Source organism: Quercus robur, chromosome 8 (assembly GCF_932294415.1).
Source record: "Quercus robur chromosome 8, dhQueRobu3.1, whole genome shotgun sequence".
NCBI lineage: Eukaryota > Viridiplantae > Streptophyta > Magnoliopsida > Fagales > Fagaceae > Quercus > Quercus robur.
In genome coordinates, this window is record NC_065541.1 from 53308967 (window position 1) to 53379890 (window position 70924).

The 70924-nt window shown below is 34.6% G+C and overlaps 4 protein-coding genes and 1 long non-coding RNA gene across 14 annotated transcripts in view; 4 read left to right on the forward strand and 1 right to left on the reverse strand.

Moving 5' to 3' along the window:
* The window catches only part of LOC126697007 (uncharacterized), a 6518-nt gene extending 1144 nt beyond the window's left edge, over positions 1 to 5374 (forward strand). The window contains exons 2-6 of one of the 5 annotated variants that reach the window (XR_007646127.1): positions 20 to 158; positions 614 to 890; positions 1433 to 1599; positions 1686 to 3093; positions 3625 to 5374. This is a non-coding gene — a long non-coding RNA (uncharacterized LOC126697007). The remainder of the gene's footprint in view (positions 1 to 19; positions 159 to 613; positions 891 to 1432; positions 1600 to 1685; positions 3094 to 3624) is intronic. The other 4 variants (XR_007646131.1, XR_007646128.1, XR_007646129.1 and 1 more) reach the window with 4 other exon arrangements.
* A 4321-nt stretch (positions 5375 to 9695) lies between these two features.
* On the forward strand, positions 9696 to 17842 carry LOC126697008 (F-box protein At4g00755-like). Its single transcript, XM_050393794.1, has 6 exons — positions 9696 to 9836; positions 10173 to 10361; positions 12827 to 13243; positions 13340 to 13509; positions 15861 to 15979; positions 17320 to 17842. Exons 2-6 carry the CDS (start codon positions 10235 to 10237, stop codon positions 17678 to 17680), a joined length of 1194 nt encoding a protein of 397 aa, XP_050249751.1. The 5' UTR covers positions 9696 to 9836; positions 10173 to 10234; the 3' UTR covers positions 17681 to 17842.
* A 4201-nt stretch (positions 17843 to 22043) lies between these two features.
* Positions 22044 to 28623, forward strand: LOC126697009 (F-box protein At4g00755-like). 2 transcript variants are annotated; one of them, XM_050393795.1, is made up of 6 exons: positions 22044 to 22174; positions 22504 to 22692; positions 23379 to 23798; positions 23895 to 24064; positions 25802 to 25920; positions 28019 to 28623. In XM_050393795.1, the coding sequence occupies exons 2-6, from the start codon at positions 22566 to 22568 to the stop codon at positions 28308 to 28310; spliced, it is 1128 nt and encodes a 375-aa protein (XP_050249752.1). In that variant the 5' UTR covers positions 22044 to 22174; positions 22504 to 22565; the 3' UTR covers positions 28311 to 28623. The 2 variants fall into 2 exon arrangements, with proteins under 2 accessions (XP_050249752.1, XP_050249753.1); XM_050393796.1 differs by having other exon boundaries at positions 22092 to 22207.
* Positions 28624 to 32042: 3419 nt separating this feature from the next.
* Positions 32043 to 40349, forward strand: LOC126697010 (F-box protein At4g00755-like). 3 transcript variants are annotated; one of them, XM_050393798.1, is made up of 6 exons: positions 32043 to 32385; positions 34614 to 34790; positions 36008 to 36421; positions 36518 to 36687; positions 38776 to 38894; positions 39869 to 40349. In XM_050393798.1, the coding sequence occupies exons 2-6, from the start codon at positions 34664 to 34666 to the stop codon at positions 40161 to 40163; spliced, it is 1125 nt and encodes a 374-aa protein (XP_050249755.1). In that variant the 5' UTR covers positions 32043 to 32385; positions 34614 to 34663; the 3' UTR covers positions 40164 to 40349. The 3 variants fall into 3 exon arrangements, with proteins under 3 accessions (XP_050249755.1, XP_050249756.1, XP_050249754.1); XM_050393799.1 differs by lacking the exon at positions 32043 to 32385 and adding an exon at positions 32980 to 33191 and having other exon boundaries at positions 36584 to 36687; XM_050393797.1 differs by lacking the exon at positions 32043 to 32385 and adding an exon at positions 32991 to 33191.
* A 3669-nt stretch (positions 40350 to 44018) lies between these two features.
* On the reverse strand, positions 44019 to 48121 carry LOC126697012 (peroxisomal membrane protein 11C). 3 transcript variants are annotated; one of them, XR_007646132.1, is made up of 9 exons: positions 47708 to 48114; positions 46216 to 46425; positions 45781 to 45855; positions 45626 to 45700; positions 45443 to 45523; positions 45236 to 45310; positions 44914 to 45087; positions 44541 to 44652; positions 44019 to 44279 (listed from the first exon to the last, which is right to left on the reverse strand). XR_007646132.1 is itself a non-coding variant. In XM_050393801.1 (8 exons), the coding sequence occupies exons 2-8, from the start codon at positions 46405 to 46407 to the stop codon at positions 44617 to 44619; spliced, it is 708 nt and encodes a 235-aa protein (XP_050249758.1). In that variant the 5' UTR covers positions 46408 to 46425; positions 47624 to 48121; the 3' UTR covers positions 44347 to 44616. The 3 variants fall into 3 exon arrangements, 2 of the variants coding, with proteins under 2 accessions (XP_050249758.1, XP_050249757.1); XM_050393801.1 differs by lacking the exon at positions 44019 to 44279 and having other exon boundaries at positions 44347 to 44652; positions 47624 to 48121; XM_050393800.1 differs by lacking the exon at positions 44019 to 44279 and having other exon boundaries at positions 44347 to 44652; positions 47708 to 48112.
* Positions 48122 to 70924: the final 22803 nt, after the last annotated feature.

Here is a 70924-nt window from a genome sequence, read left to right on the forward strand (position 1 = left end):
TTGTATCAATTGAAAACAGGGCAGCCAAGTAGATGAATTTACAGGACAAGTCTGGAACTTTGGTAGAAGAAAGGGTGGTGAAAATGGACAAATATAGCCAAGGCTTTGTGGTTGAGTTTCTATTTCCTTTGATAATTTTGAGAAGCTGCCAAGGCTTTGTGAGTATTTGTTATCTATGTAATTGACTTTTAGAAAAGTTTGTTTAATGATTTATATATGCTTCATAATTGTTCATAAGGAACTGTTAAGAAAATTTTAGCTTCGCTACTATGACATTGATTTAAGGGCATCTTTGTAAGTATGTGTTTCCATGTTCTTACCATGACATACTTTACATGGTTTTTCATTTCACCACAACAAGCAATGGGGGATCGCATTCTAGATGTGTGAGGTGAATTAGGACTAACCATTTTTTTTAACATTTTTTTTTTTTTTTAAATTCTTTGGTGTGGGCATGGGAGGAAACCTTGCCGCTTTTACTTCAAAGTAGTTGTTTTCATGGTAAATTTTAATCAATCTCATACTCAGGTACATGGATAGGAGAATCGTCTAATACAGGTTTCTTTTAAATGTGCTAATAGTAGGAGCTTCTTTACTATTCTATTTTTTGTAGTTTATTTATAGCTCCTGACAGCGATGATATCTCCACAGCTATACAGTTCATCAATAAGGCAAGGCCATGGATTACATTGATGGTCATTGGCTGGGAATATGGTGCAAACATGTTGACGAAGTACTTGGCAGAAGCTGGAGAGAATACATTGCTTACAGTTGCCATGTGCATAGACAATCCATTTGACTTAGAGGAGGCTACAAGGTCCTTTCCTTATCACATGGCCATTGGTCAGAAGTTCACTGTTGGACTGATAGATATTCTAAGATCTAATAAGGTTGGTGATTGCTTTCAATCTTCTATCTATTTTGGTTCAAATGCTTTATGCCCCTCCATTCTAGCATTGTTTTAATGTTGAACAAACATAATCAAAATTGTGGTATGCTTTATGCTTAATTTTTTAATTGGGAATAACTTATGTTTAATGTCTACTTAACTTCTAAGAACTATTTCAAGGCAAAGCAAAAGGGTTTAACGTGGAGATGGTTTTATTGGCAAAGTCTGTTCATAATTTTGAAAAAGCAATATCTATGGTATCTTAGCAAAAGAGACGTGGTTGGGAATGTGAAGATTCCTGTTCTCTTTATATAGGTCAAACTTATCTAACTTTAATACCATCATGCTTTAATTTTTGTTCAGGACTAGATTAGTCATGTCCTACATTTGTTTACTGTTTATAAATCTTCCTGTAAATACTCTGTTTATTTCAATCATTCTTGGCCTTTTTTGGTTAAAAAAAAAAATCAGTTAAAAGAGATGGTTTATTAAAACTTATTTTGGAGCTGTGCTAAAATTTCCCATGATAACAATAATATGCAGGAAACCCCCAAATCAAAAACCATAGCCCCTTCCTATCAAAAAAGAAAAAAAGAAGAAGAAGAAGGAAAACAATAGCTTCTCATCCGTTTCTCTCTCCAGTCTCTATGCTTCGCCTTTAGTGCACCTTCTCCTTTGTCTCTGCTCCTAATGATGGAAAGCGATTAAAAGTAAATGAAGAGATTTGTTTTCTCTTTGTTTCACCTTCAGTTCAATTGACAACTGATTTCCTATTGGTTTTTTGTGAGCTTTGCAGAATTGGGATTGAAGGGAGCAAAATCAAGATGCCGTGGACGTCCTCTTTTGATTCAAATTCATAAAAGCTTCCTTACTCTCTTTCTCTCTCCATGTGGCGTGAGGTCAAATATTTGCTTTCTCTGTTCTAAATAACAATTTATAGAACTCAATGTTTTATGTTAAATAAATATATGATGTACTCTTCTATATAATGCAGATTTGTTATATTATGTTCTTTCTCTACTCTTTTTGAGTCATAGCAAAAGAATTTGACATTAGTAACTATATTCTATTTATTTATTATGAAAATAAGATTGTGATCATTATTGCAATTTTTTTATTTGTTTATTCATAGAATATATGTAACTATGAAAATATCTTCATTGCCAATGGATCTATGGTAGTGGTATTAATCTTTTCGGCATGTATGTATTTTTATGGAGCTAATATACCGGATTTCTTTTATTGGGCACAAGCATATTGTGTACTAGGTTTGACAATGTTTAATATTTGAATTATTGAAGATTTTATGTTATGCTTGGCTCTTTGCCATTTATTTGTATTATTTGATTAGTGAGTCTTGAGACATTCTGATTTAGTCCAGCAAATGATAATTGCAATATTGTTTTTTTCTTTTTAAACAATTCCGTGCATCGCACGGGTTAGCGACTAGTTAGTAATATAACCATCCATAATATATTATGGTATGCTAAATTGGGAATGTTGTGAGTTTTTGGTGTCCATAACATTACTTGACATGGAAGCCTGTATGGATTTCATGAATTGGCTTGACCTGGACATGTCAATGAAGGACCCATCTGATCTTGCCCGTGTTAGTTCTATGTCACGGTCTTGTACTCTAGCCCAATAAGAAGAAGACAGGTCATTAAAAATTTGATGACATAAGTTTGTTGCCATGTCACCCCACCACAGCCTACTACTCTAACGTCCCTTTAACCCCGTCAGTTCTAACTTTTGAGATCAGGACTCAAAATTTTCCTTTTTGAGAGAAAGTTCAAATTTCAGATGTGAATGGGTGGGCGGGAACTGAAATTTTTGCACCTGAAACCTTTCCAAATTTTGTTTTATGAAGTAATCACAATAGACAATATCAAAGATTCAAAATGTCTTCCATGGGTCGTGGGTCATTTTCCCCCACGCCAAAGAAATTGTTTTCCTGTCGAATTTGGGTCATCGTCTCCATTCTCCAACTTCCCACTCGGCAGCAATGGAGACTTCAGCACTGCCCTGCTCATTACCGCAAGCCTCCTCCATGTTTCCTCCCCCTGCAATCCCTCGCCTCCGCATCATAGATAGACAAATGCTTTGATGAGAAATCCAATTATCCAAACGTTTTAGATTTGAGAGGTATGTTGTTCCTCCAACAAGGATGATATTGCTTGCTCCAAGATTCAAGCAATGAATGGGTGAGTGCACTTTCCCTTTCTGTTGGTCAGATGAAATTCCCAGGTTTTCTTCTCCCATAAAATTTTCTACTATAGGTGATCTAGATTTTTTTTTTTTAATTTTTAATTTTGGTATTTGCTTTTCTTTGATTTCCTTTGATACTCATGTTGATCTCTTTGATGATTATGGTTAGTATTTGATGGCATGATGTGTCATGAATTTTTTTGTACTGGCTATTTTGGAATTCATGGCCAATTGATTTTACAACTCTGGTTCATTCTGTACTCCAATTGTTTGATAAAATTCCCCAACGTAAAGACAGTGTCGTTTTTAAAGAATTTTAGTATAGACCTTTCATGAAACTTGCTTATTACCATGAGAAAAGCTTAATTTAATCATCAAGACTCATTCTTGGACGCATTGTTGATAGTTCTTAGACATTTTGGAGTTCACTTGTGTAAAGTTGTGATTTACAACTATGTTTTACATTAGCTTTATTCCATGACAAAAAGTGTTGTATTTGCTTTAATTTTGTTCCTTGTATTTTGTAGGATTTTATTGTATTAGGTTTAGTATTAAGTTGGTGAAGAATCGAGCATGTATTGGATGAACAAGTGGATTTTGAGAGTGTCTCGCAAGAAGACTACCCACGAAAGAGCCATGTGAGAAGCACATGCTGGAAGCTGAAGGGTCGTGCCAGGCTGTCAGTTTCACAAGCGTCTCTCAAAAATGGCCAACCCATGAGATACCTGCGAAACTCTCTACCTGGAAGATTTTTTTTAGTGTGATTTTCTTATCCTTCACTCATACTATATATCCCCTCATTACCCACAAAAGTATAAGAAGTTATTCAGAGAGAAAAACTCTAGATAGGTTTTCTACAACACAACACACCCATCTTTTAGAGAGAGAGCTACTCATCCTTAGTGAGAAATCCTTGTAGCCTCTTCTCTTTCCTTCTCCCATTATCATATCTTGAGAGGAGATTTGTACCCAAACACAACCCACACCTTTTTAGAGTATAGAGAGTGTTTTGGAGCTTGGGAAGTTTTGGGAATTTGCCAAAAGAAGCCGATGAGGCTTGGCAGATGCAATCGAGCGTATTGCGGGATCCAGAAAGCTAGAGAAGACATAACTTCGAGAAGTCCGTTGGTAGCAAGAGTTTGGAGGACTCAAGTACATCAGGTAAACTAGGCTTGGAGGGTCTTTTGTTATTCGTGCACTTAACTTTTTTCATTAATGGATCGATTTTGACTTGGAGGGTCGCGGAGAGATTTTTCTCCGAGTTCTTCAGTTTCCTTTTCGATAACACATCTCAGTGTTATTTTGTATTTGCATCTCTCTTCCCTACTTTTAAGCTTTACTTTATATCATTGATAATGGATAAATATGGCTTAGGGTAGTGTTATCGGTTGTTTGCGCTCATTTACTCTTTTTCCGCACTTAATTTAAATTAAAGTAAAAGTACTTTAGCTGAAATTTTAATTTGGGGGTCTAAACAAGCTCTTGTGTTTTCACACAAATTCGAGCTTTCAACTTGTAATGTTTATTAATAACTATAAATTTCAATAATGCTATTTTGTATTAATCGTGTGATATATATATTCATACATTATTTAGTATTGATATTCTATCATCGTGCAAAAGAAGTTTAGACTTTAGAGAAGCAAAATAGTAGAGGTGGAGAGAAAGGTCTCAAAACTACAAAAATCCAAAAGGAAATTTCAATGGATAGCTGAAAAATATGTCTGATGATGCTTTGGCCAAAATAGGCAAATATCCCATTCACACAAAAAAATCAAGCAAAATGCCTCATGTCTGAAACTAATTAGGAAAATTCCCTTGTTTAGAAAATCGAGTTTCAAATGTAAAACTCAATTTTTGGAATATCGAGTAACGTGGACTTAGGAAATTTTTTTTTTTTCTTTTTGGAACTTGAGTTCCAATTTTTTTTTTTTTTTTAATTTTCAGTTTGCTATAACTCAATTGTCCAAAAATCGAGTTTCAAAACAGAGGCATTTCCTTAATTAGTTCGAGAAAGAGGACATTTGCTAGATTTTTTGTGTGAAAGGGGCATTTGCCCATTTTGGCCATGATGCTTTCATTTGTGGAAATAATTATACTTTCTACATTGAAGCCTTGTCGCCTAGCTTTCTTTTAGGAGTCCATTGTTTTACTTTTTGGTTTTCATCTACCAAAGTGAATTTGTTTTTAGACAGCTTTAGTTTGAAAGAAACTACTTTTTGTACTAACAGACTAATTCAAATTTTAGTTGGAGCCCATGGAAAGTTATGGTGTCAACCAAAAACTATCATGATACTTTCTATTATATTCATTCTCTTTGTAATCATTTTGACTTGGAGCCCATTGAAAGTGATGTACTAATTTTATATGCTTACATTCCAAAGAAAAGCTTTAATGATCTTGTAATGTATAGGTTTTTTGAACTAAAAGAAAAATGCCCTATCTTAATTTAGTTTCTTTGAATTTGAAAGTATTTAAGGTGTGTTTGGATACTGTTTATTTATTGAAAACTGAAAACTTATTGCTGAAAACACTGTAGCAAAATAAATTTTAAAGGTGTAAATAGTGCCGTGAGACCCAAAAATGCATTGGTATACGCGTTTTTTTGTTTTTGGCTGGGTCGTGAACAGTGCCGTGGGACCCAGCTAAAAACGAAAACACCAGAAACGCACCACTCACCGCTATCCAAACTCACGCTTAGTGGAAATGCATATTAACACTCGGTGTGAAATGGTTTAATTTTAGTATGATAACCTTCAAATACATTTAGAAGATTTGTTGAATTCAGTGATTTTTTTTCTTTTCAATAATGGTATATAAAGCTTTTTTTTTTTTAATAATGGTCTAGAAAGCAAAGGTGAGAATTGCATTGTAGCAATGAAGCTTAAAATTAACCTACCTCAACTTTTTATTATGGTTAATGGTCTTGTTTCATAGTCATGAACAAGGGAATTACTATGTAATTTAAATTGACAACCACATCTAATGAATTCAATAATAGTGGGCAATAAAAACACAAATTCACATTACATATGTATTTTGAATTACAAGAATTCAAATCTCATTGTTAAAAAACAATGTTACAAACTAATTATCAACATAATTACAATGACAAAAAATAAAATAACTGGACATATAATAATCTTAATAACTTAATCGGGTAACTCTTCCTAAAAACTAGGAATTTATTGGTTGAACTCTTATATTAATCCAACACCTCCCTTGGATAAAGGAACCACTCCAACAATAACTTTTTATGCTAATCCACGTTGCTAGTCATCTACATCTTTTGCTGCAAGCGCCATCCACAAAATTGATGTTATTTATCCTCATCATCATTCTTAGGAGAAATTATAGAGTCTTCTGGTGAACCACATCACTTGTCCACTATTCCACTAAAAAACTTTCATTTGTTTAAAATTACTGAGTCAATAATTAATTTCTATCTAAAAAAATTTTCTAACTAACAATTTTAAATAAGTGGAAGTTTTTTAGTAGAATGGTAGACCACATCACTTGTCCATCATATGGATTTTATAATTTCTCCATTCTTAGCTAGAATGGAGTACCCCTGTTGCCGCATACAACCACTTGTTTGAATCATAAATCATAATAGAAGCCAACCACTTAGTGCACATAATTGGTCAGGTATGAATCATCCATAGAGTGCTATCAAAATCTCAAAACAAAGATAAGCTGCACTTTACAAAATTATATAACCAAGGAGGCCTTATGACATCAAATGGGTTGCAATAGCGATTATTAAAAAAAAAAAAAAAAGGGGGGGGGGGGGGGTTGCAATAGTATTAGAGAGTATAGACTAGTCTCTAGGAAGATTGATAGCATAAAATACAATCCAAACAAAAATGACAAAAATAAAAGTGAAAAATAATGTTTAATTGACATAATATAAAATAATAAATTCCATCAACTTATTTCAGCATCACATTAACATGAATACAAAAGCCACAAGAAGTTTAGATTAAATTACAACTTGTATGCCTACCTGTAGCTTCGTCGGATCTGCATTTTCCAACTCGTGATTCTTCTTCGTCGGATATGCGTTCTCCAAAGAGGTTTTCGGATCTGGTACTTCTTCTTCTCCCCTTGTTCTGCTTCATCTTCCCCTTCATTTCTGGTTCTTCATCTTCATCGTCATCTTTGCTGCTCTGCTTCTCTAGACTCCATGTGGTAAAAATATATCCATGTCAGCAATTAGAACTCGAGTCTTTAAGGCTCGATTTTTCCATCGAACTCGAGCTTCATAGGCTCAAGATGTTATTCTCCTCATTTCTTTCCAATTCTTGCTAACTAACTATATAGTGTGGCAAACTCATGCTATTCTGCAAATTACCTCAAAATAAAATAAGGATTCTTGAAATTTGTTTTTGATTAAGACCATCCTAACATGACAACTCCTTTTGATATTTTACGTGTGTGAAATATCAACTTGCTAATTCCAGTAACAATCTCACAAGTACATAAATGCTTTAAATAAAAATAAAAATAAAATAATAAAATAATAAAAAAGCTACTAAAGCAATAATAGCTTCACTGAAAACCAGCAAATACTTCACTAGTTCACTCAAAGAAACAAAAAATTTTACAATCCAACCAATGTATGTGATGCAGCGTAGGCGTGTACAAGAACACTAGGCTAATAGGCAAAGTAATAGAAAAAACCTCTCTAGCAAACTTTTATTCAAAACACACATAACATCAATCAACCTCTCTATAAAGAGTATTTATAGGAATAGAATTTCTCCTACTCCTTTTAGGAAAAGAAATAATAAACCTATTTCTATTTGAGAAAGGAAAAGCAATTTAACTAGGAAAAGAAAAAAAATTAAAATCCTAATTTAACTAGGAAAAAAGAAAACAACATAAAATATTAAAATATTTTATTCTTCCTTAACTAATCTGCATCAGTATGTGTTTATTGGTCTGTCTCAAAAAGTTGGACAAGGTTTGTACGACAAGGTTGCAGGTAATGAGATCTATCTAAATTGTAGTATCAAAACAAAACAGCAACCACAAGACCCAATAAGGAAAAAATTTGCAAATCAAAATCACATTGCAACCTAAACCCCAAACAGTATATTCAAACACAAAAATATGCAATTCAAATCATTAATAATGATTTTCTTGTAATGTATATATGATATTTCTACAAATTAAAAAAAAAAAAAATTGCACTCACCAATGGGGCCTATAGCTATGGATTAGATGAGGGAAAAACGCATAGAGAAAGAGTATGGAGAGGTCTCGAGTTGGACCACAAAGCGAGATGTTGTTGTTGAGACTCAAGACTCCGAAAAGAAGTCGGACCACATGGCTTGGGCTAGTTCAGTTTTCGTTTTAAATAACAACCAAAATGGCATCAGAGGACAAGCTAAACCAAAGGTGGCAATAGCAAGGTGGCCGCATAGTGATCAGCCACAATGTTAATGGAGATGAGAGAGGGAGAGAGGAACAGAGTGCTTGAGCCACCGTTCATGAGAAAGGGATAAACTATAGAGGAACCTCGTGGGTTAGGAGATGGAGCTTCTTTTCTTTGTGGACGTTTGAACTTGTGGGTGAAGTGAAGAGGTGAAGGAACAAACCTCAAAATTTTGTTTAAATAAATTAAATTTCAAATTTCAAATGTGCACAGACCTTACGACGTTAGCAAACATAAGGAGAGCAACAATTATTATGCTGAGCTGGTAGACAAGATGATGTAAGCCACTTTAGATTTGGTGGCATGCTCTTATTGGCTGGGACTACACAATAATTTTCCCTTATGGTGGGTCTATATACGAGTTGAAATGCTAATTTAGGAAGAGAAAGTCTAGAAATAAAAAATAAAATTGACAACTTTGAATATGAAAAATTGTCAATATTAAATTAAAAAATGATGTCAGTAATGAATTCAGATAAAAATAAGTATAATTTTTTTTTTGGGGTTGAAAAGAAGTATAATTTTGTCAAATTCAACTAGAGTGAAAAATATTTTATTTTTATTTTTACTACTCGTTTAGGAATGTTCGCTCCGTTTGTTTCAATGGAAAATCTTGTGTAAAGATAGTTTTCCATGTTTTCCAGTGTTTGGTAGCATAAAAAAATATGAGTCAAAGGAAAACTATCTTTGGTCAACATAATAAGTAAGGTTTATTTTTAGAGATTGTTTTCCATTAAATTTTTTTGGAAAACAACAATATCTCATAGCAAGCTAAATAAGGGAAGTTAGGAGGTTGTTTTTCAACTCATTTAAAGTTGCTACCAAACATTGGAAAATGAGATAGTTTTATAGAAAATACTTCTTAGAAAGTGACTCGTTTTCTAGAAAACGTCATTACTGAAACAAACAGAGCAGTTGTTGTCTCCTACCATTGCTCTTTTACAAAATTAATGGATTTTGAGTGGAATTGTAGTGTGTCTTTATGTTAGAACCCATTTCTCTCTCCCTTGTTTGTGTGTTTGTTTCTCAAAAAAAAAAATGGACTGTAATTTATTTATTGATGGAAAGATTCTTTTTTTTTTTTTTTTTTTGAGAAACGATGGAAAGATTCTAATTTATTTAATAAATAGAAGTGGAAAATAGTTCGATTAGTACTTTGGTCGTTTGGTTGTCCACCTTCCATTTTATACGCGCTCTCTCTCTCTCTCTCTCTCGCATCACATCAGAGATAGAGAAAGAGATGTACGCTTTTGTTCGTCTCCGAAAGTAAAGAAACTCCAACTTCTCCTTGGTGTCTCTGTAAATCCTCACTCTCTCTCCCTGCGCCCTCTGTGCCTTTGCAATTTTTATAACATTTTTTTTTTCTCACAAAAGAAAAAGTTATTAAATTTGTGAAAAAGGCCATAATTTGCTTAAATCTGTTTTTTTTTTTTTTTGTTCAATTTTTTTTCCTCATAGGTTTTGTGATTCATTTACATTGATAAAGTTTCTCTCATGCCGCTTCCTTCTTTATTTTTTTCCCCTGAGTTGAAATAATTGTATTATTTTTTGCAGAATTAACCTATATTTACTATTAAATTGTGCTAATGTAATTGTGGTGTCGCTAAAATTTTGTGTTTTACGATATGAATTCAGGTTTTGAAATCTGAACAGACAACTGGGTTTTGCTCGGAATTTGGTTTAGTTAATTACTTGACATGGAAGCCTGTATGGATTTCATGAATTGGCTTGACCTGGACATGTCAGAGAAACTTCTGATGCATTTGAAGGACCCATCTGATCTTGCCCGTGTTAGTTCTGTGTCACGGTCTTTGCGAGATTTCGGTAAGCTAAAACATGTTACATGTGTACATTTGTGTTTTCTCAAGTGTTATAGTTCATAGACTCATAGATTTCTAAAGCAACAAATGAAAGAGAATGAATTGAAAGTGCCAATGAGCTCTAGCTCAACTGCCGCCTCCTCCCTTTGCTAATGCTAGGTCGTGGGTTCAAGACCAATTAAAAAAATAATTGAAATTTCAGTTTGTTAACCCTGTTCATGTAGCTGTAGTGTCTAATTATATGTTATCATACTTATGATGTGATCCATTGGTTGATATGCCATACTTGTTGCAGTACTTGTGCGATGCAGGATAGAAGATTGAAGGGGCTCTTATACCAATTTTGATGTAGGATCTTTAAGAACTCTGCACTAAATTGAATTCTTGATGTGATCTTGAAGGGTTCATGGATAGGGTTTGATGTTTAAGGGCTTAGGTGAATAAAAGACTGGATCTTGAATATGTTTGATGGCTGTTTGGTGTTAAACAGTGAATAGAATGAGAACAAAGAAAGATAAACGCTAGGCAATATTACCTAGGTTTTCCTAAGGAGAAAGTCTAGGGACACAACAAAATGTCACAACAACTAAGCAATCACATTTAGGTAGGAGAAGGCAATCACACCCTCAAAGCTTAAAACAAGCTGCTGGAATTTATTAAAATCAATTTTACTCTCTCTCCTTTATTGAAAATATAAATACTCTTTTATAGGTTATTTTCAATACTACTCCTAAAAGGACAAGGACTCCTAAATTACCTTTTCCTAGAAAGACTAGGACTTCTAAATAATAAATACAAAGTACTTAAGAACTTTTAAACCAAATTGACCAGAAACTTCCTTTCTCTCCTTCCTATTCTAGTAAAGGTGGCTAATCGTATGGAGAAAATACAGAGAGACTTTCTTTGGAGTGGTATTGATGCTCCTAAAGTTCCTCTAGTGGAATGGGCTAAGGTTTGTATGCAGGTGTAGAATGGTGGTTTAGGAGATTCGATGACTGAGAAGATTTAATTTTGCTTTGTTAGGCAAATGGTTGTGGAGATATGGAGCAGAGAGAGATGCCCTTTGGAGGAAGGTCATTGAGGCTAAATATGGGAATGAATGGGGTGGTTGGTGTACCAAACCGGTGTTAGGGACCTATGGTGTTAGTGTGTGGAAATCCATTAGAAGTGGCTGGCTGGACTTTTCTAAATTTCTTCAGTTTGATGTGGGTGATGGTACTAGGATCGTTTTGGGAGGATGTATGGTGTAGGGATTGTTCTCTTAAGGAATCATTTCCAAAATTGTATATTATCAGTCGAGCAAGGGAGTTTTTTGTGTTAGAGGTGATGTGTTTCATTGGGACATTCGGTTCCGTCGTCCACCACAAGATTGGGAGTCAGAATCATTTGATCTTTTTTGGGTTGTGCTTTATTCCACAAATGTGCGGGGTGTTGGTAATGACAAACTTTGCTGAAAACCAGCAATGAGGAGAGGTTTTGAGGTTTGAGGCTTCTATCACTCTTTATCTCCTTCTTCTGTCATTGATTTTCCTTGGAAAATGGTGTGGCAATCAAAGGTTCCTCCTAGAGTAGCGTTCTTTTCTTGGACTGCTGCCTTAGGTAAGATCTTAACTATGGATAATCTTTGGAAGAGGCATATTGCAGTGTTAGAGTGGTGCTTTATGTGTAAAAGGTGTGGGGAATCAGTGGATCATCTTCTTCTTCATTGTCCTATAGCATATGAGTTGTGGTCTATGGTTTTTTGTTTGTTTGGTATACATTGGGTTATGCCGTATAAAGTTAGTGAGGTGTTAGCTTCTTGGCAGGGGAAGTTTGGTAGACATCGAAATATAGGTTTATGGAGGTTTGTGACGCATTGTTTGTTTTGGTGCTTATGGCGGGGGCAGGAGTAGAATGCTAGATGCTTTGAGAATTGTGAACGGTCTATTCTTGACATTAAGTTATTCTTTTTCCATACTCACCTTGAGTGGAGTTTAGTTTTGCCTTCCTATTTTTGTTTTTTCTCTTCCCGATCTTATAGATCGCTGTAATCTAGGTTTTTTATTTGTGCCATTGTAGTACACTTGCAGTGTACTTGGTTGGTTATTTTAATAAAATTTCTTACATTACTTATCAAAAAAAAAAAATTTTGACCAGAAACTTCCTAACCTAAAAACCCTAATACTAAGACTCAATAATAACTTACCTATGAATGGTGTCAAGAAAGCCCCACATCAATACTAGACCACAAAGATTGAATCTTTTGGTATTTAATCTTGTTTTTCCTTGAACTCTTTATTGTCCACATCATTGTGGTTCTATCAATTTGTTAGTTTGAGAACTCTGAAACTACTGTCTTTAATTACTGGTTCAGAGCTTTTGTGATTGAAATTTTGAGGGAAAGATAATTATATAAAACTATTTTTCAAGGGGTTTCTGTACCTGCAAGAACTAAATATACTGATATTTTGAACTTTTTATATACTGCAGTAATTGCAAATGGCCTTTTTAAGCAGTTGTGCTTGAGAATGTTTCCTCAGTTATCTAAAGTTGCTCATGTTATGGAACTGAACAACTGTGGAGTGAAAGAGCCTGTAGAAGTTGGCTCCAGCCATTCAATGGAATGGGAATCTTTGGCAAGGGATCATAGGGTCTATGCTACTTTAGCTCGAGTTTGTACATCATTTTCTCTTCGGGATTGCATTTCAGAGGCAATTAGTGCTTCTAGCACTGATAATTATCCAGCTGAAACTATTGATAATACTCTGCTACCAGCAGGTATTGTTTCACGGAGAGCATACTGGTCGAGTAAAGGGCAAAGTAATCCTGCGGTGCCTGAGACACTAACATACAAGCTAGTGTCTGAGTTTTGTGTTATTACTGAAATATATATACGCCCATTCAAAGGTATATATCAAAATTTCTGCAAACTATGTGCCCTTCCAGTTTGTCCTGACCTTTTAAACATCTTTTAATGATGATGCGATATGTCTATTTGTCCAGCTTACTTTCAGCGTGGTTCACCTATATATTCTGCCAAATCTGTGAGATTTCGAATGGGTCATCCAAAAAGCCCTAATGATTTAGGGAGTCATCTTCTGTGTGACTCATTGCCTTCTGCTGATGACACTTTCATATGGACCTACACTTCACCAGAATTTCCAATGGCTCAGGTGTGTTCTAGTACTACTTTCTGTATTTCTTGTTTTTCCTTTCTTTTTTTTTGGGTGTGTGTGGGGTTTCGGGGGGGGGGGGGGGGGGGGGGGGGTTGGGGTTGGGTGGTGGAAGGGGTGTTCTGGGTTGAGAGAATTGTTAGGGATATGGGGTGTCTATTTAATTACAACCGTTAAGATGCTGAAGTGCAATCTTTTGCAGGCCGTTGCTATGTTAACACCTAGCAGAATTGGCTTGTTGTTTGATTTTAGCATAAAAGATATTTTTTATTCTTTTGGTCTGCCTTCCATGCTGCCATAATAGGTTTTCAGCACCCTCCCCCCCCCCCCCCCTTTCCCCTCCCCTCAAAAAAAAAAAAAAAAAAAAAAAAACTGAAAAACAGAGGAGCCAAGGATTGGAGGAGGTGGAATATGAAAGATTTTTTAACCCAATTGGGCAGCCCATTCCTGATCAATTTACCTGTTAAAGTTATTGGATTTATGTTGGTTGAATGGCCCAAGAGGCTCAGTTATCTTGTAAGCCCATGTAGGGCTAACCCTATCTTCTAATTTCTGTATATACCCTGTCAAGGGTTCACTGTAATAGTCGATTTGATTATGCAATAAAGATTTAGCTGCTAGGGCTTTATCCTGTGGATGTAGGATGTTAGGTTGAACCATGTAATTCCTTGTGTTCTTCTCTCTTTCTTACTTCCGCTTCTCTATATTATTTTATTCTCATCTTTAACATTACCTATACCTGAAAGCAGCAGCCTATCTAGTTGTCTGTGAAACTCTATTCATTCTTATATGTGATGTGCAAATAAATTGAAAAGTTGAAAGTGGGTATGATTTATCTATTATAAGTGCAACTATAGATTCTAGGTCACTTGTCCTCACCCCCTTCATTTCATGAAGAGCCTAAAGTGAATTTTAGAAGCTGGATTTGGCAACAGCCTGAGAACTAGCCATCAAATTGCCTGCCCTCTCAGCAGAAGCTTGGGTAATTAAAATAGTTACAGTTAATTTGATTGTTGCATATATGTGACGTATTCCCCTCTGCAAAAGCTTTAGCAATGAAAAGGATTCAAAGTCACCCTGATTTTTGCACATATGTGGAAGAGCCCTAGCTAGTGAATTAATATGTAGATTAACTAATATATATATATATATATATATATATATCAAAACACAGATAATGGATTTTATGCACATTTTATGGTAAAGAAAGGTTGATCTTACTATTTGATCAAAAAATAACATTTTTCTCCGGCCATAACCACATTATGATACATTCCATGGTATTTGCCCCCTTATATGAGAAGTGCCCTCCCATTCTTATCCAGAAATTTTTTATTTAAAAAAAAAAAAAAATCAAAAAATAACATTGTTCCCAAGCCATAATCACATTATGGATCCTTTCATGGTAAGTCCCTTATTTTATGAGAAGTGCTCTCCCATTCTTATCCAGAGATTTTTGCTTTTTAATCAAAAGAAAGGCAGCTTTTTTATTAACACAAAAGTGCTTGACCTGATTTGAGCTTCCTACAATCAATCACTAGCTATGAACAGACATAATACATGCCATCCCTTACAGAAATGGGGCTGGAGACAGCAATTTCTTGAAAGCTTAGGCATAGTTTTTTTTTTTTTTTTTTTTTTTCATTTTTTTTTTTTTAATTCTGTTTTTGGTTGTGCCATGGAAGAACTCTAGCTGGTGAACTAATATGTAGATTAACTGATATATATATATATATATATATATATATATAGCATAATACAGATAATGGATTTTATGCACACCTTTTTTTGGTAAAGAAATGTTGATCTTACTATTTGATCAAAAAATAACATTGTTCTCCAGCCATAACCACATTATGAATCATTCCCTGGTAATTGCCTCCCTGTATGAGAAGTGCCGTCCCATTCTTATCCACACACACACACACACATATATATAGACACACACAAATGGCAGATTTTGTATTTTATATTTTTATTTTATGAAATATCTTGTATTAATTCAGAAGAGCTTGTACATCTGAAATAATTTATTTGTCCAAAAATACTGGATTTTCCTCTAGCCACGCATCTGTACTTATTGAAATTTTCAGTTCTACAAAAGAGGACTTGTCTAATATATAAGATAAAAGCAAACTTCTTAAGATTTGTGAGATTACACTCTTTTCTTTTTCTGTTTTTGTTTGGCAGTTTTAATGATAACTTCAGAGGATACGAAATCATTCATTCATTTTTCATTGTCTTCTGTCTTCTATTAGTTTTTGGCTGAGGTCTATCTGAATGCTATTTTCTCTCTCTTTATCTTATTGTTTGGAAATAGCTGACTTCTTTAATGACTTTCTCATGAACAGGAAAGTTGCTTGCAGAAGTTTAGGCTTCCAGAACCTGTTCTTTGCATTGGTGGAATTTTGCAGATTGAACTGCTGGGTAGGGTTCAGACTCAAGAAATGGATGGCTTATTCTATATATGGTTTGTGCTATACACTCCTTTTCATAGTCTTGTTGCATACTCATCTATAGTTATGCTATGGAGGCCTTATTAAGCCCATGAAATGCTAATTTCCTTGATCAACTGGATTAGTATTTCAAGGCCCATAATTTTTTTTTTTTTCTACATGCTACATATAAATTATAATCTATACCATGTGCCACTATTTATAGGCTTTCAGGACGATCCACCAATGGAAGCTATTTTCTTACTAAGACATCTAATGGAAAAATACAGAGAGGCTTGTAAAGACCTTCATATGGTTTTAATTGATCTAGGGAAAGTATATGACAAGGTCCCTAGAGAAACTATGTGGTGGGTTTTGGAAAAAAAAAAAAAAGGAGTTCCTCTTAAGTACATTAAGCTGATTAAGGATATGTATGATGGAGCTTTGTAATTTGAGAGGCTGATGCTGTTGTTTTCTTTGTATAGCCACTGTATACTTGGAAGATTTTTTAAAATAAAGATTCATTACTTATCCAAAAAAAAAAAAAAAGAGGAAATGTACGACGGAGCTGTAACTAGAATGAGCACACGTAGAGGAATCACAAGATTAAATACCAAAAGATTAACTTTCCCACAAATACCAACTCCCCTCTACAAATTGGTCAACTAGAGGTAAAAGGTTACCCTGGAAAGGGAGGGATAAGAGCAAATCTTATCTTACTGAAGCAGAAGAGGTAAAGGATAGACAATGAGATTAGTATTTTTTTTCTGTCACCAATTTGCTTCTTGGTTCACCTCCTCCACTTTGACTTATATTAGGATAGTAATAGTTCGTGCTCTTGGAAATTTGATTTGATTTTTTAAATTTATTTTTATTTTTTACTTTCCTTTTTACACTTTCTTCTTAATAATAGCCTAAAGGTCAGAATTACTAGGGACTAGCTTTTTTGACAAGTAAATCTATTGAAAAAAGCATATAAAGGGAACATTAGTCCATGGGATGTGTTTGGGTATACATCAATGATCAGGGACTGGCTTAACTGGCACATGTCTAGGTTCTGTTAGTTTCTGTGGAATATTAGGTTCTGTTAGTTTTTGTGGAATATTAAATTGTGGAACCCTGGAAGGAAGTGTACCAATGAAATTTGATGCAAGGTTATTCAAATTATTGCCGTATTGTTATGCTATTATATAGACAGTACACTGTTTGCATGGTACAACATAATCAATGCTTGTAAATCTAGCCTCTCTCGCCCCTCACAGAAGCTTCCTACAAAAGAATGGCCTGTAGGGGATTTTTTTTCCCCCAAATTAATGCTCTCCTCTCCTTGTGCTGCAAGTAAGACTAATGACAGAAAGTTGTTGGCAAATTTCAGCATTTCTCATGTTCATGTTGTGGGGCGTTGCTTATCTCCAGCATTTGTTGTAGAAAATATTCAGCCATCCGGGACGTTTGTCTTGAAGAAAGACATGCGGTACAAGTTTCATACACAACAAAGTTCACCTGATAACGAGGCCCAAGAAATCTCTGATGATCAATTGCAAAGACGTTTCAGATATTTGCGAAACTATTTGCGAAACCTAAATGTAATAGAAATTGAAGAATATGAAGGCGAAGAGGAAGATGTAGTAGAAATTGAAGAATATGAATCAGGTGAAGAAGAATATGAATCAGGTGAAGAGGAAGATGTAGAAATTGAAGAATACGAATCGGGTGAAGAGGAAGATGAAGCATAGGAAGAATATCATCTCTGAATGTGTTATATCTTATATTAGTTATATCCAATCTGTCCCTCCCAACATCTCCCCCTATCCAAAAAAAAATGTTTTGGAATTAATGTTCTATTTGTTCTGAAGTAAAATGTTTTCATTGTGTAATTGAAAATGTTATAGAAATCATTTTACAGTGTTTGTTTCCCGGTAAAATTTTTAAAAAAAATATCCTAGTTCTCAAAATCCACCAAATGTAAGCACAACTGTACAAATAAACCACCACCAACCACCAATGACCGAAAAAAACTTAGGTGCTTCAGAAGCAATGCTCCCTCCTCTAACATGAGAGGTGGGCCCCACATGTGGGTCCCACTATAGACCCCACCTCTCATGTGAGAAGTGGAAACATTGCTCCCGAAACATGTAAGAATCACCCCTAGGGATGGCAATTTTGCCCCTCCTTACTTCGCCCCATGATGGTTTGGGCAAGGATGGAGCAAGATTTTAGCCTCGCACCACAGGGCGGGGCGCAGATGGGTCGCCCTGCCCCTCCCTGTCTTCACCCCGTGTTGCTAAGAATTATAATTGTAAATTTTTCATACGATAAAATCATACTATTTAAACAAGCATATCAATATTAACTTATTTTATTCTACCCAATGTGGTTCTTTGGTTGTTTTTTTTTTTTTGTTATGTGTTATATTATGAGATTTTTTTTTTTTTTTTTTTTTTTTTTGGTGATTATCTTGTTAATTGCTTGGATATATTATTCAATTTTTTTTTTCTAAAAATTTATTTGATTTGATAGGATAAATTTAGTTGTAATTTCAAGTATATTTTTATTAATGAAATAGGTTTCATTAAAAAAATTGTATTAGTTGCAGGACAAATTAACAAAAAGTAGAGTTTTACGGGATGGGGCGGGCCTTCGCAGGGCCCCAAGGGACGGAGATGGGGTTAAAAAGTTTTCTTCGTCATGTGGGATGGGGCGGAGATGGGGCAAGACAAAACCATTCGGAGCCGAGCCAAAGGATGGGACAAATGCCCCATCCTTCAGCCCCACCCCACCCCATTGGCATCCCTAATCACCCCCAACGACCACTCAAAATTTCAGATCCAAAAGAAAAATGCCGAAAACCCAGATTCAAAAATCTGACCAAATCTGCTCCAATCACCATAAACACCAACCTCATTCCAACCACCATCAGCAGATATCCATTATAGCCGCAACCCAAAAAAGAAGAAGAAAACTTAACCCACACCAAAGCAAACACACACAACCCCTATAACACAACCCAACCTTTGACCCATACCCTCAAACCCCAAAGAAAACCCACATCTCTGTGTCTCAAACTTACCCATAGCAAGCCTCCATCATTGCGGACTTAAGCAGTGATAGCCACCTACACATCTATTTCACTTTAGAGCTGGCGCCCGACAGTGTGGGTTTCAAGTGAAGGGACGAGAGGGAGGTTTGGTAGAAGTTGGGTCTTTGTGTTTGATTTGGATTTGCAATGGCTGGTTGGGTGTTTGATGGATTTTGGAGCTTTTGGACTAGTAGCATCAAGCAAGAGAGAGCTGAGCTTTATGTAAAATGTTTTACTGAATTTTTAAGTGTAAAACATTTTACATCTGGTAGGTTTAAAGTTTTAAAATTGATCGAAAATATTTTACAGTTGACCAACCATTTTATAACAAAACAAACACTATAAAATGGAAAAACATTTTATAAAAAATATTTTATTTCAAAACAAACAGAATGTAAGTAGCTGCAAATATTAAGGCAATTTCTCATCTCAAAGGTCTTTCTAAGTACGACGGACTATGTCAAAAAAATCTACTTCCATTATAGTCTTTCTATTTAGTGTTGTATTGCCTTGAATATTGTTTTTCCCTGTTGTAGAGATATTACACTATTACTATTATCAGTATTTTAAGTGTCTATTTTCCAATTAGACTATAGTTAGAATTTTAGGTCACTGTTCGATGTTACATATATCATATATGTGACTGCTGAGTGTTGATATATGCTTGATATTTTTAATTTTTTTTTTTTTTTTTTTGATACCATAGAAGGGAGATAAGCATACAAAATACTTGATTGATATTAGAAAGATAGTATGAAAAATCTCAAGAGATTGCTTTCATAATTATAGTACTTCAATGAGGCTACTTGCTTCATCATGAAGCATTTGATTTGAGTCCAAATTTTTGACTACTACTTCAGTTGTTATTTTCAAAAGGATTAGTTGTTATTGAGGCAATTTCTCATCTCAAAGGCCTTTCTATGTACAACGGACTATGTCAAAAAAATCTACTTCCATAGTAGTCTTTCTATTTAGTGTTGTATTGCCTTGAATATTGTTTTTCCCTGTTGTAGAGATATTACACTATTACTATTATCAGTATTTTAAGTGTATTTTCCAATTAGACTATAGTTAGAATTTTAGGTCACTGTTCGATGTTACATATATCATATATGTGACTGCTGAGTGCTGATATATGCTTGAATTTTTTTTTTTTTTTTTTGATACCAAAGAAGGGAGATAAGCATACAAAATACTTGATTGATATTAGAAAGATAGTATGGAAAATCTCAAGAGATTGCTTTCATAATTATAGTACTTCAATGAGGTTACTTTCTTCATCATGAAGCATTTGATTTGAGTCCAAATTTTTTACTACTACTTCAGTTGTTATTTTCAAAAGGATTAGTCAGAAAGAGTTCCAGACACATTATGAAAATTTCAGCAGTGAGTTACTCAATTGAACTTGATTTTTATTTTTTAACTTTTAGAAACAAATTCACTTACATTTCTGAAACTTTATTCTTAACATAAAAATACTCAAAACAGCTTATTAAAAAAAATGTCGAACCTTAATACCAAACAGCTAACTCAATCCGGTGTACTACATGCCTTCTAACTCATTTTCCAGTGTTGTTTTGCCAAAGTAATTAGAGAAACAACTTAATCGGATTCCACTTATAATTTTACTGGCTTTTTTGCATGCTTAATTTTTTTTTTTTTTAAACTATAATTAATTCTCATACTTTTATACATACAAAATTCAAGGGCAAGAAATTAGCTTCTCTTGATGTCAAAAAAAGGAAAAGGAGCTAAAGAATGAATTTTGCACAGATTGTATCATTGTATGTACTTTGCTGCGAAATCAAAGTATGCAAAACCTCCATATTGATGAAGGTAAGAGCCTGTTTGGCCAACAAAATTTGATCACTGAATTTCCGTCACTTAATTTCCATCACTTATCACTTATCACTCAATTTTTCACATCCGTTTGGCATCATCATCCAATTTCTATCACTCAATATTTTTCACACTATTTATGGGCCCCACACCTATAATCAGTGCAGCTTTTTTTTTTTTTTTTTTTAGTACCCAAACTCACCAAAAAAAAAAGAAAGTCAAAAGATGGTCAAAAGTTGCAGCTGTGGGTCTCCTATGTGTGTTTAATTACAATATTGTCATGTTTCCATAACTCATAACTCAAAAATCAAATAATTGAGTGATGGAAACAGAATTATCGTTTGCCAAATAACCTTTTTGCTATGGGTCTTACCATTTTTGAGTTATGAATTATGGAAACTGAGAATTGAGTTATGAGAATTGACAATCCAAATAGCCCCTAAGCAATTGCATGCAAATCCGAACAAATATATAATTTGTAAGTTTGTCTAAACAATTAATATCTGACCCTCCAAAGTTGAAAGTTGGCGCAAAAAACATAAAAAAATAAAATGACCATCAGGCCCGCATCAGTAATATAAATATTGTGAGAGAAATGTTTTATAAAACACTCTCATAGGATACTTTTTTCTAAGGAAAAAAAAGAAAAAAAAAAACCATTTGCTAACAAAACAAAAATATGAAACCTTTACTTTAAAAAAAAAATTAGGAAAAAAATTCTTTAACATACTAATTCCAATCAATAATATCAATAAACCATCCACACTGATGACTCAACATCACCCCAACTTGTTCACAACACTTGTAACACCTCACCAATTCATGACTCTTGTTACCCATCCAAGAATAATGTTAGAGACACTTAATTATACACCCAAATCTATAACATACGTCATCTTATACAAGACAAAATAATAATCACAAATTGAAATTTTGCAGTATTTTTTTATTGGGTAGATTCTAATTTACAAAACGAGTAAATTCTTCTTGCCTCAGCAACCAAGATTTATTTTTTTAAAAGAAGTAAAGAAAGAAAACCTTTTTTTATTTAAAAATTAGTAAAAGAAAGAAAACATTAAATGATTAAATAAATAACAAAACAAAGTAACTTATGTTAAAAAAAAAATTAAAAAAAAAAACTTATTTAAAAAATATAAAAGTGAAAAATAGTTCGATTAGTACGTTGGTTTTATCCAGCACCTTTCATTTATTTCTCTCTCTACATTTCGCAGTTTTATCACATTTCACATCAGAGATAGAGATAGAGATAGAGATAGAGATAAAGATTTTACTCTCTTGTTCATCTCCAAAGGTAAAAGAATCCCAACTTCTCCTTCTTGTCTCTGTAAATCCTCTCACTCTCTCGCAAGTTCTGTGCCTCTGTAATTTTTTTTTTTTTTTTTTTTTGCACCAAGAAAAAGTATCTTTAATTTGTGAAATTGGCGATAATTTGTTCTGATTTGTTAAATTATTTTTTTTATTTTTGGTTTTGTGATTCGTTTACATGTGTAAAATTTCTCTCTTTCTCCTTTGTGGATGCAATCTCTCATGCCACTTCCTTTATTGCAGATATTTACTATTTAATTGTACTAATGTAATTGTGGTGAGGCTCAAATTTTGTGTTTTACAATGTGAATTCAGGTTTTGAAATCTGAACAGACAACTGGGTTTTGCTCAGAATTTGGTATAGTTAATTACTTGACATGGAAGGGGGTATGGATTTCTTGAATTGCCTTGACCTGGACATGTCGTTGCAAATTCTGATGTATTTGAAGGACCCATCTGATCTTGCCCGTGTTAGTTCTGTGTCACGGTCTTGGCGAGATTTCGGTGAGCTAAAACATGTTACATGTGTACATCTGTGTTTTCTCAAGTATTATAGTTCATAGACACATAGATTTTCTAATGCTCAATAATCCATTTCATTTTGAGTATCAGAGTTTGTAAGTAATTAAAATAGGTCTCTTGTTGAGTTGTTTGTAGTAGTATTAGAAACTTTAAGTAATTGGAAGTACATGGAGAAAAATGGTTGGTATTAATACATGCAAGTAGTAGTGATTATATGCATTAATTTTTAATGATTCTTTACTATAATATGATACAGATTTTTCACATAATTATAAAATAGAAAACATTGGGTAGTTTTTGCAGAGAAGTAGGTAATGAACTAGATTAGGGAAAGAGACTTATGAAGTAAGAAGACATTGTCATTTGGTAGAACTTTATGTTTTCCTAAAGCAAAAACGAATGAGAATGAATTGAAAGATTTAAACTCAAGAATGGACCGTTTGCATCTCTCAAATCTTATTTTTCCTCGAACTCTTTATAGTCCGCATCATTGTGTTTCTATCAATTTGTTAGTTTGAGAACTCTGAAACTACAGTGTTTGATTACTGGTTCAGAGCTTATGTGATTGAAATTTTGAGGGAAAATAATAATAGAAACCTCTTTTTCAAGGGGTTCAGTACCTGCGGGAAGTAAAGACACTGATAGTTTGAACTTTTTATGTACTGCAGTCATTGCAAATGGCCTTTTTAAGCAGTTGTGCTTGAGAATGTTTCCTCAGTTATCTAGAGTTGCTCGTGTTATGGAATTGAACAAATGTGGAGCAAAAGAGCCTGTAGAAGTTGGCTCTAGCTATTCAACGGAATGGGAATCTTTGGCAAGGAATCATAGGGTCTATGCTACTCTAGCTCGAGTTTGTACATCATTTCTTCCTGAGGATTGCATTTCAAAAGCAATTAGTGCTTCTAGCACTGATAATTATCCGGAAGAAAGTATTGAAAATACTCTGCGACCAGCAGATATTGTTCCACATAGACCTTTGTACTGGTCAAGTAAAGGGCAAAAGAATCCTGCAGTTCCTGAGACACTAATATACAAGCTGAAGTCTGAGTTTTGTGTTATTACTGAAATAAAGATACGCCCTTTCGAAGGTATGCGTCAACATTTCTGCAAACTATATGCCCTTCCAGTTTGTCTTGACCTTTTAAACATCTTTTAATGATGATGTGATCTGTCTATTTGTCCAGCTTACTTTCAGCCTGGTTCGCCTATATATTCCGCCAAATCTGTGCGGTTTCAAATGGGTCATCCAAAAAGCCCTAATGATTTAGGGAGTCGTCTTCTGGGTGACCCATTGCCTTCTGCTGATGACACTTTCATATGGACCTACACTTCACCAGAATTTCCAATGGCTCAGGTGTGTTCTAGTGCTACCTTCTGTATTTCCTGTTGTTTTTCCTTTTACTTTTTTATTTTTTGTTTTTTAAGTGTGTGTTGGGGGTGTTCTGGGTTGAGAGAATTGTTAGGGATATGGGGTGTCTATTTGATTACAACCATTAAGGAGCTGAAGTGCACAGGTGTTGTTATGCTAACACCTAGCTAAAATGAAACTTTCTTTGCCAACAAAATCGGCTTATTGTTTGATTATAGCATAAAATTAAAAATTAAAAAGAAGATTTGTTCTTCTGGTCTGCCTTCCACACCAGAACGGAGGGGCCAAGGATTCGAGGAGGTGGAATATGAAAGATATTTTAACTCAATTGGGCAGCCCATTCCTGATTAACTTACCTATACCTGAAAACATCAGCCCATCTAGCCACATGTGAAACTCTATTCATGCTTATATATGATGTGCAACTAAATTGAAAAGTTGAAAGTCGGTATGATTTATCAATTATAAGTGTAACTATAGATTCTAGGTCACTTGTCCTCACCCCCCTCATCTCATGAAGAGCCTGAAGTGAATTGAAGAAGCTGGATTTGGCAACAGCCTGAGAAGGAGCCATCAAATTGCCTGCCCTCTCTGCAAATACTTGGGTAATGTAAATAGTTACAGTCAATTTGATTTTTGCGCATATGTTACGTTAGACTGTGCGCAGGTCAGATTGTGCGGGTTGAGGGAAAAAAATTTAACCAATTTTCCATTAGTGGGTTTGAAAAATTCTAAACCACCGCCGTCGCACCAACATACAAAAATGGTGGGTCAGTTGAAAATTTGGGTGGTTTCAACTCAATGGATTGCGCAGGTTAGTTTTAGTTAAACTTCAAAATTTATTTTGCCATTTACGAATAAAATTTAAAAAGTATTTCCTCTAAAACCCATAAAATATTGAAGGATTTACAACAAAAATATAAACCATTAAAGGAAATAATAGGAAGTGACCACTTCTCATAAATCAAAGTACACGCGTCTTAAGTTATGAGTACTTTCTACATTTTTCTATATAAAAAAAGGCTTACCATATCCATGTCAATATTTATGCTTACAAATATGTTGGTGAAGTATGTCATTTTCTATATTAACATGTGTAAATCATGGATTTAATTTTTTTTTTTTTAAATCTTACATATTATATGAGATATAGATTAAAAAAGACATGAAATTATGTGTGTGTGTGTGTGTGTGTAGGCTGGTTGGGCAGGTCAGGCAGTTAGGGTGGATTGAGTTGGTTGGTGCACAAGCCTAATGTGATGAATTCCCCTCTGCAAAAGCTTCAGCAATGAAAGGGATTCAGATTCACCCTGATTTTTGTGCATATATGGAAGAACCCTAGCTAGTGAACTAATATATATAGCACAACACAGATAATGGATTTTATGCACACCATTCTATGGTAAGAAAGGTTGATCTTACTGTTTGATCGAAAAATAACACTGCTCCCCAGCCATAACGACATTAGGAATTCTTCCATGGTAATTGCATCCTTGTATGAGAAGTGCCCTCCCATTCTTATTGAAATTTTCAGTTCTACAAAATTAGACTCATCTGATATAAGATAAAAGCAAAGTACTTAAGATTTGTGAGATTACAATCTTTTCCTTTTCTGTTTTTGCGTGGCAGTTTTAATGATAACTTTGGATGATATGAAATCATTCATTCATTTTTCTTGCAATTTATAATAGCTGACTTCTTTAATGACTTTCTCTTGAACAGGAAAGTTGCTTGCAGAAGTTTACGCTTCCAGAACCTGTTCTTTGCATTGGTGGAATTTTGCAGATTGAGCTGCTGGGTAGGGTTCAGACACAAGAAGTGGATGGCTTATTCTATATTTGGTTTGTTCTATACACTCCTTTTCATAGTCTTGTTGCATACTCATCAATGGTTATGCTATGGAGGCCTTATTAAGCCTATGAAATGCTGATGTCCTTGATAGTATTTTACGGCCCATAAAAAATTATTTTTGTTTTCTTACATGCTACATATAATAAATATAATCTATACCATGTACCACTACTTTTAGGCTTCAACAAATTTATGAATTTCATTTCGTTCTGGCTGGAATGGCCAGAAAATTTCATGCCAGTACCTCGGGATGAATTCCGGACCATTCTGGTCTGTTTCAGCCATTCCGGCCTATTTCATGCTGGATTTATTTTTTTTATCCCTCATTTCACTCTAAAATCTAACTCCAAAGAAATCAAAGAAAAAGAAAAAGATGAGAAGAGAAGAGAGATTCAAAAGAGGTTCACGTTGATGAACGTGAGTGGTGCTTCGCCATGAGAGAATTCCTATGGTAGGGATGAGTGAAGAAGATACTGATATTTGCTGGGCTCTAGTTCTCACCATTTGTAAAGACATGCCTTTTGCAGTCCTTTTTTTGAGATTGCTGGGCTCTAGTTCACCATTTGCAAAGTCATGCTTTTTTTTGCAGTCCTTTTTTTTTAGAAGATCTGTGGCGATGGCCTTCAGTAAATTGCATCCGAATGAACCTACCTTTTTGAGTTTTTCTTTGTTTATCAGACTATCTGCTTCCAGTTTGTTTACCACACCATTCCAAGCAACAGCTTGTAAGATGAAATGATGTAATAAAAGTAGAAGATTGAAAAGACTTCATGAAAGAAAGATTTTAAAAATCTAGCCAATTGGGGTAGGAAAATTCTTGGAAGCTTCCTCTTTTACAAATGCCCCAACATCTATATTTATTTACAAAAGAACCAAATTGTCTTAGTTTTTTAAATTACTCATCTGATTAGTTTATTAGGAATTTTCTTTAATGTCTATATTAAAATCATTGATTTATATTATTATTTAACTAAATAATAAGTAATAAATTATTATATATATATATATACACACACACATAAAATTATATATTAGTGGTAACCCAAAACGGTACACCAAAATAGATCAGTACCGAAATACTCTGTTCCAATGGATGAACCAAAACGGGCGCTAAAATAGCATTCAAAACATTAGGCTTAAATAATTTTCGAAAAGTGATGTGCATTGCTTTATTGCTTTCGGTTCATACACATTGTTTTTACAAATTGGGCAATGTGAGGTAAAAGGTTACCCCTGGAGAGGGAAGGATAAGAGTAAATCCAGATAGGATTTACTGAAGCAGAAGGGGAAAAGGATAGACAATGAGATTAGTATTTCTGTGTCACCAATTTGCTACTATGTTCACCTCCTCTGCTTTGACTTATATTAGGAAATTTTCTAAAATCCATTTTCTTCTGCATGTAGGGATTATCATAGTATGTTATATCCCAAAGCCACATGGAAGAAAATTATGCAGCAGCTGATGAAGTTTGAATTTGATTGAATTAAACTTCATCAGCTGCTGCATAATTATCTTCCCTGTGACCTTGGGACATAACATAGTAAATAGTTTGTGCTCTTGGAAATTTGATTTTTTTTGAAAAAAAAAACTTTCCTTATAACACTTTCATCTTAATAATAGCCTAAGCTTTGTCAAAATGACTAGGGACTGACTTTTTTGACAAGTAAATCTGTTGAAAAAAGCATAACTAGAAAACACTAGTCCACAGGATGTATTTGGGTATACACCAATTACCAGGGACTGGCTTAAATTAACAGGCAGATGCCTAAAACTAGGGTCTGTTAGTTTCTGTGGAATATTAGGTTCAGTTAGTGTTTGTGGAATATTAAATTGTGAAAGGCTGGAAGGAAGTGTACCAATGAAATTTGATACAAGGTTATCAAAATTATTGCTGATTGGTATGCTATTATATTCACTGTATGCATGGTTCAACATTATCAATGCATGTAAATCTAGCCTCTCTCTCCCCCCACAGAAGCCTCCTACAAAAGAATGGCATGTAGGGCATATTTGTTTCTTTCCAAACTAATGATCTCCTCTTCTTGTGCTGCAAGTAAGATTAATGACAGAAAGTTTGCAATTTTCAGCATGTCTTATGTTCGAGTTATGGGGCGTCCCTTATCTCCAGCACTTCGTGTAGAAATTCTTGAGCCATCTGGGACATTTGTCTTGAAGAAGGACATGCAAGGCAAGTTTCATACCCAACCAGGTTTACCTGAGAATGAGGCCCGTGAAATCCCTAATGATCGATGGCAAAGACGTATCAGATATTTGCAACATTTTGTGGACATATTGCAGGGAAATGCAAACGTAGTAGAAATTGAAGAATATGAATCAGGTGAAGAGGAAGATGAAGCAGAGGAAGAATATCCTCTCTGAATTTGACATATGTTAGATAACTTATATCCAATCCCTCTAAACACCCCCCCACCCCAACAAAAAAAAAGGGGGAAAAATAAAATTAAATGTGTTTTTGAACTGAGTAGCTGCAAATGTTGCAGTAATTTATCATCTCAAGGCCTTTCTGTACGAAGAACTACGCAAAAAAAAAATCCACTTCCTATACAGTCTTTCTATCTAGTGTTGTATAGCCTTGACTTCTTCTTTTTCCCTGTTTTAGTGGTATTGCACTATTACTATTATCAGTATGAGCATCAATAATTATGTTCTCTCACTGTTGGTGAGTTTACTATGACTTACCAAGTTAAATCTTTTAATGTAGAGATGAAATTAGTTGGTTTGAAAGTAACTGATAGAAATTATTTGCAAATGGTGGAAATACTGAAATTAATTTGAAAGAAGGCCAGGTTGGGTTCCCATTTAAAACAATTGCTGTTGGAGGCAAATTTGCTTATGATGTCAGGGATCTTCTTAAACAATATTCAGTACCGAAAGTCAGGGGATGGCTATTGTTTTTAGTTTCCTACTTTCTATTTTGTGTGTAATATTTTTTCTTTCTTTTAAGTAGCTCTAGGACTTTGCAATTGTTACTATGACTGAAGTTTTGTGATTTTATTTAAGTTGTATTTTTATTTGCAAGTGTAGAGAGATGAATGTAGAAAGGCTCCCAAAGTAGCTTTGTAATATATGCCCATCCAACTTATTATAATAAATAAATAAATAAAAAAGAAAAAAGAAAGAAAGAAAGTAATATATAACCATACAAACATTTTGTTTATGATTATTTAGTGTCTTAGCGAACAACATTTTCTTTCAACTATTCTTTTATTTTGTGTACGTTTGTTTTTTCTTTTTTAATAATTCTTTTTTTTTTTTAATCCAAAATGTTAAAATGCCAAAATATGAGCAAACCTTTTTTTTTTTAAACAAAATTTCAGGAGGAGCTTTTTAACTATGACCCAAATGATTTAAAGACCGAATTTGTGACCGCCAAATTCTGGTTACAAGTCCCACCCATAAATTTAGAATTTCCTTATTTTACAATACCAAACACAACGACTGATAAATCCCCTCTCAGATTTTGGCTTCTTGTAAAATTTCAAATTCAAATCTTACCCAAACAAACCGTTATAAATTTATAGGTGCAATTTATATTGTTATGAAATTTACAATTTTATGTTTTAAAAGTGTTTATCCGTAATTTGGAAGTTATCACTTTATGCCCCTTGAGATGGCCTCTATTAGTCCTCCATAGTATTTACATGAAGGTAGATTGTAATTTACTTTTTTTATACATCAAAGTCTGAAAGAACCTATTATTTTTCATCAATATTAATTCACAAATGACAATCAATAATGTTCTAAGCCTACTAATGTTATAACTTTTTAAAGCATATTTAAAAAATTAAAAATTAAAAAGTCATAAGTTTTTATAACAGTATTCTAATTTTAACAATCACAATCTGCCTACCAAAAAATAAGGACATCTCTTGAGTCTTGACCATTCATTTAAAAATGACATTATTGTCTTGACCATTCTAATTTATTCATCACGGTTCAACCTCGGTTCGACCTCGGTCCAACCTCAAAAATCTTGAACCTCTTCGTTTTACGGTTCATTGAACGGTTCGGATCTGAAAACCTTGCTCCATAACCCGCCTCATCCTTTCAACAAATAATAATAATAATAATAATAATTAACTAAATGAATAAAGTTGTAAAAATGAGGGTTTTATAAAAGTCAATAACACATACACATCTCTTTCAACAACCATAGCATATATTCAGATTCATAAGCACAGAGCAACACTTTGCTTGGCATAAAAATCCTAGCAAGCAATAGGATTTAGAAGTAGAATGGTTGGTTATCTTGCAATAAGATTTGGAGGGGGATTTATTTCAAGTGGTTAAAGTAACAACTAACAACTTCCAAATCAAAGATAAACATTTTTAAAGCGAGTCTAATAATAGGTGGATAAATTGTAATTAACCATTTATATAATCATAAATTGCTATTTATGTTGTTTGTAAATATTACTTAGAATAAAAAAATCAATTGAATTAATCAAAATTTTACCAATAATAATAATAAATAAATATATAAAACAAAAAGGTGTATATATGGATTGAGGCTAGTGTATAATAAAATTTAGTGAAAAGTTAACAAATGTCCTAAGGACATTGGTTTAAGAGCTATTTTAGAACCTTGTTATGGAAAAAAAAAAAAAAGTAACTAACTTTTTGATAATTTTTTATATTTTTCATAAAATCAGTATTAAAACTTTTTAAAAATAGTTTATTAATTATTGTCCTAAGGACATCCATTAACAAAACTCATAAGTCATAAAAGTTACTAGTGTGCCAAGTGGATATCCTACCTAATTGCTGCGAGTTGTAAACTTGTAATGTTAAAAAAATTATCTCTCTCTCTCTCTCTCTCTCCCCGCTAGAGCAGCAGAAAAAATACTTGGTACTTGGTAGTTGACACTTGTCAGTAGCTAAATCCTAACAACTCAATCCTTGGATTTTGCCTAAAATTCATGATGCCCCTTCCCATATAACTTTTTTAAGATATAAATTTAAACACATCCTGTTCCTTTACACTCATGCCATTTAATTCTTCAAATGTTGTTTTGTCATATAAGACAAAACCAAGACTATTATAAAATTATATAAAAGAAAAAAAAAAAAAAAAACACTACGCACACTTGGCTCGATGGTCACTCTACAAGTATAAGTGTTTGTGGGATGTAGGAGTAAAAGCTGGGTTTAAGTTTCCAAGAGGAGGAGGTATGCCATGCATCAAATGCATGTTTTCTCTCTCTCACATGGAGGTGGATCCCACATGAACATGCATTCGATGCATGGTGTATTTTTTAGACTAGGGAGCAAACATGGGGTATTTTCTAAAAAACATGCATTCTACAAAGAGTTTCACACATATACACTTAGATTTAGACTATAATATAATTTCTATTTTGTATAATTAAAAAAAAAAAAAAAAACTCAACTCAATTATTGGGCACATACTAGTCGGTTCAACTTGTTAAGTTTCGAGTTAAAATATCGAGTAAGTACACTAAAAATTAATTGATGTCTTGTTCATAAATACTTGGCGTGATGGTTACTCTATAAGTATAAGTGTTTGTGGAGTGTGAAGGTAAAAGCCGAGTTCAAGTTTCCAAGAAGAGGAGATATGCCATACATCAGATGCATTTTTTTCTCTCTCACATGGAGGTAAACTCCACACAAACATGCATTCGATGCATGATATATTTTTTAGACTAGGGAGGAAACATGGGGAATTTTCTAAGAAACATGCATCCCACATGGAGTACATATATATACTTTTTTTTTTTTTTGAGAAATGAGTACATATATATATACTTAGATTTAGACTATAATATAATTTTTATCTTGTATAAAAAATAAAAATAAAAAAAGATAAAAATGCAAAATTAACCCTCTAATTTTTAGTATTTTTTATTTCAATCATCTAACTTTTAGTTTTGTCATTTCAGTTCTCTAATTTTTAATTGTTGTCAATTTGTTACTCCGTTAAACTCCAATTATGTCATGTCATTAATTGAGCCAAAACGATGTCGTTTTGGTTTTTTTTTTTTTATAATAAATTTTTATTAATAAATTTTGGAATTTAAAGAAAATAAAAATAAAAATAAAAATAAAATAAAAAACCGAGGTCACCCAAATCACTCACTGAAATTTACATCTCACAACCTTACCTTCCCAAACACCAAAATCCCCTCCCACCCTTATCTCCACCATTCCTTTCTCGGCTTTTCAAGTTTGCCCTCTATCGCTGCCACCACTCCTCCTCCTCCTCTTCCTCTGATAACTGATGGTGGGACTCGCTCCTCAAGAGCACAATCAAGACCTTCGATTCTTTCTTCAATCCTTGCCCAAATGATCTTCACAAAGACGTTGGAATTGCCGCCGACGACAATGAAGAGAAACGACGCAAAGAAGAAGACTGGAATTGGGAAAGCATTTCGACGAAATCGACTCCCAAGAGCAACTTGTCTCTATCTTGAAGGTATAAAGGTTTTTCATTTTTGGGTTCTTTACGTTTTCTAATTATTTTTATTTATTTTAGTTCTGTTTTTCCATATTTGGTTCCATTTCTTGTTAGTAATTTGACCATTAATAAGTGCGTGTTATGTTAATATCAGTGAGTGATTTGGTTGTGGAATGATTTACAAGCTTTTGTCAGTGAGTGATTTGGGTGTGTAATGATTCCTCGGGGTTTTTTTTTTTTTTTTTTTTTTTTTTTTTAATTTTTAATTTTCTTTGAATTCTGAAATTTATTTATAAAAAAAACCTAAAACGACTAAGTTTTGGCTCAATTAACGACAGGAAAATACTGGAATTTAACGGTAGACGTGTGCAAAAAACCGAGGAATCGAACAAATTGACTGAACCATTGCCAAAATTTCGGTTCAGTTTCGGTTTCACTTTTTAAAAACTGAAATTTTCGGTTTTGGTTTCGGTTCTAGATTTTTTCACCCCGAAACCGACTAAACTGACCAATATATATATTTAAGTAACTTTAATCAGTGGCTTAACCGAAATGAGTGGTATGCTCCTTGTGGTTTGGCTAGTTGATCCAGTGTTCGAGCCCTCTTTTATTTAAAATACGGAAATACCCCTCTTTTATTTCTTCCCTTTTCTTTTCTTCGGCCCCCCTTACGCAACCTTTTCTCTCAATTTTTTCTGTCTCTTTCTACCCTTTTCCTTGGAATCTCTCCGAGTTTCTTCTCTTCGCTTCAGATCGATGAAGACCAACTGTAACAGATCTCTACTTCCCTGATCTTTCGTATATCTCAGATTCTCATATAATCGGTGAGTTTTTTTTACACTTTAGGCTGTGTTTGTTTTGTTTCGTTTATACTGAGAATTTTTTTTTTTTTTTTTCTTTCAAGTGAACGGTGATTTTGCTTTAGAGTGATCTGTGTGAAAAGTTTTGAGCTTGTGGTTTTTATCGATTCTGAGTGTGATTTTATATGCTTTGGTTTTTGCTTTATCGTTTGAAAGAGTGTGGTTTTGAAAATCTCAATAACCCTCTCTTTGGAAAACTGAAAACCGACTGAAACCGAAATACACCGAAACCGATGGTTTTCCAGCCATTTCGGTTGAGAATTTCACCAACCGAAATATTCGGTTTCGGTTGGCCATGCCCATACATACCGACCGAAACCGAACCGAGCACACCCCTATTTAATGGATTACCAAATTGACAACAATTGAAAGTTAAATGACTGAAATGACAAAACTGAAAGTTAGAGAACTAAAATGAAAAAGACTGAAAGTTAGAGGCACAGTTTTGCATTTTTGCCAAAATTTTTTTTAAAAAAAGACTCAACTCAATTATTGGGTACATACTAGTCGGTTCAAGCTCATATCTTGGCTAGGCAAGCCAAATTTTTGAATGTGTGTAATATTTGTGTAGAGGATACTCCACCCAGTATAGCAGATCAAGTTCAAATAGATGTAGGCGAATGTAACTTTATTTCTAGTTAATGAAAGCATTTGAAAGGGCTGATTATCAAAAAAAAAAAAAAAAACTTGTTAAGTTTGGAGTTAATATATCAAATAAGTACACTAAAAATTAATTGTTGTCTTATTAGTAAATACAAGGGTTGAAATCGTATAAAATTTATTTAAAAAAATTCTCTTGCATATATAGTAAGACATCTTTTTCTTGTAGATAAGACAGATAAGATAAAAAAAATTACGACTTGTCCGTTTTATGATTGTTCTTTAGTAACAGTTAAGCTAAGTGAAACCAATGAGACTGTCATGGGTTGGTGGGAGATTTATCTTTGGTCAAAACTTTGTTTCTCTATAATTTGCAGTTTTATCGTATGACTTCTGAGATAGAGATATACTCCCTTGTTTCTCTGTAAATCCTCTCTTTCTGTCTTGCTCTGTGCCTTTTCAATTTATGATTTGTGAAATTGGTGATAATTTGTTTCAATTGTTAAACTTCTTTTTAATTTATTTATTTTTTAATCTAGTAAGTTTCTGTGATTCATTTTCATGAAGAAAATTTATCTCTTCCCCTCTGTCTATGCAATCTCTTCTCATGTCTCTTCCTTAAAAAGAAAAAAAGAAAAAAAAAAGTTTTACTTTTTCTTTTTCCTGAACTAGTGAAAATTTGAAGTAATTGTATTATTTTTGCATAATTAACGTAATTTTATTATTTAATTGTGTTAATGTAATTGTGATGAGGCTAAAGATTTGTGTTTTACAATGTCAATTCAGGCTCTGAAATCTAAACAGACAACAGAATTTGTAGTAGTTGATTACTTGACATGGAAGTATGCATAGATTTCTTGAATTGGCTCGACCCGGACATATCAGTGCAAATTCTGATGTATTTGGAGGACCCATCTGATCTTGTCCATGCTAGTTCTGTGTCACGGTCTTGGCGAGATTTCGGTGAGCTAAAACAGTTTTACATGTGTATATTTCTGCTTTCTTCAGTATCATAGTTCATTGACTCATAGATTTTTCTAATGCTACATACCCCCCAATTCATTTTGAGTATCATAGTTTATAAGTAAATAAAAATAGCTCTCTAGTTGAATTGTTAGTAGTAGTATAAGCAAATTTAGTAAATGGAAGTTTATGGAGAAAAATGTTTGGTATTTATACATGCAAGTAGTAGTGTTTTTTTTTTTTTTTTAATGATTCATTACTGTTATAGGATATAGATTTTGCACATAATTATAAAATAGAAAACTTGGTCATATGGGTAATCTTTGCAAAAGAAGGTAATGGACTACATTAGGGAAAGAGACTATTTAAGTAAAGAGATATTGTCATTTGGTAGAACTTTATGTTTTCATTAAGGCGAAAATGAAAGAGAATGAACTGAAAGTGCCAATGAGCTCTAGCTCAACTAGCACCTCCTCCCCTTGCCAATGCTAGGTGGAGGGTAAGGTCGTAGACTCAAGACCCACCATGTGTGTAACTTGCTAATCAAAAAAAAAAAAGATTAACCTCTGTTCATATAGTTGTAGTGTCTGATTACAGCTTTAATGCTGTAGGTAGCACCTTACATGTTATTATACTTTATGATTTGATCCATTGGTTGATATGCTGTACTTGTTTCAGTACTTGTGTGACACGGGACAGGGATGGGCTCTCATACCAATTTTGATGTAGGATCTTTACAAATTTAACACTAAATTGAATTCTTGATGAAACTTATGGGCCTTTGGTACAGCCAAGGACACCCCATTCCGGAAAATCTGGAATTTACCAAATTGCTCTTATTCTAATAAAATTTAATTAAAACTGAACCAGCAACTTCCTAACCTAAAAACCCTAATACTAAGACTCAATAATAACTATAGTAACCCATGAAAGGTGTCAAGAAAGTCCCACATCAATACTAGACCACAAATCTTGAATCTTTTGGTATTTAATCTTGTTTTTCCTTGAACTCTTTATTGTCCGCATCATTGTGTTTCTATCAATTTGATAGTTTGAGAACTCTGAAACTAGAGTGTTTAATTACTAGTTCAGAGCTTATGTGATTGAAATTTTGAGAAAAAAAAATAATAATAGAAAACTCTTTTTTAAGGGGTTTCAGTGCCTGCAGGAACTAAAGATACTGATTACTGATAGTTTGAACTTTTTATGTACTGCAGTAATTGCAAATGGCCTTTTTAAGCACTTGTGCTTGAGAATGTTTCCTCAGTTATCTAGAGTTGCTCGTGTTATGGAATTGAACAAATGTGGAGCAAAAGAGCCTGTAGAAGTTGGCTCTAGCTATTCAATGGAATGGGAATCTTTGGCAAGGGATCATAGGGTCTATGCTACTTTAGCTCAAGTTTGTACATCATTTATTGTTGAGGATTGCATTTCCGAAGCAATTAGTGCTTCTAGCACTGATCATTATCCAGATGAAAGTATTCATAATACTCTCCTACCAGCATATACATGGAGAGCTTCATACTGGTCAAGTAAAGGGCAAAGTAATCCTGCGGTGCCTGAGACACTAATATACAAGCTGAAGTCTGAGTTTTGTGTTATTACTGAAATAAATATATGCCCTGGCCAAGGTATGTGTCAAAACTTCTGCAAACCATGTGAGCTTCCTTTTTTTCTTGACCTTTGAAAAGTCTTTTAATGATGATGTGATATGTCTATTTGTTTAGAACTTTTATCGAGTTTGCATATATATTCTTCCAATTCTGTTCGATTTCGAATGGGTCATACCAAAGGCCCTAATGATTTAGGGAGTCGTCATCTGGGTGACTCATTGCCTTGTAATGCTGATGACACTTTCATTTGGACTTATACTTCACCAGAATTCCCAATGGCTCAGGTGTGTTCTAGTACTACTTTCTGTATTTTTTTTGGGTGTGTTGGGGTGGGTTCTGGATTGAGAGAATTGTTAGGGATTTGGCATGTCTATTGCTGAAGTGCATTTTTGCAGGCATTGCTCTGTTAACACCCTCTAAAATGCAATTTTCTTTGCCAACATCTACTTATTGTTTGATTATGGGCTATGGCATACAATATCCTTTTTATTCTTCTGGTCTGCCTTCCGTGCTGCCATAATAGGTTTTCAGCACCGCTTCCTCCGCACACACCCCCAACCCACCCCCCCCCCCCCCCAAAAAAAAAAAAAAAATCAATAGCCAGGATTGGAGGAGGTGGAACATGAAAGATATTTTAACCCATTTGGGATGCCCATTCCTGATCATCTTACCTATACCTGAACACAGCAGCCCATCTAGCCTCCATATGTAGAACTCTATTCATGCCTGAACACAGCAGCCCATCTAGCCTCCATATGTAGAACTCTATTCATGCTTATATATGATGTAATACTATTTTGATAAGTTGGAAAAGTGGGTATGACTTATCAATTATAAGTGCAACTATAGATGTAGGTCACTTGTCCTCACCCCCTCATTTCATGTTGCACCTGAAGTGAATTTAAGAAGCTGGATTTGGCAACTGCCTGAGAATGAGCCATCAATTTGCCTACCTTCTCGGCAAAAGCTTCAGTAATTCAAAGATTTGCAATTAAGTAATAACCTGATTTTTGCATGTGATGTATTCCCCTCTACAAAAGCTTCAGCAATGAAAGGGATTCAGAGTCACCCTGATTTTTGCTCATATGTGGCATATTCCCTTCACTGAATAGCAGTGTTATCACAGCTGCTTGGATATTCCATTCAATGTAGCGGTTCCATTAGTATTCCTTCTCTGGGAGACCTGATTTGAGCCTCCTACAATCAATCACAAGCTATACATTAGACATTAATACAAGCATCTAATTCTGAAATGGGGTTGGAGACAAATTCCCTAAGCATAGTTTCTGTGAAGCTTTTATTTTGAAGACTGTTTTTGTTTGTGTTCAGTGTGTATGCATGGAAAAACCCTAGATAGCAAACTAATATATAGATTAACTGATATATCACAAAACAGATAATGGATTTTATGTATGCCTTTTTGTGGTAAAGAAAGGTGGATCAAAAATATATTATTCTCCAGCCATTACCACATTATGGATCCTTCGATGTTAAGTGCCTCCTTTTATGAGAAGTGCCCTCCCATTCTAAACCAGAGTTTTTTTTTTTTTTTAATCAAAAGAAAGGCAGATTCTTTCTGTCAATACGAAAGTGCTTGACCTGATTGGAGCTTCCTACAATCAATCACAGGCTATGAAACAGAAATTTATATAAGCCATCCTATTCTGAAATAAGGTTGAAGGCAGCAATTTCCTGAAAGCTTAGGCAAAGTTTCTGTGAAGCTTTTATTTTGAATACTGTTTTTGGTTGTGCACACAGAAGAACATTAGCTAGTGAACTAATATGTAGATTAACTGATATATATATAGCACAACGCAGATAATGGATTTTATGCACACCTTTTTATAGTAAAGAAAGGCTGATGATCTTACCATTTGATCGAAAAATAATATTGTTCTCCAGCCATAACCAAGTTATGAATCCTTCTGTGGTAATTATCTCCTGTTATGAGAAGTGTTCTCCCATTCTTAACCAGAGATTTATTTTATTTAAAAAAAAAAAATCAAAAGGCAAATTTTGCATTAATTTAAAAGAGCTTGTACATCAGAAATAATATATTTGTCCAAAAACACTGGATTGTCCCCCTAACCGCACTTCCGTACTTATTGAAATTTTCAGTTCTACAAAAGTGGATTCGTCTAATATAAGATAAAAGCAAACTACTTAAGATTTGTGAGATTACACTAGTTTTTTATGGTAGTTTTAACAGTAACTTAGGATGATAATGAAATCATTCATTCACTTAATCTTGCAATTTATTGTCTTCTGCCTTCAATTAATTTTTGGCTGAGGTCTATCTGAATGCTATTTTCTCTCTCTTCATCTTATTGTTTGGAAATAGCTGACTTCTTTAATGACTTTCTCATGAGCAGGAAGGTTGCTTGCAGAATTTTAGGCTTCCAGAACCTGTTCTTTGCATTGGTGGAATTTTGCAGATTGAGCTGCTGGGTAGGGTCCAGAGAAATGAAATAGATGGCTTATTCTATATATGGTTTGTGCTATACACTTCTTTTCAGATTCTTGTTTCATACTCATTTATGATTATGCTATGGAGGACTTATTAAGCCCTTGATCAACAGGATCCGTATTTTAAGGGCCATAGTTTTTTTTTTTTTCCTGCACATGCTACATTTAAATTATAATCTATACAAATTATAATCTATACTATGCCTCACAATTTTGAGTCTTAAATAATTTTTGAAAAGTGATGTCCATTGCTCTATTGCTTTCGGTTCATACACATCATTTTTACATACTAGTCAAGAAGAGGTAAAAGTTTATCCCTGGAGAGGGAAGGATAAGTCATTTCCATATAGAATTTACTGAACCAGAAGGAAAAAAGGATAAGACTACATTAGTATTTTTTCTGACACCAATTTGCTGCTTGGTTCACCTCCACCACTTTGACTTATATTAGGAAATTTTCGAAATCTATTTTCTTCTGTGAGAAGGGATTTTTATAGTAATAGTTCATGCTCTTGAAAATCTGATTTTTTTTTTTTTTTTTTTTACTTTACTTTCCTTTTAACACTTACATCTTAATAATAGCCTAAGCTTATTGTCAGAATGGCTAGGAACTGGCTTTTTTTACAAGTAAATTTATTGAAAAAAGTGTAGCATGGGAACACTAGTACACAGAATGTATTCGGGTGATTCACCAATGACCAGGGATGGGGCTTAACTGGGTTCTATTTGCTTTTATGGAATATTAAATAGCGGAAGCCTTGAAGTGTACTAATGAAATTTGATGCAAGGTTATCAAACTTACTGCTGTATTGTTATGCTATTATATACACTGTATGTATGGCACAACATGATCAATTCATGTAAATTCAGCCTCTCCCCTCACAGAAGCATCCCACAAAAAATGGCTTGTAGGGGACAGTTTCTTCTTTTCAAATTAATGATTTCCTCTCCTTGTGCTGCAAATTTAACTAACTGCAGAAAGTTGTTTGTAAATTTCAGCGTGTCTTATGTTCAAGTTGTGGGGCGTACCTTATCTCCAACATTTTGTGTAGAAATTCTCGAGCCATCTGGGACATTTGTCTTGAAGAATGACATGCAGGGCAAGTTTTATACCCCACCAAGTTTACCCAAGAATGAGGCCCATGAAATCTCTGATGATCAATTGCAAAGAGGTTTCAGATATTGGCAACATTTTGTGAACAGATTGGAGGGAAACGAAAATGCAGTAGAATTCATTGAAGAATATGAATCTGGTGAAGAGGAAGATGAAGCAGAGGTAGAATATACTCTCTGAATTTGTTATATGTTATATCCAAAAAAATAAATAAATAAAACAAAAGAAAACAAAAGCAAAATCTACTTCCTATGCAGTCTTTCTATCTAGTGTTGTATAGCCTTGAATATTGTTTTTCACTGTTGTAGTGGTATTACTATTACTATTACCAGTATTTTCCAACGAGACTTAGAAATTTTCAGGTCAGTGAGCATGTTGTGACAAAACAGCAAATCACTGCTCGTTCTATATTGATGGCCTAATGGCCTAGTGGTGCAATGATGCTCGGCCTCAAACATAATGGTTCACTAGTATGAGAGCATCTCCAATAGGCTCTCTAAAGCCTTATTTGGAGAGCAAACACAGAAAAATCATCCTCCAACAAACTCTCTATCTCTATTTTTTTTTTAGATTTGCTACAGTAGCTCTCCAGGTCTGGAGAGCTACTGTAGAAACTCCAAAGCCTTTTTCTCTATTAAAAAAATACCGGTTGGATTAAGATATTATTTCTCTCTCTCTCTCTCTCTTTTTTTTTTTTTTTTTGTGTGTGTTTCGTCACTCTCTCGCACTTCTCAACAGAGAAGAAAGAAGCGCTGTTTCAGAGCCTTGAAAAATAGAAAAGCAAAAGGAAATTAATTTCCGCTTGATCCACTACCAAAGAAAAGCCAAAGGAATTTGAGATCAAAATAAAAAAAAAAAAAAATCAAAGGATTTTTTATCCCAGGAAGAAATTTGAAGGCAAAGATCTCAACCTTGGAGAAGTTTTAGGAACAAAAACAGATAATTTATTCCTAGATCTACACAAATCGTACCATAAAAGGGAGCTAATTTTTGCTTGATCTACTGCCGATCATCCGGTTAATTTCTGCTTGATCCATTACCGATGCTGTGTTTTTCTTTCCTGCATATGTGTGTTGCTGTCTCCTCTGGTGGTCTTTGTTGTTCCTTTCTTTGTTTGTGGTGAAGAATTTTTTTATTTTATTTTTTGGATCAGGTGTGGTGAAGAAATGGCTGTATTTCTTTGAGATCTTTTAATAAATGGGTTAATTAAAAAAAGATTAAAGAATGATTAAAGGAAGAATAAAAAAAAGAATGAAGAAATAATATTTAAATAGTATAGAGAAATGAATAAAGAGTTTGTTAGAAGATATATTTGAAAAAGTAGTAGGTAAAAGGTGAAAGTAACTGTTCACTCTTCAAACAGTACAAAAATTTGGAGAGACTGTTGGAGATGTTCTGAGAATGTGATAGCCTAAAGTTGTGTTTATCTCACCAAAATATTATTTTCTTAGAGGCTTTCTTTTCAAACATTATATATTTGTTATAAAACTTTGTAGTTTAATTGATTGACACATCTTAATGTTTTCAACAAAGACATCTAGTGTTCAAATCCTCATTCTCCCATTACAACTATTTAATTATATATATATATATATATATATAATAAAAATAAAAATAAAAAAGAGAAAAACTTTGTTTCCAATTATTGATTAGTTTTACTTGAATATTCCTCTAATTTTAAATTCACATTTCTCATGGTTGAAGTATTTTTTCCAAGATTCTCATATGTATTAGGCAAATGTAAACAAACTTTTGACATGAGGGTAAATCCCACAACCCACCCCTATGTGACTGCTTACATATGCTCAATACACAAGATACATTCTCTATTCTTTTCTATCAATAATTTTAAAAGAGTGTTATCAAATAATAATAATAATAATCATCATCATCTTAAAAGTGTTCATTTTGAAGGAATAAAATATTTCAAGATGAAGTTTGGGATAGTATTCCCTATATACAATACCCCAGCATTTAAGGATCATTTGGGAGAGAATGACAAAAGTTTCATTTGGGACAGAATAAATAAATATAAGGATGATAGAAAAGATCGTTCTCTGCCGTACGTTAGTAGAAAGAATAAATATAAGTTCTTTTGCTTGGTTGAAATGAAAAATGGAAGGAGAGAAAAGTACTGTGTAAAATTACCATCATGTTTGATTACATAAGAACTATTGTTTTTTAGTTGTATATGATAAGTATTTTCATTATTATATAAGAAAAAAAAATAATGTTATCAAGTAAATTAGTAAAGTAGACATCTTATATTCATAAAAAATAATTATCTTTTAAAGGTTAACACATCACACTTATTATATTATATTACTTTTATTTTCCATCAATACCATAAATAAGGGAGAAAAAATAGTTTGATTAGTTAAATTGACACACCATAAAAATAACATATCACAATTATAATATAATTTTAACTCTTTTCGTATTCATTCAATTGACATCATCAAAAAGAAATAATGTGGCATAAAAAGTTCTACATTTATGTCTTTTTATTAGATAGTGAAGAGAAGAAGATAATTGTCAAAAAAAAAATTGGCGAAAATAGAAAGAAAAAAAAAAAGAGTTGCGTGGCTGTAAATATTGTTGGCAAAGGAGTAGAAATTTCATTTTTTGTCCATTTACCAATTTTTCTCTCTTTATCCCCATTTTCGGGGACGATATCTTTTGTGCCGGGCTTACTGACTTGTGGGTCCCACAAACATGAGACCCAAATGTCAATGAGAGAGATGCAAGTAGAACTTACATGTCAATGAGAGAAATGTTGTATAAGATTGGTGCATATGAAAATTTCTTCTCGATCAATTTTTGTGGTCTTGGTTGGAAACACTAAGGACCCACTTTTCTTCCTCCTTTTACCGTGTGAAACATGTTATTCCTTCATTAGTCTTTTATTTGTCCACTTTTTCAACCAAACCAAACTGACATCAATATTTTCCTTGTGTTAGAATTGAAGAAGCATAACTTAAAGTGCTAGTTCCTAATAGCCAAGAGCCTATTAGCTCATTGGTATTTTCGTTGCCAAGAGCGTGATAGTTCAATTGGCATTTATTTGGTGTTTCTAATAGAGATGTCTAGGATTAATTCAGTTTTCTTGACTATAATTATCTTATAAATCCAACTTTCATATTGTGAAAATAATGATGGCAATGGTAGATGAAAAAGATGCCATCCCTTATCCAAGAACTAGTATACCGGAGAATTAATACACAACATTCAAGAATTGAAAGTAGTTAAATAATAGTGAGTTAACTCCAACTATTGAAACCAACCGATATATAGCTAGAACTACCGGAAATCAAAAGCCAAAATAGATGTTATCAAAAGAAAAAAAAAAAAGGGAAATTGTAATTTTTAATCCTAAGCTATACTTTTTTTTACACTTTGCGTCCTGAACTATCAAAATGCACAAACAACCCTCCAAAATTATAACTTTGTAACACTTAACACCCTGCCATTTGTTTTGGAGTTAAGTCTATTGGAATTTAGTATTAAAAGACCAATTTACCCCTCCCTCCAAAACAAACGGTGAAAAGTAAACTTGTCTCTTAATGTTACATTCCGTTAGAGTTAACTGAGAAAATGATAGAAGAGGGTAAAGTGTTACATGAGTTTTAGTTTAGGGAGTTGATCATGCATTCTTGTAGTTCAATTGGGTAAGTGTAAAATAAAGTACAGTTTATAGGCTGGGAAAATGTAATTTCCTACAAATTAACCCGCCGTTTGTTTTGATGTAAAATATTTTCAGTACTGCACTTGTCTATCCCATCTAAAAATTCAACCCCTCCCTCAGCAGTACAGGCTTATAGGATCAGATTCTCTTGTATCGACTAGAAACTTTCATTATTTCATTCACATTTTTAGCACAAAATACCTGTTTTTTTTTTTTTTTGAGAAACAGCACAAAATACCTGTTGAAGTCACATTTAAAACACAAATGGATCTATCTACTTAAAAGAATGTGCATGTGACATTAGGAGTTCATCAGGTACCATATTAAATTTATGGACATCTAGATGAGGATGACCGACCAGGTAAACGATGGTATAAGATTAAGAGAAGAAAAACTGTTAAGACTTAGGATTAGACAACCACGATACTAGTGCTTAAAATTAAAATATAGCCTCAGGCCACCTACACCGTACAGTTTTTATGGCATCAGTTGCCTAGCTGATCCAATCGTGATCAATAGAGCACTCCATAGATATCCTTGTTTCAAAAGTTTCACTGATAATGGTTTAAGTTGTTTATGAAGAACACTTCTAGGATGCTTCCTAGTTCCTCCTACATTAAAAACACATACATATTATCAAGCATTATTGATGTCCAAGTTTGTAAGACCACAAGTATATCCCCACATAAACAAAAAGCTTAATATCATCGTGTAGTCGTTGCCAGCTAATTATTAAATTAATTATGCAATAACGGACAACATATAATATCTTGATTGTAAAAGAACACTATGAACTGTGGCAGTAGAGACACTAATTAAGGTGAAATTGCAAAGATCACTATACTAGCTGACAAATTGCTTAAAGCTCACACCAAGTTGAATCTCATGAAGTCGCAATAATTATTGAAATGACATTGATGCTCATTGAGGAGAACAGGCTTTCTCTTTTCACGATGCTTTGGACTTTGCTGGTGATGGAAGCAACTGCATGGCAGAAACCAGAAATCTACATCAGCTATAATTTCCAGAGAAGCTTATTACTTTCTGTGAATGCAAGCACTAATATCATACCATTCTCCTCCCCACACAGAAGACATTGTCAAGTTATTTTTTTTCCTATCCTTCCAATCTTTTTATATACTTATATATATATATATATATATATATATATATTTATATTCCAGATGCAAGAGTTAAATAAATGAACAGGGGATATAAAGATTGATGGAAAAAAATTGTAAGCACCTGATAACAGGAGATAAGTGAGCTAGCAAATCCAAAGGCTCCAGTTACACGAGGAGTGACTTTCTTGGGTGCCAATTGAAGCAGCCCAACAGCTACAACTGTATCCATGCCTGATTTAATCAGGGCCAGAGACCTCTCATTTGACTTCTTAAGTTTAGCCCGGTAGAGCTCATCCTGCATTCATTGAGAGCCAAAGCATATAAGGGGTAAGGGGGAGGTGGGTAGGTTTGAACAGCAATGAGAATGGCAATTGAAAAACATGTAATATAAAAGAAGAAATAAAAAATGACAACCCATTGTAAAAAAGCATGGTAAAACATACTTGATATTTATCACTGTTCTTAAGTTCCTTTTCTAACTTCTTCATTGATGCAGAAAGTCTTCCAAGCTCTCCAACCTGATATAAGAAGAGGGCAAAATATGTTATGCAAACACTTGCCTTTTCATTTTTTGTATTCTTTTTTTTGGTGGGGTGGGGGGACACAATATATACAGACCAATGATTAAGAAGAAATGGACAGTAACAAACCTCAACCAACGAGGTACAAACTGAGGAACTCAGCCAACAGTAAAGAGATATGCGGCCAATTAGATCAGCCTGCTCCTTGTTCTACAACAAACCAAACATCTTAATTTTGTTTTGCAAACATTTTTTACAGAAACCAATATAGATCAAACAGAACCAGAAACAAAAGAAACTTCCACTTTGTACCTTATAGATACCCGTTCTACCAAGCCACACAATTTGATCAAGAATCAAGAAAGTTGAGAGTAATGCATCTTTGGCCTGTATTAAGCAGAAAGTTGACAGGGTCACCAAGAAGAAAAGTAAGAAGAAGATCTTATAAGCAAACGATCCATTCATACCTTTCCCAGCAAAACGAGGGGAAGGGGAGTTCCTTGTGGAGTTGGACTGATAAGAGCATGCAAGTTGTTGACAAACTGCATATTGACAGAGTGAATGATAGCTTGTACCATAATTAAAAATTTAAAACATACAGGAAAGCAAGATCAATATCAGACATCTTCTACAGCACTAAGCATCTCTGTATTTCCATTCCAGTACTAAATACTTATACAGCACAAAGGCTTCCCTTTCTATGAATTATAGTTTCTTCCCTCTTATTAATTCCAGGAACCAAATCAAGCATTCATACCAAACAGTGCTTACTTTCATCTATAAGTTGAATAAATAGGTAAAATAAATAACACGAAATTTTTTAGACTTACGATAAGAAGTACTAAATCAAAAATTCCAAATAGATTAGATAAATAGAGTTGTTCCCTATTGTAAATGCTAACCTTGAAGAGACGGAAAACCTTCCGTGCCAAGCTGGTTGATTTGTCAACATTTTGGGCCGTGCCAGGCTCTCCATTACTCAAGAATTTGGAACCATATTGTATTGCCCTGCATATCTTGTCCCTGGTTTCTGCCTTGTTCAAATATAATACAACAAACGCAAGTTCAGCCCTAGTTGCATCCAGTGTAGTCATCTTTTATGCTGAACACAGCTGCAAAAATGAGGCACTGGTCAACCTCACTAGTAACTGAGCACTTGAAGCATATTCTTTAGGTGTTGCTCAGAAAGAAAACAGGGGGCACATGACAAATGGGGAAGCTTCCCCCAATCAACTTGTCTCAGAATGATTTAAGTGATCAGCAAAATGAAGACTAACACAAATAGGTCATGTTCTAGCATTACAAGCATAATAATAAGCCAAAAAAATCAACTTAATATGCATGAAGAAGTAAAGGTGAAGAACAGAAACAATAATAGTTAACGCGAAGTAGAAATACAGAAATATTGAGCAATGAAATATATTCTATATTTCAATCACACTTTAAGAATCAGAATTTCAAACTTCCATATAAAAGCATCTCGCATGAATACTGCAGTAATGCAGAAACAACAGGCTATTAGGTTTGCCAATGAGCTCTGGCTCAAATGGCACTTCCTCCACCCATTCTTAGTTGTGGTTCAAAGCTCAAACCCCTCTGGGTTTGCAGAAAGGTAACTCCCAACACTATCTTTCCACAGAGGAATAACTAACACAACCCACTACAGCAACATTTGTGCTTATCCAAACTCAGAAATCAATGGAAGCCTTCCAACTCTTATCCAATAACTTATATCAGAAAATCAATTTAGTTTATGCATATACAATTTAATATGAAAAACATTAAATTAGCAATAATCCTCAATCCAAGACCGACCCAAATTGTTGTGGACTTCGGAATATTCTTTAACTTTTATTTGGTTGCTTAGGAAAAAGGAAGAAATCAAATACTAAAATTTAAGATTTTATTTATTCACTGGGGAGTGGGAAGCCTTGCCAAATACGAGTCTATGGCTTAGAAGTTAGAACAGTTAACTTCTACTTGGAAACCATACGGTTAATACTTATATACTCAAAAATTTTCAGTTTTATTCCATTCTCCCATAAGCCAAACAGAACATAAAACACAAAAGGATATCAAAGAACATCTTAATCACCCAATTCCAGCTGAAACCAATCAGAAACAAACAAAATACCCGGTTGAAAAATTCGAATCTTTGACAAGAAAAACTCAATACCCAACAGACAAAATCAAGTCTTTTCCACAGAAATTAAATTACCCAGCTGAAAAAAATTAAATTTTTGCCACAAAAACATAATACCCAGATCAAAAAAACTGAAACCCTCTATACAAAATTTGTTAAAAGCGTACCTGAAGAGCAAATCAACGACCAAATAATCGGGGTTTGTGAATTCTATAATCTATATATACAGGCAGAAAGAGAAAGAATAGTACCGAAGGAAGTGCCGGATGAATTGGCCTTGAAAAGGGTAACAACAGCTATCTCTCGCTCTCTCTGTCTTTAGCTCCCTTCTATGATTAGGCTCTGATAAGGGCTTGTTTGGTCCTCTTGATTCCCAGTACAAACAAACAAAACGAATGTAATAATAAAATCAATTGTGAAAGGAAACTTTGCCGGGTATATATTTAATATTTATGGTCAGCTGCCTTTTAACCAAAAAAAAATTTATGGTAAGCTGCAATGATCAGGATCAGATCAGATAACTGTGCTGATTCATCAACTGGGGGTCACTTCTATAACTTAGGATCTGATCTGGACCGTTGAGTTGAGTTGAGATATTTACAATAGAAATAGATGTTTGGTCAAGCACGAATGTTAAGGAGGGTTTGGATTAGTTTGTGATTCGGTGTGCGTGTTAATGGTTTGAATAGATAGTTTGTGATTCGGTGTCCTGACATATTTATCCAAAGTTGTTGAAACAAAACGAAACTCCAAAGTTATGTTCTGTTCCAAGTTTGGACGAAGTTTGCAAATTGCATACGTCTACACAATAGGATGAGTTCGGTCTCGGACACAAGCCCAACCGAATCTTTTTTCTTTTTTCTTAAACCCAATCGAATCCTTATAAACCCCAAATTTTATATTTATATTTCGAGAAAAGAAAATATATCGGCATTATTTTTATAATAAATTTTAGGTGATAAATTAAAGGTAAAAAAATAATTTTAATAATGATAAGTAATTTGCTTAGAATAAAAAATAAATAGTAAGTTCCAAATTAGAATTAATAAGTTCCTTTTCTAACCTCTTCATTAATGAGGTGGTGCAAGAGGGGACTTGCAAAATTAATTACAAGGTTTCCATCATTAAATATAGAAAAATGTTGTTGTGGGTTCCAGTTAGCTCAACTGATAAAATTTTTTATGGTTGAATAAAAGATTTGGAATTTAATTCCTGCTTTCACCTTAAACCGATTGGTGTCTTGGTCCGATAATAAAAAGTTATTAGTAGGTGTGGACGTTATAGGATGAATCTTTCTAAAAAAAATAAAATAAAAGATATATAAAAGAGTGTTATGTACATACTATATGACATTATGATAGGTTGATATTGCTTGATGGATAAAAAATTAATTTCAATAGTGGGTTTAAATTAGATCTAATAATAATTTACCACCTATGATTTGTTGTATATGTAGTAATGATTTCACAACAGATCTTAGATGACAAATTATGACTAATTCTAATCTGGCCCATCATTGAAAATACTTTTTCTACCACTAGTAACAGCTGGTTCTTAGAATTTATTGTAAAAATATAATGGATGCAGCATTATTCATATATTTTTCCTTTTTTAAAAACATTAGAGAAAGAAGAAAAGCCAAACCCCACAAACATATACTCCTCCATGTTCCATCCACGCAAAAAAAAAAAAAAAGAATATATATATGTAGGGACACGATTCTCAAATGGCCCAACAATGACGTTGGGCTCGCACGTGAAGGATCCCTCACAATAAGATTTGTAGAGAGTGGGCTTAAAAGGCTGGCGTTTGGTCACAGGGCGTTGGGCCAGACCGGACTTTAGGGAAACTCAGAAAAGAAAAGGCTTCAGCCTGGATATCCAAACCCTACAGCTTTGTAACTTGAGGGATTGGACTCCTCGGATCATGTCCGAGGAGCACTAATGCCGTTCTCCGGTTACCCGGCGGTGGGTTTTTCGCGGTGGTGTACATATACTATCCGGGCATTCTCATCCCTGGAGCTTTTTCCAGGAAGTGAGATGGGCCTCCCTTTTCTGATTAGTTTACCTTTCCTTTTATACTAGCCTACGTTTGCTGTCCCTCGTCCACGTGTAGGGTCAACTTTTCCAGGACTGATATTTGTCCCGTCAATCTAATCCCAGAATTGTTGGGGATGGTTAATAAAGTCTAAAAATCAGGTTCTGTTAGGTGCAGAGTCTTATCAGTGAAGGGTATTAAGGACAACTTCCCTGAGATATTTTCTGATCTTTAGAGTTTGCCCGTATGCCACTTTCATCAATGAGACTTTGGGTCTGCCGAGGACCAAGCTGTCCTCGGCTGTATCCCCGTGCCATTTTGAGCTTCTTATCTTTGAGCTTGGGCCATGGCCTTCTTCGGCTTGGGCCTGTGGACTCCCCATAAGCAAGCGAGCCGGGCCCATAAATTATTGGGCCCCACAATAGCCCCTCAAAACCCTGCTGTCCAACATCTTGGTTGGAAAGGTGGGTTTTGGTAATACCGAGCCTTTATTGTGGCTCATTTAATTCAGCCCTCGATCGACGTTGGCGACTCTTCACCTCCCCAGGGAATGCGCCGGTCTACAAGACGTTTCCCTCAATTTACGCGCGATGCGTTTATGCCGTTTGGTTATCTGAAGCATGCCTTTAATATCTTCCTTTTACGAGACCTCCCAGATTCAACGGTTTTTGATAGCATGGGGGAATGAAACGGGTGTATTGATGTTTGCAGATCTCCTTGGAGATCTGCACACATTAAGTAATCTCCTCTTCGTCCCCTATATAAAGAGAAGAAACAAGAGTTGTTTCTCCCACAGATGAATCCCTTTAATCCCCACCAAAATTGAAACCCTTAGATTCCTTCCGGAGTTTATTCTTGCTCTCCGGTTACATCTTAGCCTGAAATACACTCACCGTAGTATTAAGCAATGAAGGAACCATTCCCTTCCCAGAAACACTATGTTCTAGTGAAGCTCAAAATGGCTCGGTCAGGACAAAGATGGCGGAGACTCAAGATTTGTCCCGCCGTCCTTTTAGCCAAAATCTGAAGCAGGGACTCGTCACGTCACACTTTTGGCGTGATTGAGCCGAGGAAGCACATCATCAGTACCACCCGCTCTTTCACGAGCATATCTAACATGGCGCCAGCGTGTTAAGAGTCAGGACTGGGGCAGGGACTAAGTGCCCCTGCTTCTTCCAGTACTTGGTTTCCCCATAGGCTTCAGTCCGAGGACCATGCAATGCCTTGGTTCTGTCCAAAACTTTTTCCAGTACTTGGTTTCCCCATAGGCTTGAGTCCGAGGACCATGCAATGCCTTGGTTCTGTCCAAAACCTTTTAAGTTCAATTTCTCCCTTTCTTCAGGTATATCATGAGGCGCCGAGCAGGAGGTTGCCCTCGGCAGCGGCTATTTCTCGGCGTGGGCCATAGTCCCTGGGCCCTTATGCAGAACGGGCCTGGGCTGCGAATTCACTAGGCCCACGAATTAAGAGGTATTTATGCAGTCTTTGGCCACGCGGTACTTTTTGATGTCCCAGTGTTCGAGGTGCGCCTTTACGAGGCTCCTTTAATCTTGTGGTTGCAGTTGACGTTGGAAGTTGGGCTAGAGCCATTTTGTCTGTAGCGTTCCTTGGGACGCTGCGTGAGTTGATTGCCACCACCTTGTCTTTTCAAATAAATAGGAGGGAGAGAGAGTTGCTTTATATACACACAGCTCCTTCAGTTTCCTCCCAAATCACAACTCCTATATTCAGTACTGTCCTCTCTTAACATAACATGTTTGAGGCGAAGGTTGGGAAAAAAGAACTCTCTCCGCCACAGAAGCGCCGTGTCCTCATGAGACTCAAAATAGTAAGGTATGGGCACAGGAAGCATAAGTTCAGGGGAATACTCCATTTCGACCGAGGGGAAAGGGTGTCTCTCCCTCTTTTAGTCAAAATCCGAAGCAGGTTCTGTTCATGCCAGAATTTTGGTGTGTCAGAAGAAAGATTTTCCGCCATCAGCGCCTCTGCCTTGTGGCAGGCAAATATTTAGAGAAAGCCCCTCAACTTCCAGCTCCCTACACCTTTCCTTCAGCGGTGTCAGGCTCAAGTTGGGTTCTCTCTGCACTCTAGAGCTTCGAGGTTGCAGGCCCCAGGCTGGGTTCTTTTGCTGCCTGAGTTATGGGCATGTAAAAGCACTGAGGAAGAACGAGGTCTTGAAGCAATAGCCAACCTCTTTTCTGTGCCACCTCCTCGGCTTTGTTTTATATATTTTTTCTTGTATCTTCCTATTCAATTACGTAGTGAGTTCTGACGTAAGCTGATTCCAGCTTTTCATTGTACGCTGTACTATTTCTTTGTTTTAGTAAAAATAGAAATTTATTTACATGTTTTGAGTACTGATCTTTTGGCAACACTACTTTGTGAATGGGTGTGCTCCATGGGTGTGTTTCTTCAAGAATATTTAGAGCAAGATACCTTGAAACATAATCTAACTAACTCTAATTTACCAATACTACCAAGCATTATATCGGTAATTCATAGTAAATCAAACTTAGGAAACTAACCGGGGTAACAGTTGAATATTCTGTGACAAGCGCGTGAATACCGTCCAAGACTGATAATCTCTAAATAATCCATGCGAGCAGTCGACTGGGAAGTAGGGAACTTCGATTGTGCCTTTGTGTACTCGGTTTCCCCATAGGCTTGAGTCCGAGGACCATGCAAGTCCTAGGTTCTGTCCAAAACTTATGGTTTTTCTTTTACGTACTTGGTTTCCCCATAGGCTTGGGTCCGAGGACCATGCAAGGCCTTGGTTCTGTCCAAAACTTGTAAGATTTCTTTTTTGTACTTGGTTTCCCCATAGGCTTGGGTCCGAGGACCATACAAGGCCTTGGTTCTGTCCAAAACTTGTAAGATTTCTTTTTTGTACTTGGTTTCCCCATAGGCTTGGGTCCGAGGACCATACAAGGCCTTGGTTCTGTCCAAAACTTGTAAGATTTCTTTTTTGTACTTGGTTTCCCCATACAAAACTTGTAAGATTTCTTTTTTGTACTTGGTTTCCCCATAGGCTTGGGTCCGAGGACCATACAAGGCCTTGGTTCTGTCCAAAACTTGTAAGATTTCTTTTTTGTACTTGGTTTCCCCATAGGCTTGGGTCTGAGGACCATACAAGGCCTTGGTTCTGTCCAAAACTTGTAAGATTTCTTTTTTGTACTTGGTTTCCCCATAGGCTTGGGTCCGAGGACCATACAAGGCCTTGGTTCTGCCCAAAACTTGTAAGATTTCTTTTTTTGTACTTGGTTTCCCCATAGGCTTGGGTCCGAGGACCATACAAGGCCTTGGTTCTGTCCAAAACTTGTAAGATTTCTTTTTTGTACTTGGTTTCCCCATAGGCTTGGGTCCGAGGACCATACAAGGCCTTGGTTCTGTCCAAAACTTGTAAGATTTCTTTTTTTGTACTTGGTTTCCCCATAGGCTTGGGTCCGAGGACCATACAAGGCCTTGGTTCTGTCCAAAACTTGTAAGATTTCTTTTTTGTACTTGGTTTCCCCATAGGCTTGGGTCCGAGGACCATACAAGGCCTTGGTTCTATCCAAAACTTGTAAGATTTCTTTTTTGTACTTGGTTTCCCCATAGGCTTGGGTTCGAGGACCATACAAGGCCTTGGTTCTGTCCAAAACTTGTAAGATTTCTTTTTTGTACTTGGTTTCCCCATAGGCTTGGGTCCGAGGACCATACAAGGCCTTGGTTCTGTCCAAAACTTGTAAGATTTCTTTTTTTGTACTTGGTTTCCCCATAGGCTTGGGTCCGAGGACCATACAAGGCCTTGGTTCTGTCCAAAACTTGTAAGATTTCTTTTTTAAGTAATTTTTTCTCTATACTTATTTATTTTTCGAAGGTTAACCCCTAGGCCAGGGAGGGAAGAGTTGGCTTGAGGCCGGAAGCCCCTAGAGCTGCCCGCGCCGTTAGCAGTGCAAGGCGTAGCCCCTAGCAGAAGCTTATGTCAGAGCAACAACTGCACGTCGCCGGAGATGGGAAAAACTCGCGAATCTCTGCTTGCTAGAGAGTTGACTCATGCGCCACCCGTGCCAACGCGCAAGCCTTCCCACAGACAGCACCAATTGTAGGGACACGATTCTCAAACGGCCCAACAATGACGTTGGGCTCGCACGTGAAGGATCCCTCACAATAAGATTTGTAGAGAGTGGGCTTAAAAGGCTGGCGTTTGGTCACAGGGCGTTGGGCCAGACCGGACTTTAGGGAAACTCAGATAAGAAAAGGCTTTAGCCTGGATATCCAAGCCCTATAGCTTTGTAACTTGAGGGATTGGACTCCTCGGATCATGTCCGAGGAGCACTAATGCCGTTCTCCGGTTACCCGGCGGTGGGTTTTTCGCGGTAGTGTACATATACTATCCGGGCATTCTCATCCTTGGAGCTTTTTCCAGGAAGTGAGATGGGCCTCCCTTTTCTGATTAGTTTACCTTTCATTTTATACTAGCCTACGTTTGCTGTCCCTCGTCCACGTGTAGGGTCAACTTTTCCAGGACTGATATTTGTCCCGTCAATCTAATCCCAGAATTGTTGGGGATGGTTAATAAAGCCTAAAAATCAGGTTCTGTTAGGTGCAGAGTCTTATCAGTGAAGGGTATTAAGGACAACTTCCCTGAGATATTTTCTGATCTTTAGAGTTTGCCTGTATGCCACTTTCATCAATGAGACTTTGGGTCTGCCGAGGACCAAGCTTTCCTCGGTTGTATCCCCGTGCCATTTTGAGCTTCTTATCTTTGAGCTTGGGCCATGGCCTTCTTCGGCTTGGGCCTGTGGACTCCCCATAAGCAAGCGGACCGGGCCCATAAATTATTGGGCCCCACAATATATATATATATATATATATATGTATAGTAATTTTCCAAAATTACTTTTCTTATTTAAGATATTAAAAAAAATCTTAACTAATATATTTTTAAAATTTTGATAGTGATCAAATATAAATTATTTATATTAGTAATGAATTGCTAAAATTTTAAGAATTTTATGGTGGAATTACACTTTAAACTCATTCCTTAAATTACACTCAAATAAAACATGACATTATAATTGGCTTTTCAAATATGATATGTGATAAATAAAGAAAGTTATTTAATTTAAGGGTAATTACACTTTTACTTGGAGAAATGACTCTCCATTCTAAACTTGAAGGGAAAAAACATCCTCTCCCTTAACATTCAATTGACCAAACTTTATTAAATGAATATTAAAAATGTTTGTGTACTAAGCTGTCCTTTGCTTAAGGGTAGGTTTCAAAAATTATCTTTCATTTCAGAATTAAGATTCATTGTTTTAAATTTTTAATTAAAGTGTATTTTAAAATATTTAGTATGAATTTTGGTTTTTTTTTTTTTCTTTTTTAATGAGTTGTGGAGAGATTTGTCATTACAAGTGTTTTGGTACTTGATAAATTTTGCATTTTTATTCTAAATTTATCAGTCATTTTTTTTTTTACTTACCATGATTAACTTTTTGTAAAGAAATTCTTATAAAAATTTAAAATATTCTGTTACTAATATAAACAAAAAGAGAGGGAGTGTTAATTTCTTTAAACCTCAAGGGAGGTAAGTGTTTTTTTTTTTTTTTTTCCTCAGGTTTAACGCGGAGTGTCGTTTCTCAAAATCTTAAGGAAAGGTAGTGTAATAACTCCCTTTAATTTATATTGAACTAATTTTACAAAGTAAAAAAATATTTTTTTTATTCTAAAATATAATAGATAAAAATATATATTATATTTAAAAATTATTTTCTCTTTTTTATTATGTATACAGATATGAAATTATATCAAAGTCACTACCACAACTTAATAGACCCAACTCTTATTTTATACTAGTATTTGAATAGTATGCATGATGTCGTGAAATTTGGTAACTCATGCAATCAACTAGTTTTTTTTTTTTTTTTTTTTTTTGGAGGAAGTTGCAATCATTTAGTTTTTTTTTTTAGAAAGAGTTTTAACTTATGGCATCAACCAAGATACCAGTTGGTTTTTGGTGTAGGTAGGGATTGAAATTTAGATCTCTTATTCAACCATAAAAAACTTTACCAATTGAGCTAATTGAAACCCATTAGTTAGTAACTTATGCATTGCACGAAAAAAGTTAATCAAAATATGATATTTTCACTTCCTAAAAAAAAAAAAAATGATATTCTCACTACTTATTTTATTTTTCTAATTATTATTTTTTTTATACAAGATAGAATTCTACTCTAGTCTAATCTAAGTGTATATGTGTGTGAAGCTCCCTCCTGGAGACTTGAACCCCGGCCCTTGCCCCCCACACTTCACAAGTACTTATACTTGTGGAGTGACCATCGCACCAATGGAGTGCGGTAGTTTATTTTTCTAAAAAAATACAATTATAATAAATGTATGTTAATAACTAACATAATTATTAATCTTTATTTTTTTAATTATAAAGATTAATAATTATGTTAGTTATTAACATACATTTATTATAATTGTATTTTTTTAGAAACTATTATGATTTTATTATATATGAAACTTGCTATTTTACCATTTAAAGAAAATATTATGTGGCAATATTATAATGAATGGTGTAAATATAGAAGGTGTAAGGACTCAATTTGTAACGACCCAAAATGATGTTGGGTTCGCACGTAAAAAGGCCCAAACAATATCATTTGTAAAGCGTGGGTTTGAAAGGTTAGGTCTTGGTTACCGGATGGTAGTTCAGGTTGGCTCCGGTCAGTGAATCTCGTCCGAGGAGTCTGGAGAGCTCTATGCTCTTCTTGTTCTCCTTGTTTCTAGGACACCATGGCTGGGAGGACGGGTTGGCCCCCCCCCCCCCCCCTCTCACACTGCCTCTCTTACCCTTTTATACGGGCATTTATCCTCTTACCAGCGTCCACGTGTAAGCTCAATTTCCTAGGTCTTAAGACTTGTCCTGTCAGCCCATACCTAGAGTGGTTGGGGGTGGTTGTAAAAACTAAAGAGCATGGCTCTGTTAGGTGCAGAGTATTGAATGGCAGTAATGACAGCTTTCCCTTTGTCCTTGGTCGTTATACTATCTAACGTCTCCTTCTCTATTGACATAGATATTTTGGATTTTTTTTCAAACTGTTCTTATACCGTTTTTGCCCTTTCTTCCAGGGAGACCTCGGATATGCCGAGGACAGAATCATCATCGGCTATGTCTCAAGACTATTTGGCCCTTTTATTACACATCCTCTGCTATACCCTTCTTCGGCTCGGGCCTTGGGTCCCAATGTAAAAATGGGCCAGGGCCACAAATTATTGGGCCCCACAATAGCCCCTCAAAATCCTGCTATCTGACCTCTTGGTCGGAGAGGAGGGTTTTAGTGATGCCACGCCTTCATTACGGTTCGTTTAGCTCTGCCCTTCATTAATGTTGGTGTCTCTTCATCTGCTTAGGAAATGCACCAGGTTACAAGACATTCTTCTAGATTTACACACGATGCGCTCCTATCGTTTCAATGTACGAGGCGCGTCTTTAATAAATTTCCTTTACGAGGCCAATCAAATCTAACAGTTACAGATGACATTGGGGAGTTGAACAGACGCTACCTTACTTACGGATCTTCTTGGAGATATGTACGGAGTAAATGCCATTGAATTCACCTTCCATATAAGAAGCCAAATGAAAGGGTATTCCCTTCGCGTAAAGACTCTTTAACCTTCCTAAAGCCTCAACCCTCAAGCTGTGCTCAAAGTCTTCCTTATCAGCATAGCCAAAGCTTATAATGTGACACATTTGAAGTAGAAGTGGGGATGAAAAGATCACACCCTTCTCAGAAGCGTTCTGTCCCTCCGAAGCTTAAGATGGCTCGGTCAGGGCAGGGATGACAGAGACTCAAGATACCTCTAATCCTCCCTTTAGCCAAAATCCGAAGCAGGGGCTCGTCGCGTCAAACTTTTGGTGCGACTGAGCCGGGGTCACCCATTATCAGTACCAGCCGCTCTCTTATGAGCATAGCTAACATGGCACCAGCGTGTTAGAAGTCAGGACTGACGTAGAGACAAAGTGTCCCTGCTTCTTCCTCTCTTCCTTCACTGGTGCCTCCTTTTGCCTCCCCTTCTTCTTCTTTCCCATCACCAGATCCATCCTGGTGCTTTTCCTTCTTCCTCTTCGTCTCCTCTTCCACCAAGGGAAATTCTCCTCTCAATATGGGTGCTACTGGGGCAGAATTTGGAAAGACTTCGGAGCAGAGCTTAAAAAGACTTCTGGTTGTTTGTTTTTGTTTTTTGTTTTTATCATTGTTTTTGCAATTCGTTTTCTGTATAGACTTGTTTAAGCCCTTCATTGTACGATGTAATATCTCTTTATATTAATAAAAGTCAACATTGCTTTATTTTGTATATTCTACTTCTTCTTTCTGAAATGGTTATGCCGTGAATAGACGTACTACCATATGACTTCTTTTTTATTTTTATATTCTGAACGATACTTAGGGCCGAAATCCCAGTTAATAAAAAGACCTTGCTCTGTGCTTTTTGAAACTATCCAGCATAATAATGCCGATTTGAACAAATGATACTTAGGACAGAAACCCTTATTAAGAAAAAAGAAAAAGATATTATGATGAGCTTACTAGAGCTGTCTGGCATAACAACACCGACCTGAGAAAACAACACTTAGGGCCGAAATCCCTTACCAAGAAAAAAGATGTTACTATGAACTTATTGGAGCTATCGTGTACAATAAGACCGACCTGAAAATGGGTTGTATACCCCAAATTTGAACGAGATGATGGCTGAATACTCAGTGCCGTGTAGGAAGTAATCATACGAGGATATATAACCCAAAATGAACAGCCCCTGCAGGTCGCTGAGTAATAAGGCATTTCGCCATCTTCCTAATGACCTTCATAGCCTTAGCCTTTTCTGGTATTTGGTCCGAGGATTGAGCGACTTAGAATTCTCCTTAAGTAGCTAACTTTTCCATAGATTTGAGTCCGAGGACCATGCAATACCATGGTTCTGTCCAAAACTTGATTTTTAAAGTAGTTGGTTTCCCCATAGGTTTGAGTCCGAGAACCATGCAATACCTTGGTTCTGTCAAAAACTTGATTTTTTAAGTAGTTGGTTTCCCCATAGGTTTGAGTCCAAGGACCATGCAATACCTTGGTTCTGTTCAAAACTTGATTTTTTAAGTAATTGGGGGAATTAACCCCTCGGCTATGCGCGGGACCTTGGTTTAGGGGGATGAGCTCCTCGACCAAGCCCCTAGAACCATCCGTGCTGCTGACACTATAAAGCGCAATCCCTTATGAAGAAACGTAGCCCCTAATGGAACTTTATGCCCACCGCCTGTGCCAACACACGAGCATTTCCCACAGACGGCGCCAATTGTAAAGACTCAATTTGTAACGACCCAAAATGATGTTGGGTTCGCACGTAAAAAGGCTTAAACAATATCATTTGTAGAGCGTGGGTTTGAAAGGCTAGGTCTTGGTCACCGGACAGTAGTTCGGGTTGGCTCCAGTCAGTGAATCTCGTCCGAGGAGTCTGGAGAGCTCTATGCTCTTCTTGTTCTCCTTGTTTCTAGGACACCATGGCTGGGAGGACGAGTTGTCCCCCCCCCCCCCTCTCACACTGCCTCTCTTACCCTTTTATATGGGCATTTATCCTCTTACCAGCGTCCACGTGTAAGCTCAATTTCCTAGGTCTTAAGACTTGTCCTGTCAGCCCATACATAGAGTGGTTAGGGGTGGTTGTAAAAGCTGAAGAGCATGGCTCTGTCAAGTGCAGAGTATTGAATGGAAGTAATGGCAGCTTTCCCTTTGTCCTTGGTCGTTATACTATCCAACGTCTCCTTCTCTATTGACATAGATATTTTAGATTTTTTCCCAAACTGTTCATATACCGTTTTTGCCCTTTCTTCCAAGGGGACCTCGGATATGCCGAGAACAGAATCATCCTCGGCTATGTCTCAAGATTATTTGGCCCTTTTATTACACATCCTCTGCTATACCCTTCCTCAGCTCGGGCCTTGGGCCCCAATGTAAAAATGGGCTAGGGCCACAAATTATTGGGCCCCACAGAAGGTTTAATAGGAATTTAAACTCTTTTTTTTTTTTTTTTTAATTTCTAAAATGAATATGTGTGTGTCAAGATAGTTTTTGCGCTTCTCAATGTTTTATAGTATATAAAAAATGAGTCAAAAGAAAATTATCTATAGTCACATAAATCCCTATTAAAAGTATGACTTATTTTTTAAAAAAATTGTTTTTACAAAATTTTCTAGAAAACAATTTTATATCACACCAAGCTAAATAAAAAAAGTCAAAAGATAATTTTCAACTCATTTTATAATTGTTACCAAACATAAAAAAATGATATAATTTTCTAGAAAATATTTTTTTTTAAATGACTCATTTTTCAAAAAACCTTAACTTCAAACAAACGGAGTGTAAGTAAAAAATATAGGATTAAAAAAAAAAAATGTATTAGAATAATAATGTGGAAAAATATGAACCTTCAAAAGTTTATGTGATAATATTATAAGAATTTTTTTTTGAGATGAAATATTATAAGAAATTAACAAAAAGTCGATCACTTTTATTTTATATTGTACTAGTTTTGGAAAGTTGTAATCTTGTAGATTTATCACCAGAAAATTAATTTTCAAAACTAATCATGCAGAAAATTAATTTTCAAAAACTTTTATTTTATGTTGCGACAAAGTTTTCAAAGCGGTCTTTAAAAAGCTAATCATGCAGTTTAAGTATAATCTTCAAAAACATTGATTCGGTCACAAGAAGGGAAACTATGTTGCAGCAGCATATGCATGATACTGACAGATGGTGAAAGCAAAATCTTACCAAAGTGGTAGTCTGGTTGGTATAGACATCTTAGTGCTGTATGCCTGTATCTGCTGCATATAAAAAACTCTATCTTCCTTGGTGTCATCATGTTAGTTTCTCTAATCTTGGTAAAGCAAAGCACCACAAGCAAGAGACAACCCAAGGGAAAAAACTTAGTAGCTCCAGGAGTAATGCGTGGGGTCCACCCCTCATGTGAGAGGAGGGAGCATTGTTCTCGGAACATGTAAGAATTACCCCCATTAATGTTATATTCAAAGTTAGTAGATAGAGTTTTGGCAGCATTCCCAAAGAAGAAATGGGCCAAATGGCAAAATAGGGAAGAAAATTTGTTTTACTCCAAATTTTCATTGCTGTCCCTTGTCATGGTAACCAGGAATGGAATGAGTTACAAAGAGAAGTTTAAAATGGAGAGGGAGCATTTCCTAATAAAGATTTAGTTTTTCACGGATTGAAAAGTATGCATAATGTCACATATGATTTTAAATGATGAAGCATTATATACATTTTTTCTACTTTAATAAATGGAAAAGACCTGAAATCACTGATAAGAAGTTCATAACTCAACTAAAGAAAATGTTATAACAACTCGAAATTATTTTTTGAAATTTAGTATTCTGTAATTTCCAATAACTTATTTACTAAAGATGAGACAAAATTTTACTTTTTTGTTTATTGAACCAAACATTTGGACATGTTGCAGAAAAAAAGATAATTTATGAGTCACTAAAAGATTAGGGATCATTTTGACACAACACCAAAATATTAAGAACTAAACAGACAAATTTGAAACATTAGGAATTAATTTGACACACAACTTAGAGGCTAAGGACCAAATTCGTAATTTACCCAGTTTTTGCTGTTGTTATTATGGTTGGTGTAATATTAGTAACATAAGATTCAATCAATTGGAACAGCAAAATGGTGGTGGCCTGGTGGGAAGATTGAACTCAAGGAAGTACATCTTATCAGAAATGGAGCAGTATAACTAACTCCCAATCATAGTACATGAATAAGTGTACACAGATGGATACATGTTAAACTGTAACCACCAGCAGCTAGAAATGAATCCGAATTTATAGAAATAAATCACTAATTATGGTTTCTTTACAAAGTATGCACCAGCAGCAACACTTCTACAATAAATATCAATTTCTGCAGTGAAAACATGGGGATTTTTTTTCTCCTCTGATGTTATAATCCATGTAATAAAATGCCAATTCACTTTGCAAAATATTGGCAATGATTTCCACAATAAAATAGTATGATAACTTATAGGATGTGGAAGAAATATCATAGATCTAGCCATCTAGGAGTTCCATGAGAAATGCGTAAAGCAGTCTTTCAAAAAATGCTGAAAATAATTCCATGTCAGTAGAATCCTAACCCTTGTGGAAAAACTTTTCGTTAATAAGTGATAACGTGCTTATCTTAAATTTGAAGGAAGCTCAAAGCAGCATGTTGAAGCATTGAGTTCCCAAGTGGTGGCAGGTATAAACTCTAAAAGCAAATTTAGACGCACTGTGTAATGCAGCCTTTAAAAAAAAAACACAGCAGTCATGCTTAAATCATTAATACCTACCATCACAATACCTGAATAATATACCATAAATACAACAGAACTTTTGAATCACAAGAAAAACCTAGTATATATCATAAAGTCCTTCCAAACCTTAGTAAGGCATATTTAGTAATTCTCTTAAATATATATTGTTTGCAAAAAAGGATTTTGTTATGTCCACAATATTACCACAATGATTTCACAACAAATCTTAGATGATAAATTATGACAAATTCTAATTTGGTCCATTAGTGAAATTACTTTTTCTACCACCAGAAACAGCTTGTTCCTAGAATTTGTTATGAAAACATTATTTTTAGTTTTTAAAATCGTTAGAAAAAGACAAAAAGCCAAACCCCACAAATATATACTCCTCCATGTTCCATCCACGCAAAATAAAAATAAAAATATTTATATATAGTAATTTTCCAAAATTATTTTTCTAATTTTAGATATTAAAATAATATTACCTGATATATTTTTAAAATTTTGATTATGATCAAATATAAATTACTTATGTGGGGCCAAATAGTTTATGGGCCCGGCCCGCTCGCTTATGGGGAGTCTACAGGTCCACACTGAAGGAGGCCAGGGCCCAAGCTCAAAAATAGGAAGCCCAAAGTGGCCCGAAGATACAGCCGAGGACAACTTAGTCCTCGGCAGGCCCGAAGTCTCATGGATGAGAGTGGCCTACAAGCTAACTTGAAAGATCAGAAAATATCTTGGGGCAATTGTCCTTAATACCCCTCACTGATATGACACTGCACCTAACAGAGCCGTATTTTTAGGCTTTATTGATCATCTCCAACAATTTCGGGATTAGATTGATGGGACAAATATCTGTCCTGGAAAGATCGACCCTACACGTGGACGAGGGACAACAAACGTAGGCTAGTATAAAAGGAAAGGTAAACTAATAAGGAAGAGGCTCCCATCTCACTTCCTAGGAAAAAACTCCATAAATGAGAATGCCCGGATAATATTAGTGCTCCACCATGGAAAACCCATCGGCGGGTAACTGGAGAGAAGCACTAGTGCTCCTCGGACATGATCCGAGGAGCCAAATCCCTCAAAGTTACACGGATGTTAGGCCTGAATATCCAGACCAAAACCTTTTCTTGTCTCGGCTCACCTAACGTCCGGTTTGAACCAACTCCCCGTGACCCAACGCTAGCCTTTCAAGCCCACTCTCTACAAATTTTATTGTGAGGGATCCATCACGCGCGAGCCCAACATCATTGTTGGGCCGTTTGAGAATCGTGTCCCTACAACTTATATTAGTAATGAATTGCTAAAATTTTAAGAATTTTAGGGTGGAATTACACTTTAAACTCATTTCTTAAATTAAACTCAAATAAAACATATGACATTATAATTGACTTTTCAAATATGATATGTGATAAATTAAGCAAGTTAATTAATTTAGGGGTAACTACACTCTTGTTTGGAGAAATGACTCTTCATCCCAAACTTGAAGGGAAAAAACATTCCCCCCTGGACATTCGACTGACCAAATTTTGTTAAATGAATATTAAAAATTTTGTGTATTAACTTGCCCTTTGCTTAAGGGTAGGTTTCAAAAATTATCCTCCATTTTAGAATTAAGATTCATTGTTTTAAATTTTTAATTAAAGTGTATTTTAAAATATTAAGTATGAATTTTGCTTTTTTTTTTTTTTTTTAACGAGTTGTGGAGAGATTTGTTATTGTAAATGTTTTGGTACTTGATAAATTTTGCATTTTTATTCTAAATTTATTAGTCATTTTTTTACTAACCATGGTTAAACTTTTGTAAAGAAATTCGTATAGAAATTTAAAAATATTTTGTTATTAATATAAACAGAAAGGGTGGAATTTTAATTTCTTCAAACCTCAAGGGAGGAGTGTTTTTTTTTTTTTTTTCCAAGTTTAAAGTGGAGTGTCATTTACCAAAACCTCAATGAAAGGGAGTGTAATTACCCCCTTTAATTTATATTAAACTAACTTTACAAAGTAAAAAATATTTTTTTATTCTAAAATATAATAGAAAAAAATATATTATATTTAAAATTTATTTTCTCTTTTTTATTATGTGCTTGCTCACTCCCAAGTGCAGGAGATCGTAGCAATATAATTCTCGGAGTACCGAAGTCGAACCATAAGGAGCAAGGTAAATTCAAAGACAATATAATTAAATAACAATTTGGATGAAGAAGAAAAATACTTTTGCTTGGTGATTGTTAACAAGAATAATAATAAAAACTTATTTAAATCAATAATGTAAATACCAGGGTGTTTCCCTATATCAATATGAAATTCTTTGTGATATAAGAAAATATCTATTTCATAATTGATTGTTCTTATACAATTAAAAACTTATGATTCGGTTGAACTGATACAATTCAAGAACGCATGATAACCTCGATTGATAATGCGGTTAGAAAAGTTTTCAGAAAAACCCATTCACTTTAAATCCTGATTTCTATTTGAAACTATTAGAAATTCATCTAAACAATAAGAAAAACATGATTGAACTTATTGAAAGCATGGAAGAACTAATACATCAAAAGAAATCTAATTGAACAATCAAATATGTTGTAGATAAAATCCTAGAAAGAATCACATTGAATATTCATACCGTATAGAAGAAATATAACCCCTAGCCCTAGCAAAGAGTTTAGGCTGCCATTAGAGAAAGAAAAATACAAGGCTTTCTCTCCAAAATTCGTTCTACCCAGCCTCACTTCAAAACCCTAATGTCTAAGTGTCCAAAGAAAATAAAACATTTACCATTTTAATTTCCGTCCAGGTTTACAGCAGTAACTTGTGAATTAATTTCGGCCATCAAAAATTGAGAATTTCGAAAAACTCAAAACTGGAAAGTTGTAGATATTTAAGTCACGGTTCCAACCCATCTAGCATTGTGTCAATTGGATTTTTGAGGAGAGAGATACGCCCAAAATACTGATCAATACTCAAATCAGATTTTTCCTTTTCAGGTTCTGCCTCTTTGATTTCTTTCCTTATTTGAAGCTTCCAATCATGGTAGATGATCCAAGCACTCTAGCTGCACCTCCTTAGACATTTAAGCATGGTCCTTTAGCTCCACTTTAGTTCTAGTTTGGCCTCCATTCTCTCACAAATTCTTGTAAACTCATCTTTCTCATATGATATCCTGAAAGTAGAAAATTACACACAATGAATAGCATCTTATTCAAGAAATTATGTAAAGATAAATAATAGGGCCTAATGAAAATCATGGCTTAATTATACAAATTAAGCATAGTAATAAGGAGATAACGCCCATATAAATATATAACAAATATACATTTTAAGGCGTTATCATTATGTATATAAATATGAAATTATATCAAAGTTGCTACCACAACCACAACCACAACTTAATGGACCCAACTCTTAGGGTCCGTTTGGTCGAAGGAGTGGAAAAGTGAGAAGATAGAAAATAGTGGGAGAGTGGAAAAGTGAGGGGATAGAAAAGATTTTAATTTCCTACTTTTTGTTTGGTTGAGAGTGGAAAAGTGAAGGGATGGAAAAAATGTGTTTATATAAATTTACTCATATACCTTTGTTAAAAAATGATGCCCTATTAAAAAAAAAAATAAGTGACAGAAAAAAGAAGAAGCAATCATCCAAATTTATTAGGAAATAAAAATCATATCTAGAAAAAAAATCACTTCTAAAGAAAAAAAAAATCATAAAAGAAAGCAAAAGAAAGAATATATATATAAATTAAAAATTAAAAAAACCAAAAAAAAAAAAAAAACAATTCAACAAAGCTTGCAAAAAAAAAAAAAAAAAAGGAGGAAGAAGAAGAAGGAAGAGGCAAAGTACAGACCAGATCAAACCAAAAAATCATAAAAGAAAGCAAAAGAAAGAATATATATATAAATTAAAAAAAAAAAAACCAAAAAAAAAAAAACAATTTAACAAAGCTTGCCAAAAAAAAAAAAAGAGGAAGAAGAAGAAGAAGAAGAAGAAGAAGGAAGAGGCAAAGTACAGGCCAGATCAAACCAAAAAAAAAGAAAAAAGGATTGGACAAGCCCATGTGCAAGTGCACATGGGAATTTTTGTCATTTATCCATCAAATTCCTTCCTCTTAGTTTTTTCTCCATTTTGGTGGACTCAAAGAGAAAACACCTGGGTCTTACCAATTTTTTTCCCTCCCCTCCCTCCAACCAAACACTCACCAAAAAAGTTTTTCTTCCCATTTTCTCTCTAAAGTTTTCCATCCACCCCATTTTACCTCCAAACAAACACAACCTTATTTTATACTAGTATTTGAATTGTATGCATGATGTCGTGGTTGTTAAGTGGTAACTAAGAAGTCATGAAATTTGGTAACTCATGCATTGCATGAAAGTTCATCAAAATATGATATTGTCACTTCCAAAAAAAAAAAAATGATATTCTCACTACTTATTTTATTTTTCTAATTATAAAGATTAATAATTATGTTAATTATTAACCTACATTTATTATAACTGTATTTAAAAAAAAAAAAAAACTATTATAATTGTATTATATATGAAACTTGCTATTTTAACATTTAAAGAAAATCTTATGTGGCAATATTATAGTGAATGGTGTAAATATAGAAGGTTTAATTGGAATTTAAACTCTCTTCTTTTTTTTCTTTTTTTCTTTTTTTTCTAAAATGAGTATGTGTGTGTGTGGAGATAGTTTTTGCGCTTTCTAATGTTTTGTAGTATAAAAAAAGGGTCAAAGGAAAACTATCTATAGTCACATAAATCCATATTAGAAGTATGTTGTGAAATAATAGAAATAGATACAACAAAGTAAGAAGAAAATAAGAAATATTTATTGATAAACTCTTGTATTAAAGTGGTCATCCACAATTCTTTGGATATCTCTTAAATGTGTACAATAACAGTAAAGCAATCCCACATATATATAGAACCCTAGGATGCTTGTAGAGTTCATGGGATAAGGTTGCAATAATGAGTGTAATTATGAATATACAATTCCCCTATAGACTTTACACATTCAAATTTTACCCATCCCAAATAACCCTTTCATTGCCTAAGCTTTACACATTCCAATCAGACTTTATTTCTAACACTCCCCCTTGGATGACCACTTTTTAAGAATATGCCTCGTTAAAACCTTACCAAAGAAAAACCCTATGGGAAAAAATTTTGGCTAAGGAAAAAGAGTACAATATTCTTGTATAACTTCTAGTGCCTCAGGATTACCTCATTAAAATCTTGCGAAGGAAAACCCAATGGAAAAAAACCTTAGCGAAGGAAAAAGAGTACAATTAGCACACATCCTTTAAAAAATTTACTCCCCCTCATGAGTACATAGAACTCCCATTGTTCATGGTAAAAATATCCTTAAGTCAATGCATGCCAATGTTGTGCACCATCTTTTTAAAAGTCGCAGTTGGTAATGGCTTAGTGAACATATCGGCCAAATTATCATATGATCGTATCTGCTTGACATCAATATTGCCACTCTTCTGGAGCTCTTGTGTATAAAAGAATTTTGGTGCAATATGCTTGGTTCTATCACCCTTGATATAACCTCCTCTAATTTGAGTGATACAAGCAGCATTATTTTTGTATAATATCGTTGGACTATGTTTGATTGATGATAATCCAAAGTTCTCACGAATATGTTAAAATTACCAATCTCAACCAAACACATTCATGACTCACTTCATGAATTGCAATAATCTCTGCATGATTTGAGGAAGTAGCAGAAATTGTTTGCTTAATAGATCTCCACAAAATAGCAATATTTCCATAAGTAAATAAATATCTTGTCTGTGATCGGCCTTTGTGTGGATTAGAAAGGTAACTTGCATCAGCATATCCAACTAACTATGGTTTTGATCCATTTGGATAAAATAATCCCAAATCAGTAGTCCCATTAAGATAGCGTAATATATGCTTAATTCCATTCCAATGTCTTCGAGTTGGTGCGGAACTATACATTGATAGTAAGTTAACTGCAAATATTATATCAGGTCGTGTGTAATTTGTAAGATACATCAAAGCACCAATTGCACTAAGATATGGTACTTCAGGACCAAGAGTTTCTTCATCATCTTCTTGTGGTCGAAACGGATCTTTCTTGACATCAAGTGACTGATCCACCATTGGAGTACTCAAAGGATGAGCTTTATCCATTTAAAATTGCTTCAAGACTTTTTCTGTGTACGTTGATTGATGAACAAAAATTCCGTTTGGAAGATGTTCAATTTGTAGACCAAGACAAAATTTTGTCTTACCAAAACCTTTCATCTCAAATTCATTCTTTAAACAATTTGCTGTTTTTGTTAACTCTTCTGGAGTCCCTAAAAGATTTTAATCATCAACATATATTGCAATAATAGCAAATCCAAATTCTGAATTTTTGATAAAAACGCATGGACAGATTGGATTATTCTTAAATCCTTCTTTCAAAAGATATTCACTGAGACGATTATACCACATGTGTCCGGATTGCTTTAACCCATATAAGGATCTTTGTAACTTGATAGAATACATACTTTGGGATGTAGGATTATATGTTTCAAGCATTTTATATCCCTCAGGGATTTTCATGTAGATATCATTATCTAATGATCCATATAGATATGCTATAACAACATCCATTAATTGCATATCCAAATTTTCTTTTGCTACCAAGCTAATCAAAAATCTGAATGAAATTGTGTCCATTACAGGAGCATATGTTTCTTCATAATCAATACCGGGTCTCTACAAGAAACCTTGTGCTACAAGTCGCGCTTTGTACCTTATAATTTCATTTTTCTCATTTCGTTTACGTACAAATACTCATTTGTATCCAACAGGCACTACACCTTTAGGTGTTCGGACTACAAGTCCTAAAACTTCACATTTAATTAGTGAATTTAATTATGCTTGAATCGCCTCTTTCCACATTGGCCAATAATTTCTATGTTGACATTCATCAATGGTTTGTGGTTTATATTCATTATCATTACTTCTGAAAATATCAAGGGTAACTTTATATGAAAATATGTTGTTGACAACAATTTTATTTCTATCCCATATTTCTCTTGTATGTACATAATGTATCAAGATCTCGTTATTTTCAGGTACTTGATCCTATTCAGGGGATAACTCTTTAGGAGGTTTATTTTCAGGAGATTTTTGTTCATAAGTTTTGGATAGATCAATTATTTCTGCAACTTGTTTCCTGGGTATAGCCTCTTTATAGGCTGCAACTTGTTTTTCATATACTTTTCTCTTCCGAGGAATTTTATTTTTAACACCAACAAGTCTTCCACACTTCAGGTGTGGCTTTGATTCATTTGCTGCTGTATTAACTGATTGTCCTACAGGGACTTCAATTCGTGCTAAAGTATTAGTAGCTGACATGTGAGATTTCACTATTTTCTTATTGTCGGTGAATACATCCGGTAATTGATTTGCAATTCCTTGTAAATGAATAATCCTTTGAACTTCCACTTCACATTTTGTATGAGGATCAAGATGAGATAACGTTGAAACATTCTAAGTAATCTCACGTAGTGCTTCAAGCAACAACTTTTCTCCCCCTAATGGTGGGAAGATTGTTTCATTAAAATGACAATCCTCAAAACGTGCCTTAAAAACATCACCAGTTAAAGACTTAAGATATCTATTGATAGATGGGTAATCAAAGTCCATATAAATTCCAAGTCTACGTTGAGGACCCATCTTAGTGCGTTGTGGGGGTGCAATAGGTACTTATACAACACAACCAAATGTGCACAAGTGAAAAATATTTGGTTATTGGCCAAGTACAAGTTGCAATTGTGAGAATTTATAATAAGCAGTTGGCCTAATGCGAACTAATGATGCAATATGTAAAATAACATGACCCCAAGTAGAAACTGGTAATTTTGATTTCATAAGCAAAGATTTAACAATAATTTGAAGTCTCTTGATAAATGATTCAGTTAAACCATTTTGGGTATATTTATGGGCAACATGATGTTCAACATCAATTCCAATTGAAATGCAATAGTCATCAAGAGCTTAAGATGTGAATTCACCGGCATTATCTAAATGAATTTTCCAAATTAGATAATTAGGAAATTATGCTCGCAACTTAATTATTTGAGCAAGAAGCCTAACAAATGCAACATTTCTAGTAGAAAATAGACATACATGTGACCATCTGGTTGATGCATCAATTAAAGTCATAAAATACATGAATGGACCACAAGGTGGGTGTATTGGTCCACATATATCACCTTAAATTCTTTCTAAGAAAGATGGACATTCAATAACAATCTTTAAATGTGATGGTTTGGTAATTAATTTCCCTTGAAAACATGCACTACATGGATAATCACTAGATAAAATAATCTTCTGGTTCTTTAAGAGATGTCCATGAAAGTTTTCAATAATTTGTTGCATCATTATTGATCCTGGATTTCTAAGATGATCATGTCAAAGCATAAAGACCTTTGGATTTGAACACTTTTGGTGTATTGCAACATTTGTTTCAACTGTTCTCATTGTAGTATAATATAACCCAGAAGGAAAAATAGATAGTTTTTTCTAATATGAGCTTTTGGCCCGATACTATTGAAGTAATATAAAAAAAATTCTTCACTGTCTTCATTAATGGTTTCAAATATAATAACCATTATATCGTATATCCTTAAAGCCGAGTAAATTTCTACTAGAATTAGAAGAATACAAAGCATCATTAATACAAAGTTTTGTGTCATTTGGCAACATGATAATCGCTCTTTTAGAGCCTTCAATTAAGTTCGAAACTTGATATGGTATTAACATTGGCTTTGCATGATATTAAACTTTGAAAATATTTCTTATCTTTAAGGATCGTATGAGTTGTTGCAGTGTTTGCTAGACAAAAATCTTCACTAGTCATCTTGGAATTAATTTTTACCCGTAAGACCCATGATAATTCATATATGCAAAACATAAATTAAACTTTATTATTTAAATGTAGATAAAACATAGCAAAGTAAACATACTTATTACAATGCAATAATATAATAAAAGAAAACAATTTGTATGGAGATTTCCATCACTAATTAATGTGTA

What these genes read in the sequence shown, in the direction of transcription:
- LOC126697008 (XM_050393794.1), top strand. Translation starts at nt 10,235, where the DNA reads ATGGAAGCCTGTATGGATTTCATGAATTGGCTTGACCTGGACATGTCA. An exon ending in ACGGTCTTTGCGAGATTTCG is followed by an intron (nt 10,362 to 12,826) that starts GTAAGCTAAAAC and finishes TATATACTGCAG; the next exon opens with TAATTGCAAATGGCCTTTTT. An exon ending in GATGGCTTATTCTATATATG is followed by an intron (nt 15,980 to 17,319) that starts GTTTGTGCTATA and finishes GGCAAATTTCAG; the next exon opens with CATTTCTCATGTTCATGTTG.
- LOC126697009 (XM_050393795.1), top strand. Translation starts at nt 22,566, where the DNA reads ATGGAAGGGGGTATGGATTTCTTGAATTGCCTTGACCTGGACATGTCG. An exon ending in AAAGATACGCCCTTTCGAAG is followed by an intron (nt 23,799 to 23,894) that starts GTATGCGTCAAC and finishes CTATTTGTCCAG; the next exon opens with CTTACTTTCAGCCTGGTTCG. An exon ending in CAGAATTTCCAATGGCTCAG is followed by an intron (nt 24,065 to 25,801) that starts GTGTGTTCTAGT and finishes TCTCTTGAACAG; the next exon opens with GAAAGTTGCTTGCAGAAGTT.
- LOC126697010 (XM_050393798.1), top strand. Translation starts at nt 34,664, where the DNA reads ATGGAAGTATGCATAGATTTCTTGAATTGGCTCGACCCGGACATATCA. An exon ending in AAATATATGCCCTGGCCAAG is followed by an intron (nt 36,422 to 36,517) that starts GTATGTGTCAAA and finishes CTATTTGTTTAG; the next exon opens with AACTTTTATCGAGTTTGCAT. An exon ending in CAGAATTCCCAATGGCTCAG is followed by an intron (nt 36,688 to 38,775) that starts GTGTGTTCTAGT and finishes TCTCATGAGCAG; the next exon opens with GAAGGTTGCTTGCAGAATTT.
- LOC126697012 (XM_050393801.1), bottom strand. Translation starts at nt 46,407, where the DNA reads ATGACTACACTGGATGCAACTAGGGCTGAACTTGCGTTTGTTGTATTA. An exon ending in GTAGAACGGGTATCTATAAG is followed by an intron (nt 45,524 to 45,625) that starts GTACAAAGTGGA and finishes GGTTTGTTGTAG; the next exon opens with AACAAGGAGCAGGCTGATCT. An exon ending in TTTGTACCTCGTTGGTTGAG is followed by an intron (nt 45,311 to 45,442) that starts GTTTGTTACTGT and finishes TTCTTATATCAG; the next exon opens with GTTGGAGAGCTTGGAAGACT.